Here is a 61406-nt window from a genome sequence, read left to right on the forward strand (position 1 = left end):
AAATGATTCTTGTAGGCTCTCCCTGACCCGAGTGTTGAGAGGTTCATTAATCGCCGTCCGATTAGAATCGTGGTACAAGGGGCCACCGAAAGGAAAATGTATGAGGTCCCGGTCGAGACTTGGTCCAGTGTTCCTGTATTTGGGTTACCAGTGGGGCAATGTGGGCCCTAGCAAACCCTATTAGTTTCCACACGGTGGCAGTGCCAAGTGCCAAGAGTCTAGTACTAGGAGAAAGGATTGATTCTTTCTACATGGGGATTGACTGCATGCCACGTGTAGATCATGCCCCTTAATTTACATGGACCAATTTTTTTTTTTTGAAGCCTTTGGCTAGAATATGCTCACTTTATTCTATACATGTCTACTTTAACGTTGATTTTTGACCTTGATTCCCATTTGGCCAGGAACCGGACATCTAATGGTTCGTTTGGGTATTGAATTTTTAAAATTAGAATTGAATTCTAATTCTATTTACAAATATCGAGGTAAAAAATTGTGTTTGAGTGTTGAATTTTGAGATTAAAAAATATTATATTTTAATGGTAAGAAATAATTAGAAGTTTAAAAAGTTGTGTATAATGATTGGTATTTTAAAAAGTTGTGTGAAATAATAATATAAATAATAATAATTTATTATATATTGATTATTTAATTAAAAAAAATAAATAATTTTTTTTTTTAAAAAAATAATTAAAATCAAAATTAAAAAAAAAAAAAAAAAAAAAAAAAACGAAGCAAAGGGTAGCTGCCAACAGGGGGTGGCCGCGCGCCACCCCCAGAGGAGGTTGGGGGAGGCCGCGCGGCCACCCCTAGTACTCGGGGGAGGCCGCGTGGCCACCCCAAAGGGTCGGGGGTGGCTGCCAGCCAGCAGCCACCCCTTTGTTTTTTTTTTTTTTAATTTCATTTTTTTTTTGATTTAAATTATTAATAGTTTATTATTTAAATGTGAGATCTATGCATTTTTTTGAGTCAACTTTTCCTGTACGTGGGTCCCACCATTAATCTGAAAGATAGTCTTGAGTGGACTCAAAATTCGGGTCAAAATTTAAATTTTTAGGCGGGTAGGTGAGTTTTAGAAAAAATCTGCCAACCATAAATATCTGTGCTTTGAAGGTTTCAAATTTTGAATTAAAATTATAGGAAACCAACAAATTAAAAGTCAAATGTTTTTGTTTGTGAACTCCTAAAGAGTATGGGCGTTGAACTGAAGGTTCAAATTATTAAACTTAAATGAAGGAAACCGACCAAAACAAGAAGACTAGTAGACTTCAGACTCTCGAGCGAGAGTTTTTCTTTCACGATGTTTCCGGTGTAGCCAAATCTTTTTCCATTCCGCAGTACCAATTTGAGGCTGATTCTTATTATATTATTTGGTGGCAATATATGAATGACTTTAAACTTTTTAATTTGAATTAGCAGAGTATAGTTTGACATGCATTTTATAGCGTGCTCTTGCAGTTAGACCTCAAAGCGATCGATTTTTGTGAAAAGCGGAAAGTTGTTAATAACCGGCCTTCAATAACTGTCAGGTGCGGTTAATCACTAATCGGCTTAGTATTTATAGTTGCGGGTAAAAAGAAATAACCGTAACTGCTTGTACACCCTTAAGTCACACCACCTTGATGCTTCTAGTTTGAAGGTGGGGGTGGGAGGCCGCCCATTTGTAAATGAGAATATATAGTCATTAAATATTCCTATTAAAAGTCTATTCCCATGAATAGACAAACCAAATTATGGATCGGAATAATTATTTTTATTATTGGACCTATTCATGTTTATCTGATGTAGGAAGTGTAATATGAACTTACAAATTGTCGTAAGAATAATCACAAATAAATTGAATTGTTTAATGAGTGACATAGTAAGTGTTATATAGACTACCATGTCAATTTATAAATAACTTATAATAATAATAATAATAATAATAAAAATAATATACCCCCCTTACAGTAGTTCTAAAGAAATGAAAAGAATAAAAGCAAAAAACCAATGGGTTGATTCCGCAAATTATTGGGTTTGGCGTGCGTGAATGAGAATTCTTGATACTGTACGTTTTATGCTTAAATATGCTTCCATCTTAAAGAAATATCCGACGAGTTAATTGTATGTTCCATTCCAATATAAAAAAAAAATATATACCTCGATCGTCCAATGTACAAAAGATACCGAATGAGAGGTTGTGTTCTAAGAATATCTTGTAAAACTTTAACATGATTATTGAGCTAATTAATTAACCTAATTATATTCGATACCTAAGAGATCTTGGAAATCAGAAGATTGGGTAGAGAGTCCTTCAAAGGTGAGTTGAGTTTATATCCTTATTCATGTACAGAATCATTCTCAGGACATTTGGACATAACTTAATCATAAAATATTCTTATTCGTCCTCAAGCAAAAATGAAAAATTAATATAAGCATTCTTATTTATCAATCATTACTAATCATTACTTTTGGTGCACCGTACGTATAATAATCTCTCAAGAAGCGGGCCTTCTTCATCTATTTAACCGGCTAATGCAAGCCCATTCTCGGAAAGCCTTAGAGGCTGGCCGGACCCAATCAAACAAAGAAGGACGGGCGCACAAGCACATTGAAAATGGGTTGTGTCTACTGTATCTTAGCCACTACCACCTTGGCTACGGACATCCATTTATTCTCAAGGGCTCAAGAACTTATGCCTAACGGTGTAGGGGCTACAAAGTCAAATCCATTATTCTATAGACCTCTCTCCCTCACCAACAAAGCTCGGGAAAGCGCTCTATGAAAGAGAAGAGAAATGGATCACTCAAGAGTGTGTTTAATTCTGAAATTTTGAAGACAAGTTGAAGATTTTTGGTTGAATTTCGTTGCTGAGTTTTGAGCACTCAGTTTTGTATTTATAGAAGAGTTTGTACATAGAAAACATCAATGCTGAATTACAGGAAAAATATAATTCTAAAGCTATACATTGGAACTATAACAATCTAACTAACTAGATTATAATTCCTAAAATCCTACAGCTGTATATCTCCTAAGATTAAGGTCTTTGAGCAGCTGACAAGTATCTTCCTTGAAGTCAGTGTGGTAACAGTCGTAGCTCACTACCTTTAGGTGGCTGATCTTGTTCTGCAAAGAATGAGTTGGAACATGCTGAGGCGGAAGTGACTCCTCTAACAGCCCCCCTCAAGCTCATGGGGAGTGAAGTGACCATGAGCTTGTCTCGGAGGAAGAGGAAACGAGCAGATGTCAAGCCCTTGGTGAAAATGTCTGCACACTGATCTTCGGTGGAGATGTAGTGAGCAACCAAATCCTTGTGAAGAATTTTCTCTCAAATGAAATGGTAATCTACCTCAATATGCTTGGTGCGAGCGTGAAAGATGGGATTGGAAGCTAATGCAAGAGCACCTAGATTATCACAGTAAAGACGAGGAGGTGTGGTGAGAGGTAGCTGGAGTTCCTTGAACAACATTCTAAGCCAGTACAATTCAGCAGTTGCATATGCCATCAATCGATACTCGGCTTCTGTACTCGATCAAGAGACCACATGTTGCTTCTTGGATTGCCAATAAATCAAACATTGACCAAGAAAAACACCAAAGCCACTAGCTAAGCATCTGTCAAGAGGATCTCCAGCCCAATCTGAGTCACAATAAGCATAAAGATGTAGAGGGCCACGAGTAAACAATAGACCAGAATCAAGGGTTCCTTTGAGATAGCGAATGACCCTTTTGGCAGCAGTGAGATGAGCAGTAGTTGGGCAATGAAGAAACTAACAAAGTTGATTTACAGAATAAGAGATTTTTGGCCTAGTGAGAGTACAATATTGCAAATCTCCAACAATATGCCTATAGAGAGAGGGATCGCTCAAGGGATCACCATCAAACCGGGTGAGTTTCTTGCCAGAAGTGCAGGGTGCAGAATATGGTTTTGCACCTAGCATGTTAACACGCCCAAGCAAGGTAGCGATGTACTTGGCTTGATTGAGGAGAATAGTTTGAGAGTCACAATGAACATGAATTCCAAGAAAATATGAGAGATGGCCAAGATCTTTCAATTTGAATTCTTGCTGCAGGGCCAGAATTAGAGCATTAATTTTGGATAAATGAGTTTCTGTAACAATGATATCGTCCACATAAACAAGCACAAAAATATGAACAGGATGTTGATGGTATATGAACAATGAAGTGTCAACCAAGGAGCCTGTGAACCCGAGAGCCAATAGAGTTTGAGTCAACTTGTGAAACCAGGCTCTTGGTGCTTGTTTTAGAACATAAAGTGCTTTGTGAAGCTTGCAAACATGGTTAGGAAACTGTGGATCAAAAAAGCCAGGTGGCTGTTCCATAAACACTTCCTCTGTGAGAGAGCCATGTAGAAAAGCATTGGATACATCCAGCTGCTTAAAAGGCCAATCAAATTGAAGAGCAAGAGAGAGTAGCAGTCTAATTGTGGCTGGTTTAATAACAGGGCTGGAGGTTTTTGCATAGTCAATGCCATTGTGTTGCTCAAAACCTTTGGCTACCAATCTTGCTTTGTACCTATCAATGGTACCATTTGGTTTCTGCTTGAGTTTGTAGACCCATTTATTGCGGATTACATGCCTATCAATCGGCCTTGGACAAAGAGACCATGTTTGATTCTCTAGAAGAGCAGAAAATTCACTTGACATGGCAGCATACCAGTTGGGATCAGATATGGCCTTGGAAAAGGTAGCTGGTTTAGAAGGTGAAGTGGTAATCATTGCCTTCTAGGGATGTTTAGTAGAGTGTGTTGAATGATAGAGATGAAAGTCTGAAAAATCCTTGGGTTTTGAGTGTCCTGCTTGAGACCGAGTGATGATGTGATGAGTTGGTACAGAAGGTTCTTCAAAGGAGAAAGGTAGAGGATCTTGTTCGGGTCTTAATGACTCTTCTGTTGAGGATAGGTGAGCAGGTTCAGAAGTTGGTGATTCTTCTACTGCAGGACTTGCTGCATCATCAAGGAAAGTGGTAGGGGAGATGGTTTTCGTTGCTGGAATTGAAAAATGAGGTAGGTTTTGTTGTGTATAAGTGGCAGCTGGTAGGTTAGGGGGTGTTGATGGGTTTGACGGTATATCAACAAGAGTGGATTGAGGATTGCTGTCATGAGCAGCATTAATGGAATATAAATCAATGGGAAGTAGAATTGTACCTGGTGGATGAAGAGGGTTTTCTGCAGGGGCAGTGAAATAGGCTTTATCTTGTGCTGGAAAAGTCTGCTCATCAAAAATAACATGCATGGAGATATATATTTGGTTGGAAACATGATCTAAGCATCTGTAACCCTTTCGATTTGAACTATATCCAAGGAAAATGCATTTTGTGCTACGGAATTCAAGTTTGTGCTTAGTATAAGGTCTTAATAAGGGATAACACGCACAACCAAACACTCTTAAGTGTGATAGAGTTGGTTCCTTATTGAAAAGCTTGAGAAAGGGACTAGAGTGCTGTAGAGTGTTGGTGGGCATCCTATTGATGAGATAGACAACAGTGTGACAAGCATCAACCCAAAATTTAGGTGGTAAGTGAGATTGAGCTAGAAGGCTTAAACCAGTTTCAATGATATGCCTATGTTTCCTTTCAACAATTCCATTTTGCTGTGAGGTATGAGGACAAGTAGTTCTATGGAAAATGCCATGGTCTGCCAGGAATTTGGAGAAGGCACTTGAGGTGTATTCACCTCCTCCATCCGTTTGGAATTTTTTGATCTTTTGAGAAAAAAGATTTTCAGTTAAGCATTTGAATTTGACAAACTGTTCTAGAGCATCACATTTGTGCTTTAAAGGAACCAACCAAGTATAACGTGAGAAATCATCCACACATATGATATAAAAATTGTATCCATTAGTAGACAAAACAGTAGAGGTTCAAACATCACTATGAATCAACTCCAAAGGAGCTGAAGTTACACGGTTAGAATCACAAAAAGGAAGCTTCCTACTTTTAGCTAGTTGACATGGAGTACACAAAAGCTGATTGGACTTGGATTTTAGCACAGGAATCTGTTGATGTTTAAGCATAAATTGAAGAACTTGATGGTTGGGATGTCCTAGACGACTATGCCAAACATCTGCAATAGTTTTGATGCCAACCAGAATAACATATCTCCTAGCTTTATTTCTGGAAAACTTCTTTAGCTGCATAGGATAAAGCCCATCTTTACTCTCTGCAGGAGGATCTCCTGGTTTGGTTGTCCTTCACAAGGAAATAAGTATCCATGAGTTTAAAGTGACAGTTGTTATCTTTGCAAAATTTGTTGATGGATTAATAGATTTGCAGAGACTCCAGGGCAATGCAGAATGTTGTTTAGATGAACGATGGAATTAGAGTTAAGAGTTTGGAAGGAAGAAGAACCTGTGTTTTGAATTTGGAGACCATTACCATTTCGAATAGCCACGGTTTCAGTCCCTTGGTATGGTTGCTGCAATGTCAGGTTACTTAAGTCAGTTGTTATGTGATTGTTTGCCCCACTGTCAGCTAGCCACTCATCTTCTTCATGGAGTACAGTGGACTGTCAAACCATAGTAGCCAACTCACTTGGACGGTATTTTCCTTGGAATGAAAAATTCATGCGGTGGAAGCAGTCAAGTGCTTGATGATTATTCCTACCACAGAGTTGACAAGTAACCCGATTAGTGTTAGAGCTATTTGAGGAAGTTGCATTGTTACCTTGAGTTTGAGTCCTTGGAGGACGAAACAGCTTCTTGGCATAAGAAGGCTTTGAGAAATTTTGTGGTCTGCGTTGTGGTTGATAGCCATACTTGGGTCGTTGATAGCCGGACTTTGGCTTGACAGGAGGCTGACTTGGCCTTTGTGAAAGTAAGGCATAATTGGATGCCTCTGCAGTAGCATCTTGGTTCTGATGCTCGAGGAGTTGCTCATAGCTTAACAACTGAGAAAGGAAGGACTCCAAGTCCATTGAGTCATCTTTGTTAGCAAAAGATAAGGAAGTTACAAATGAGTTGTATTGTGGTTTTAATCCTCCCACAATATAAGAGATGAGATCATCATCTCCAATTGGTTTTCCAATAATGGCCAGTTGATCTACCGGCATTTTGGCAGAGCGCACAAACTCAGAACATCCTTTGTTGCCTTGGCGCAACATTTGCAATTGACGCCACATTTGATTGATGCGGGATCGAGATGGATTTGCATAATGATTCGCCAATGCACTCCACACTTGTTTTTAAGTGGTTATACCATAGATGGTAGGAACTACCTTTTCAGTTAAGGTAGCAATGAATCAGCTAAGTATAAACGGGTCTTTTCTCTCCCAAGTGGTATATTCAGGGTTAAGAGAGAGAGATTCCTTATATGCAGAACTGCCTGCAGCAGTGGGAAGAAACTTTGGTGGGCATGGCTTCGAACCATCAACAATGCCCATCAAGCCATAGGTTTTCAAGATAGGCTGGAACTGGAATTCCCATGCTAGGTAGTTATGATCATCAAGTTTTGTAGGAGCAAGGTGAGTAATGTTGGGCAAGGTGAAGGTGGAGGAATTGGAGTTGTTGGATTCTGTCATTTAGTTGTGTTCGTGTGAACCGAGAGGCTTTGATACCATGAAATTGTGAAAACAAGTTGAAGATTTTTGGTTGAATTTCGTGCTGATTTTTTAGCACTCAGTTCTGTATTTATAGAAGAGTTTGTACATAGAAAACATCAATGTTGAATTACAGGAAAAATATAAGTCTAAAGCTATACATTGGAACTATAACAATCTAACTAACTAGATTACAATTCCTGAAATCCTCCAGCTGTATATCTCCTGAGATTAAGGTCTTTGAGCAGCTGACAAGTATCTTCCTTGAAGTCAGGGTGGTAGCAGCCGTAGCTCACTAGCTTTAGGTGGCTGATCTTGTTCTGCAGAGGATGAGTTGGAACATGTTGAGGTGGAAGTGACTCCTCTAACAAATTCTAGCCACACACTTTCATTCTTCTACTTTCTTTAAGATGAAATCTAGATAACTTTGGACCCCCGACAAGATACTTTGTCATTAACCTTCTTTTTCTTTGCTTGTAGTCTCGATTAAAGGTTTGAAATAAGATCAACTGATAATTCAACTTTCATCTCTATAGCTTTCAGAAAAATGGCTTGCATATTAAAGTAAATACATTAAATTATGATAACTTGAATTTTAGAATTTCCAATTGTGAATAAAGATTTGATCCAGTTGATATATGAAGCAGATCTGGATTCAGATAGACCTCAATCCAGTTAAGATCCAACCTGTTTCCGGTCCTACAAGGTCCAATTACGGTCTAAACTCCAGGTCCATACTTGGCCTAAAAGCACCTTCTGTGGGTGAACGCGTAAACATGCTGACATACGACTAGAACTAGTGGGCTAGGCTTACTTTTGGGCTCGGAGCTCGGCCCATTTGGAGCTAATTACATCTAAAACACAATGTTATCAGCCTATCACAAGGGAGAGAAAATTCTTCCTCCCTCTGTTTACTTTTTTAAAAAACAATCAACTTTAAAACATTATAACTTTATATCACATCAATAATTTTTTATTACTATTTAAATAAAAAAATTCTCTACAATACAAAATCTTTTCACTTTCCCATACAATTTCTTTTTACTTTATATCATATCTATCACTTCTTACTACTACCCTCAACTCACACTCCCTTACCAAACAAGGCCAATAATATTGTATGCCTGTCATGAAAACTGCATCGTTTAGGGAGAGAAAATGAAAAAAGAACAATTATTTCCTTTGCATCAACCCTACCACTGTCCTTCTATTTGCATTGATGAATAGATTTTGCCAAACTAGTATACCATTAGATGAATCCTCTTGAAATGGTGAGAATTTGAAAATTAAATGCACTGGGTTGAAATGATGGGAGTTTTCGTCCAAAATCCTTCATCTTCTTTCCCTTGCATTCTCACCTCTTTCTTTTCTCTTATTGAAAAACTTAGATTTTCTTCCTTTAATCACGCAACCATAAAAAAATCTTATTAGTTTCGACAAGCTAAACTGAGCAGAGCCGAGTACTCGATTGGTGCTCAGCTGAGGACCATTGCCTTGACCCGATAAGCCGAGTTCGAACATAACTCCAAACGTCTATGTGATTCAGCAAAGCTGAATCCAAACATAGAGCTCGACACCCTAATCCATTAATGCTACATGATAAGCCAACACTCAGTTAACCTAATTATATGATAAGCAAAACTCAATCAACCTAACCGTCACTTGGCTTAGTTTACATGTAGTATTAGTAAGAACCAAAAGAAGAAAGAAAGAAAGAAAAAAAAAGCATAACCCCAAGGGGTGGCTCAGTTAGTCAGAGCTTGGGACGGTAGGACATTTCTCCCTTTTGATCTCAGGTTTGAATCCTACTAGATGCCACCTCTCGCTTGCGGGTTAGCCACTCGATCATAACCCGCATTTCAAAGCTCCATTCTTACAATGGCACTGGGGATGGGACACGGGTTAATATGAAAATCTTGGTTGGGCCTTTATGCTCGGCTACACTACTACTATATGTGGGTCATCATATTTCAAGGTACTGTTCAGCTATAAGTAAACTGGTATAACCGTATTTTTTAAATAAAAAAAAAAAAGAAAAAGATAAAGATAAAAAGATAAAAGAAAAAAAAGAAAAAAAAAAAAGAAGAAGAAGCGTAAGCATGAATTACGAGAGATTCTGAGAAACCTTTTTTGCCGAAGATCCCAATAGAAGAACTTTTGACTAGTCCACAGTCCACAGTCCACTCACTTCCGTTTATACTCCACCAAACCGTATGGTTAGTTGCATCCAATGGCAAGATTCCAACCTTTTATTCCCCTTTCCCAATCAACTAGGCTTTGACGCGTGTACCTAGCCAGGTCACTACGGGTAAGCAATCTTTTTCTCAACTGGATTGGGTACCTAATTGCATCTGATTTTCAATTTTTGTCAAGGCAATTATTATTATTATTATTATGAATAATAAAAGACTTGTGGATATAGAGGCGGTGAAGAGGCCCATAAGAAATATGACCACCACTCGTTTCAGTCGATGAAGAAGCAGCCAAATCCAGTCTCTGACCTCCCATTCCACCCACAAAAGAGAAAAAGGAACAACAAGTCCAATTTCAAAATGCACACTCCTCCATTCCTCCTCCACCATCTACTCCCTCTTCTCCTCCTACTCCACCAAACTCCATGGCCAAGAATCTACCTGAATAATACCTTCCATATTCCACTCTCTACTCTTCCACTTCCCTCTTTTTGTTCTGTTTCTCTTAGACATGACTTCCTCTTATTGCTTATCTTCAACCAGAAATACTAATACTCCTTCACCTCAAGCATTCTTTCTGCATAACACCGACCTCTACCTCCCCAAGCATCGCTGTTCTTTCTTTTCCCGGGAAGCCCAACTCCCCAAGAGAGAGACTTTGCTTCTCAAGCAGCAAATACTAGCACCAAAGTTTTCTTTTTTCCCTACCTTGAGGCTAAAAGACTCTGAATTTACACACCCTTTTGCGACCATATCGTCTTTTGCTGAAGCTGAAGGCGAAGAAGAACAGAAAGAAGAAATTAAATTTAACGAGCATCGTCATGAAGCTGCGAAAGCTAAGGGCGACGAAGGCGACTTGCCTGGAATTGCTCAGGCCTTCCACATATCTTCGAGCACTGCTTCTGCTATTGCTCTATGCATAGCGCTTGTGGCTCTCATTTTTCCATTCTTCATGAAGTCTTTGGGACAGGGCTTATCCTTGAAGACCAAGCTGTTGTCTTATGCAACTCTGCTATCTGGGTTTTACATGGCTTGGAATATAGGAGCCAATGACGTGGCTAATGCCATGGGGACCTCGGTGGGTTCGGGCGCATTGTCGCTCCGGCAGGCCGTGTTGACTGCTGCGGTGTTGGAATTCTCCGGGGCGTTGTTGATTGGCACCCATGTGACGAGTACAATGCAGAAGGGAATTCTTGTTGCTAATGTGTTTCAGGGAAAGGATATGCTGCTCTTCACTGGATTGCTCTCTTCTTTGGCTGCTGCTGGTACTTGGTTGCAGGTACATATTATGGTTTCTCTCTTTGAAATTTATTTCATTCTGTTTTAGTTTTAGAATCCTTATGTTTGTTCAATTTGTGCAATGTGACAATTCAGAGGAGAAGGTTGTGTGTTGGATGTGAATTACTTTGTGTTTGTGTGATAATACAGGCCATTATTAACCAAACGCATGCAATGCGAACAGGGCTATCCATACAACATTTGATTCCTAAGCTTTTCTAGCTAACTGATTAAAGAATTTGGCCCAGTCAGTATACTTTAATTCCTTGCTATAAAGATTTTGAAGTTCAAAAGAGAAAAGACGTATGAGCTTACTAACAATTGTTAGTCTACATGTGTTTGTAACACCCCGGTCTCATATTGGGAAGAGATAAATAACTCACATAGAGTGAGTAGTTTATAAGACATAGATAAATGCTAAGTCCCACATTACCTAGTTACTAGTTGAAACTGAACTTTATAAAGTGATTCTAGGGAAAGCTTCAAATTGACTAGTCCTTTTGGAGTGATAGTGCAAATCTGGCTAGCGTTTTTATCTGGGTCGTTACATGTGTAGTTTGTTTGATCTCAAAAACTTGGAAAGATATTCCTTTCTATGATTGTGGAATCAATGCTCGGGTATTATGAGTGACTTAATTTTCTTCCTTGCTCCCCACCTAGATCACTTCAGTACTGTTTCTTCTTATTGTGTGAAACTTTGGGCCAAATAAGAAATTTGGTTAACAAACAATTTATTTCAACAAAATTTTCTGTCAAAATCATTTAAATCTTTGCACTTCTGCGGTCATGCTATATCATTTCAGTATGTTGTTCATTTTACTTCCCTGATTGTTATTGTTCACAATATCATATTAGATGCTGTTACGGATTTTGGTTGGTTAGTTGTGTCTTAGGCCATTTGTTTTGTTCTTTAACTTATGGAACTAATCACCCATACGAGACAAAGGTGGAGCTAATATCAAAATCAAGAGAGGAAATTCCTCGATATTTACATCTAAAGAAGATGGAAGAAACAATGAAGAACAGGTTCTCTATGTATGAACTAAACAAATACTAGATCATAAAGCTTGTCTTTCTTAGCAGGATGTCTCCCCATTCATAGTTCCATAGGCAACTAGGATTTTATATTTCACTAGCTCATAACCCGTGCTATGCGCGGGATTCTTTTATACTTAAAAGACTGGTTCAATGTTTAAAATTTATGGGTTCATGCTACGTGTCATAATTCTGTGCCAATTATAAGTTGGAATTCAGCAATAAATATATTAAAATCATGACAAAATCGGTTCAACCTCTAAAATTCACCTGTTTTTTTAATTAGAAGACCGGTCCAATATTTAAAAATTATGGTTTCACGCCATGTGTTAAAATTCTATGCCAATTCCAAGTTGAAACTCGGCTTATATATATATATATATATATATATATATATATATATATATATATATATATGATACGATATGATGTTTTTAATTATAATTTTCATTAAAGTATAATAAATTTATTAAAATCATGACAAAACCGATTCAACCTTTAAAATTTACTCATTTTTTTACTTAAAAGAACTATTCAGTGTTTAAAAATTATAGGTTCATACCATGTGTCATAATTCTATGCCAATTCTAAGTTGACACTTGGCGTGTATATACATATATGATATGATGTTTTTAATTATAATTTTTTTTTAAAAAAAATCTCACCACTTAATGCAGTTATAATGACACTTAATGCTATAATACGAAAAAAAAAAAGTCTTTATTTTGGTTTCACACCCATGATCTTTTCATTAAAGCATAATAAATTTATTAAAATCATGACAAAACCGGTTCAACCTTTTAAATTCTCCGATTTTTTTACTTAAAAAAAGGGTTCAGTGTCTAAAAATTATGGGTTCACGCTACGTGCCATAATTCTATGTCAATTCTAAGTTGGAACTCGGCGTTTATATACATATATGATATGATGTTTTTAATTATAATTTTTTTAAAAAAATCTCAACCCTTAATACGGCTATAATGACACTTAATGTTATAATGTGAAAACGTCCTTATTTTGGCCTCATGAAGTTTCACACCTATGATCTTTTCATTAAAGCATAATAAATTTATTAAAATCATGACAAAACCGGTTCAACCTTTAAAATTCACCGATTTTTTTACTTAAAAGAATGGTTTAATGTTTAAAAATTATGGGTTCATGCCACGTGCCATAATTCTATACCAATTCTAAGTTGAAACTTGGATTTTATATATATATATGATTGAGTCCTTGCAAGCCACCATATTAATATGCCTTGTATATAGGATTGACTTCCCCAAAGCAGCATGTATGTCATCTTTAAAAAATGGGGGAAAAAAATATTTCCCTGAGATTCTCTTTAACTAACATTTGGAAAATTTATTTGAACTTTATGAGCGTGGGAGGCTTGTATTTGCACATCCAATACTGGCAGTTGTATGATATCTCACTTGGACATTGGATTTACATTCTAGAAATTCTTGATTAAAATATGTATTTTCTTTCTACATAGCCCCTTCCGATAGTTGATTTGGAATATTTTTTTTTTTTTGATAAGTATTTGGAATTTATTGGTAGCAAAGGAGGTAGAATATTCAATTCAAAAATAAAAATGTTTAATAGTTCTTGAAACTGCAACAGCTTCTAGGATCCAATTATCTAGTCAGTATGGTCCTTACTTCCTAACATACATAAAATTCTTCAAGAATATGTTTGCTTGGGGAGTGGTATGATTCGAAAATAATTTCTAAAACGTGTATGTGTCAGCATTATTCACCTATCAACTCAGACTTAAGAATGAGAAAATTTTTTCCTAGATGCATTTGCTTTCACAGGCATCTTGGAATATCCTAAATCTGACTTTTTATACTTGACTTTGAATGTACTCGTTTTCCTAATATGATTATATGCTACATTCTCAAGTTCTTCTTTTATAATGATCTATCTTGTGTTATATATGCAGGTTTCGTCATATTATGGTTGGCCTGTCTCTACCACACATTGTATAGTGGGATCAATGGTTGGATTTGGACTTATCTATGGAGGATCAGGTGCCGTCTTCTGGAGTTCACTGGCCAGGGTAGCTTCTTCATGGGTGATCTCACCATTAATGGGCGCACTGGTGTCATTTCTTGTCTACAAATGCATCCGTAGGGTATTTTCTCACACTCTTAGACTTAGAAGCAAGCTCACTGCCTTACATCTTCTATGGGTTTATCTTGACTTATGAATTTACCTGCTTGTTGGAAAAACTGACTTTGGAACCTTTTGTCATTTTAGACATTGTGTGGAGCTAATTTTTCCAGAAATCTATAATAAATATAAGAAAGGCTTGAATATTATGATTAATGGGAAGCTGTCAAGATGCACAATGAAACTTTGTATTCATCGACTCCCCAAACAAATCATAAGCCATAAGCTTGGTCGGGTGACTGCTTGTGCCTTCTGCTAGCTCCTTATATGTAAAGCTTTTCATTACAGTATAATAACTGACGAAAGTTACTTCTTGATCATAAACAGAACCTAGGCAATTACTAGCTTTCTCCATAGCCCGAGTTATTTGACGGAATGATGAGATGCACAGTTCTTACGACTCTACTTTCTTTCCCAGTTTGTGTACAGTGCTCCAAATCCGGGACAAGCTGCAGCTACAGCTGCACCAATTGCTGTGTTTGTTGGTGTAACCGGAATCTCTTTTGCAGCCTTTCCTCTTAGCAAGAGCTTTCCTTTGGCTCTGGCTCAGGCTCTAGCCTTCGGAACTGCTGGGGCGTTCCTTGTAAACAGAATTATCCGAAAACAGCTGGGTCATCTCCTTCTTAAACCAACTACATCACAAGCACAGCCAAAAGAGGGAACCATCCCCACCAAAAATATTGGATTTCTCACTGATATAGCGGGTCCAAAGGGTACCCAGCTGGAAATAGTTTATGGGGTATTTGGGTACATGCAGATCCTCTCAGCCTGCTTCATGTCATTTGCCCATGGAGGAAATGATGTCTCTAATGCAATAGGTCCTTTGGCTGCTGCATTATCTATACTTCAAAGAGGTGCCTGTGGAACTGATATTGTTATTCCAATTGATGTTCTCGCCTGGGGAGGATTTGGAATTGTTGCAGGGCTTATGATGTGGGGGTATAGAGTAATAGCAACAATTGGGAAGAAGATAACAGAACTCACACCAACAAGAGGATTTGCAGCTGAGTTTGCTGCAGCCTCTGTCGTTCTATTTGCATCGAAGCTGGGACTTCCCATCTCAGCAACCCATACTCTGGTGGGTGCAGTCATGGGGGTGGGGTTCGCAAGAGGACTTAACAGTGTTAGAGCAGAAACAGTGAGGGAGATTGTGGTTTCTTGGGCTGTGACAATTCCAGTTGGTGCTATCCTTTCTGTTTTCTATACATGGATCTTAACCAAGCTTTTGTCTCCTATTTTGTGAGTACATTCAAAGGATCAAAGTCATGAACAGCTTATGTATGCAATTATTTACAATTACCAACACTTTTTTCACGAATCTGATTGGTGGAATATTATCCTTGTCTGAGCTAATGTGATTTCCTCCGAGTGGAAGTCACCATATGGAATTGAGTAAACAACTTTGGCTTTCTTAGTTAATCTGTTCAAAAGCCCTTCTTTCTTCTAAACTGTGATCTATCTGTTCATGACTTTTACATATGAATTCCCATTGGGATGTGCAAATCATGTTTTCCTGTACCAAGATCCGTCGATTAATTAGATATCAAAGTGAAAGCAACCAATCACAGCTAAAAAGAATATGTTTAGCAAGGAATATGATGTGTAATCAATCTAGCGAGGAATGCCCTATAGCATCAGATAGGAAAGATTATAGGTGTTTTTTCTTTTACTTTTTTCTTTTTTTTGGGCTTCTGTGTTCTGTATTGATTGATATTGAGAGAAAACGATGGCATCATCTTACCTTACAAGGCTCCTAGTTCATTCCTATTAACATGAATGTTTTGGAAGGTTTATTCTTTAACTCGTGCAGTTACTTACGACAAAGTCCTATATGGTACTACGAGTCTACAAGGTTTTGGAAGTAGCATGGCACTTTGTGGAACAATTATGTTGTCATCAGGGATAGTAGCAATGTTTCGACAGCAAGTTAATTCATGTTCTATTACACTTAGAAAAAAAGCCGATGGGCTTGAATGGCCCCCACTATTAGAGCTGAAGTTTGTGATTCTTTATTCTTCTTGTTGAAGACCGTGGGAGCAAGTTGAAGTGAATACATCTCATAACTCAAACTGAAAAATAGGCACCCCTTGTGATCCGAATACAGGGAAAGGTCATTATTTTTGGTATCCTCAGCTCCATCCCTGCCTCCTCATCCTGAGAGGTTAGAAAAGTTCAAAGAAGTGAAACTTTTGCACCCACAATGTGACAAAATGTGCTGCCTCCCTATCCTTTTCAGAAAGCATTCCCATATCCTCCCTCTTGTGCTTGTCCATTTGGCTAGATCAGTGGAGAGAACCCCTCCACTCTGGCTTTTCTTTGCTTTCTTATATTAAAAAAAAAATCTCTGAAAAAGAGAGAAAAGACCAGAGTGAATGTTGGTAATCTTCTTTAAACTGCACCAGTAGAATCCAGAAAAAGTTGAGTACTACGAATAAGGTACTGGTATTGGGACTAACGCAGACTTTTCCTTCAATTGGCCACTCAATACATTCAATTCCGAAACCATAAAACTGAAACAATTTGACAAAGAGCAATGGTAGTTTGCATGATATTTAAAAGATCGGGAGAAAAAAGAAGAAGAAACAGAAACCAAAAATAGGTGTCAAGTATCCAGTCAAGATTTTGGGATACTGAAACAATTTGACAAATGACAGTCACAAGTTATTGGAAGTAGTTCAAGTATTTTGCAGATAAGTCCTCTAAATGAAGAACAGAGCTCCAGTAGATTTTGGGATACTGACAAAATAGTGAACATTCAATTCATAATTGGGAGAAACTTTTCCTATCAGAGTACTTATGCACCCAACATATCTTTATGAGGAACCAAGTAGAACCAAGTCACGGAGAGAGCTCCTGTACAGAAGTTAGGCTGGGTTCCCACCCTAATCCTCTGCATGATTTTGCCTTTGGGAGGGGAGGTCTAAAAGGCTTTTTTCCTTTAACACATTTTCTTGGTGAACATCTTGAGTCTCTTGACCACCTTGCCTTAGAGGCAAAAAAGTCGCTTGCATGACAAATAGAGTCCTCCATACTTTCTCGACCAGCATCGATGGTGAAGTTCCAATCCCACTTTTCTTCTTCGCCTTTGGACTTCTCTGGGTGTCTACGCTTCAATTTCTGTGCAGTAGTGGATGGGATTATATAGTATTTCTGACCAGGCAAGAGATCTTCTTCTGGACATAATAGGGACTCGTGTGGATTTTTGAAAACTTCTGACCGCGCAACATACATCCCAGGATACTTTTCCATCACCTGAGATGCAGGAACTGCATTTTGGTACAGTTCCTCCCGCCCACCTGCATGAACTATCCTCACAGATATATCTCTTGATAATTGTAAGCTCGTGTCCAATGATATGGAAGCTCCTCCCAGTTCTTTCTTTCTTCTAGGTTCACTGTCATTGGAAGCTCCTCCCAAGTCTTTCTTCCTTCTAGATTCTCTGTTGATGCACCGGCCGAGCCCCAGCGACTGAAAAACACCCATCTTCAGCATAGCCAGCAATCAAATATTGTCTAATATTCCAATAGCTTCCTCATTATAATCAGCCGGCAGGAAATGGTGGCATTACATTGGAAATTCTTTTTGTCTTTCATGGCCGGCTCCTCTAATTTAATATTTTCAAATAGAAGACAGTGATGAAACCAAGGCTTAGCCAAGCATAAACATGGGAGAAGGAACGGCTTCATCTTGTGTCTTCTTGGAAAATCTTCTCTCTTCTTGGAAGTGAAAAACAAAGCGAGCCTTGAATAAAGGATGATATAAGCAACAACTGGGCCTTAAAAATAGCTTGTCAGTTTGAACTTGTGCCAGCTTTGTAACTTTGTAGGCACATCCTTGTACTAGAATCGTAGTCCCATAAGCCTGACAATACCTGACGTTCCAGTTTCTTCAGTCTCCCACTAATCCAATTGTTGTGGAGAACGAGACAACCCTTCTTCAAGCAGGCAGCTTTAACATTTTTCTTCTGCCACAGGTCTAGGTAAGCGCCGTTTGGGAAGAGGTTTCTGTCCAAGAAATGAATGGTCAGATTCGTCTCAGGTTCCACGCATCTATTATCGCCCACACGATTGGATCCATCTTCCCCACATAACGTGTCATAGAAGCTTGGCTGCTCAGATAGGCCTGAAGTTGCTGCATGCTTTACCACCTTCTCCATAGCAGCAATTGTTGAATCATCAGAATGAGCAAAGTAAAAACCAGAGTTTAAGCGCCTAGGCATGTTTATTGGTCCTGAGTACATGCAGTACGTTAGTGGGTAAGTACTCAAATTTTATTTTAAGGTTTCAAATAATCCAATCAATTGTCATTTTCCTCCTTAGAAAATCTGTATTCTGTATTTTTTACCAGTCAGAAAAGGGGTAATTATTTGAAGTTTGAGATGCTTGGAGAATGCACCTGTCTTCTTGTATTCATCAGACTGTGCCACGAGGACAGCAGGGCCAAAGGAGTAAAGCAATGGCAATGGATTTTCAAACCAATAAACATCCACATCACTTAGCAATACATTGTAACCAAGCTTCAGTATCTTCAAAACCATTCTGGACTTTACTTTGGTGACCCTCTGAAAGCATTTTGTTCCGAAGTGGCAGTCATTGAAGCTGATGTTACTTCGAGCTAATGGATCATTGAAAACTGGCAGGCCCTACCAGCAAATACAAACTTTTTGAATTTAGATTTTGCACAGTTGGGTGCAATACACAAATCCAATTTGACCTTAGGGGCAATCTGCTGAGGGGATGAGAGGACACAAGGCACAACAACTCAGCTACTGATGGGCCTTAATGCCAATCCACCCACCCAACAAAAGAGAGAAATTGGTTTTAAGAGGTCAGGACACAGCACTACAAGTTAGAACAACTTTCACAATAATAACAAGCATCAGATTCAAACAATATGCTGAAATATGGAGATCAGTCCACAATACACAAGCTTCAAGATGTTAAATATCAAGAAGAGGGTTGGTAAGAGTCCACAAATTTTCCTGGACTTATACTCTGCTCTGCTTGAAGCATATGCCAAAATCCTTATTTTATTGTATGTGCGCATGCACGTACATGGCCACGTGTTTTATGTAACTGAGAATGACCAAGAAAGTTGATTAAAATGAAAAAGAGAAATAAAATAAAAGAACAGCGGTGAAGCATAAATACCTGCAAGACAGAGAACCAATAGGTTTCCTGGTCAAGAGCACAAATCATAAAATTTTTAATCTGGAGGCGGCGTAATCTACATACCCAACTCATTAGCATGTCCTTGTAACTATATCCAGCAACTGCAAGCACAACTGTCTTATTCTTGTCTGCAATTAAAGGAAGGAGTGACTCCAAGGAGAATGAAAAATCTAATGGTTCTGAGAACTTCATATGATCCTTCAGAGAACAATCTAGTATTCTGTCCAGTGATTTAATGTCATCAACACAAGCCATGATCCTCCTTTGCCTCCAGGGATGTAAGATCTTTTTCTTCCTTAAGCTGAGTGCACTCTGGTATCCATACGGATAGACAATGTTTTCAGTTGTGTTGATGAAAATATATTGTCCGTCACACTTCAAAAGTTTTACTAGGCTAGAATAATTAGCTTCACGATAAAACAATGATCCATACAGTTTCCCAATATGGGAATTGCCAACATACTCCCAGCTTCTCTTTTCTATATCTGAAACTCTGGAATCTCCAACTATTCCATTAGACCAATGCTCCTGATCATTTAGATTGAAACTTGAGATGGTCCAACTAGCATCAAACACAAACCTGAATTCAGATGACATGGCCTCGTTAATGACCCAATTGTTGTGGATCCCCTTCCCATACAAGAAAGGAGGAAGAACTCCAGTATGTAAGGGCAAATCCCCGCTGTTCCATGCCATAAGCATTCTCCCCTCACAACGACTCCACCGCCAACTTTGAGAAAGTATCTCCTGCAACTGAAGGAACAGAAGAGTTAAATGGAGTATTCTCACATGGCCCATCAACTTTCAATCTGGAACAGATTCTTTTGTACCTCCTGGGTCCTCACCCATTTGCCATCCCCGTGTCGCCAATGTTTCCCATCCTCTTCCAAGTAGAACGGGAAGTGGGAAATATTTCGTGAAGAAGAAACAAGGAGCCAATCATGGTCAAGTTCGTAAGCGTAGTTTAGGGTGGAAATGAAGTCAAGCAGAAGAATGGTCTCAGGATCGATAAGAACAAAGACGTCCGAGGCCAATGAACGTGATCTTGCTATCATGGAATGGAAGAATGGAGTACCAAGAAACCTATATACGTACAGACAGATCAGAACGCAATGGATTAATGTTTCCCTTCTAACTTGGACAAGAAACAGTTCACCAACTTGCAAGAGTACAAAAATAATAGCCAATAACTTTATCATCAGATGTTCTCATAGCTTCTTTCATACTTAAGCAAAGTGGATCTCATAGATGCTGCTCTTGATCTTCTATGAGATTTATAATATATACACCTTGACTTTCGGTTCACATGCCTAGTAGACTTGCTCACAGAATATATTGCTTGTTAAAGGATGTATCGTATATTTGAAAAAGAGTAATGCTACATACCACAAATCCCACAAATGTTAGTCAATCACAGATCTTTCCTATAAAAACGGAAGGAAAAAGATCTTGGATGTGGATGGAATAACGAGTAATGATAGAGACTACATTTTTATCCCACAATGCCGATATGGTAGCCTTAACCAACCCTTGGAATTTTATTTTATTTAATCCAAGAGTTGGTTGAGACTATCATGTCAGCATTGTGGAATAAAACATGGTTTTCACATTTCTCATGGCATGACAACGAAAGACTTTTGGTTTAGAATAATACAAGAAACTCATTCTGCAGTAGAATTTGAACACCAACCGGATTTTAGGCTTTTAAGTCTCTAGTAATACCAAAATAATTAACAAAATGCATTTAGTCCCCTCTAAAAATGCTACCTGCATCTTCTTACTAACTTCCACTGGAGGTTTCTTATGTAACCCGTATGTTTTTATCCTTACAAAACCCTGCACATTATATACCTTCCTGAACACTTCCAAACAGGACCTTTGCAAGCCATAGATATGAAGATACACCAGTAAATCCTTATATATATATATACTATAGCCTTTGCAGCCTATACCACCATTATCTCTTCGTCTAAAAAGCATTCATGTATGTAATACCATTCAAGATTCAATGAAAAAAAGTAAAAACCCTTCAGCGTTTTGAGCAGAACTAGATTCTCAAAGAAAGAATCAATCTCCCACAGGACCCACAACCGCACATGGACTTAGGCTACTTAGCTTACAGTGCCACTCTACATGTTTGTATGTAGAATCTAATGCTGAATTGGCCATCAAACTTCTTAAACCGCAAAAGAGAAATATTTTTAAATGCTATCACACATATTTCGCACCTCCGATTAATGCAGTGCCTGGTTTGTCTTTGATGAAACCTTAGAAACAACCTAAAGCAACCACAGCAGACTCTGTGGCTCGACATGCCCAATGCCTTTTACCTGCAATTGGAGAAAACTTGGATTCTCTTCATCTAGAATTTTCTGATATACATAATATCAACTTCTAGATTCACCAACGAAACCTTATTCTATTACGTCAATTGAAAACCAGGAATTCACTTCAAGAAACTTATATGACAAGAACGATCACATAAAACTGTTCCCAATCAGCAACTAGAGATAACTACACCAATATATAAACTCATCTAATTGTTCCCCAGCACCCCTCAATATACCAAATAAGAAATGAGAAATTAACGACTAAGTTATTTACTTACGTGAAATCAATGTTAGGCTCAACCAAAACCCGCGAACCGAAAGCATCTGCAAAAGAAACAACAGAAGGGTCTTGGCTAAAGAGAACAACGGTGATTTGCGGGGACAGGGCAAGCCATGACCGAACGGCTAGACTCTGCCTATCCCCAGCAGAGCCATTAAATGGGCTAGGCGCTGAGAATATGGTAATTCTCGGATTGCCCGGATCGCCAAGAGCTCTGTAATTAAGTTTGGGCACGTTGATCTGATCCCTGAGGGAAGGCAACCTCTGAGTAGCATAGAGAGAGAAACAAATTAACACAAACCCATACAGCCAAATTGACCATAGCCCACCTTGAAATGCCTGTGAACCAAAACAAGTTGCTTAGCAACAATCCACATGAATCAAAAACGGACAAAGAAAAATACAAACAAAGAGTAAGATAACAGGAAGGCAGAAAGAAGTGAAAACAGAGAGGACCTTCATTGTTGTGTTGTTGAGAAAGAATGGAATGAAGTTGGTGATGGGTTTGTTTTTTTTGTTTATTTATGAACAGCGTGCTGCGTGCTGGGTCAGTGAAACTTTAACTGAAAGAAACAAGTTGCACAAGTAACAAACTTTACCACTACTATCAGCACCCCCAGGACGGGAAGACCATGAGCCATGTGAGGCCTGTCATCGTGGACACGTCAGTTTCCATTGAAAAACCTTATTTTTCGTATTTGAATAATCCAGCCGCGTCAACGGACTGGGAATTGAAGATTGAAGATAGGTAAAAGACCGTTTACTGCAAGTCGTTTCATCCAGAAAACATGTGTACCCCAGAGTTGGTGGGAGTTACTTCTCTTTTCCAGGTCGTTTCGTCCATGAAGTTGTGTTACATCTCCAATAAGATCTCTCCAATTTCAAGTAGAGCGGAGATAAACTATTTTACAGCTAAAATTTTGTTTTATTTCATTTAACAGTGTAAAGGATGTTACATTATTTAAAATTTTTAAATAACAAGGTAACATATTTATCATGCATTAACATATATATATCATTAAATTTGTAAAATTTAATCTTTCACCGCAAAATATCCATTGAACTTATAGGTTGCAAATATATATATATATATTTTCCTAAGCACCTCGTAGCTAAGGGCATAACGAAAGTTACCTCTCTCTCTTCTTCTTCTTCTTCTTCTTCTTCTTTTTTTTATTTTTTTTTGGGTACAATAGAGGCTCGGTTTGGCAAGCATTTGGAGGACAGCTTTCTTCTCTGACGATACAAACTGTACTGTACACTTGTCATTGTTGTCAAGTCAACAGTCAGATGGCAAGTGCATAGGGCAGGATGCTCATTGAACAGTCATTAAACTTGGGCTTTTATGCGTTTCTTCAAAATCTAGATGAAATGCCTTCAAGCGATCCAACGGTGTGAAAAAAAAAAAAGAAGCCTTGATCACTAAAAAGGTATTCCTGAGACGTGGCATCTGCAGGCATTGAAAAGAAAACTTACGCAATAAACCACTCTCTTTCTCTCCTCCCTCTGAGCGGCCATGCCCGTGCCTACATAAAAAGCTTAGACATCAATTAAAGCATTTTACCATCTCCTTTCATTTTACCATCTCCTTTTGTGTTTCTTTTTCTACCTATTAGTTGTAATGGTAAACGGTCGTGAATAATGAGAGTCGTGTGATATCAACCCATTTGATTCCACAAAAACAAGGGGCAGATAGTTGCATGAGATTTTGGGTTTAAATGACGTCTCATGCTACTACAGGTCATGAGAGAACAAATCTCTAATACAAGGCGTTAGCCCAAAAAATCTGGGCCAGAGGTGAACATAACATCTTGCTACAACTTCCCACGAGTTTATCTTTGCCACAGTCGAGCGAACTACAGCTCTTATAAAAAGTCGTTTTCGCCATATCTCTGCTCACAAGTCACAAGTTGTTTCTCCAAAAAGATTCAGGTCGTTTTTTAGAAGAATAAAAAACTATGCTGCAAGTCGTTTCAACCAAATGACCACAAACTAAACCCTTGATGTTCTCCTATTCCATTCCCTAATACGCAACTCTTGCTGGCGATGTTTGGTTCTTGCATTTGATTTTTTTTAAGAATAAAACTGGTCAATCACTACAGGCAAACGCTTATCTTTCCTTCTATTGGGTAGTCTCAGAATTTAAAACACTCAACCTAATTAATCAAAATAAGAATGGAAAATATCAGAAACCAGAACACACCTCGAAATGCCTTTCAAGCTGTAGATAGAGTTATAGAGGATACCCCTTGAAAATGTGCAATCCTGAGGCCAAAAAAACTGTAATACAAATCTCTCCAGAAGTGGGGGAGCTAAGAGATTAAAATACAACATCTGCCTACCTTGATACATCATTAACAACAAGTCAAAATGTATTTTGCAGGCAACTATCCTTCCAACTAAATATTACAAGACCCAATTAACTCCCCTCGACATACACCAACATCGATGTCCAGAGCAATCAAGCCCCATGACTATGCACCAGATTTATAAGTGAAACTAGAGCTTCAGGCAAATCAGATGTAAAACATTTAACCAAATACTTCCATTTGAACGCCCATAATCTGACAGGATCCTTCCCTCCAATTATCTGTGCCGCCGCACAGGTGATCTGGATCTTGACCTTCTTCCCCTGCATTTTAAATTGGTAGAATAAATAGACTAGACAATGTCCAGAGTGAAAATTCAAAAGCCTGACACTTTAACCTGAGTTGCTTATTGTAATGATGATGGGGGTGTATGTCACAAAAACATTTGCACAATCTTAATTTCAGAGAACATACCTAATGGTATCAAGAGAAGAGTAGGGAGAATGCTTGCGCTGAGAATGCTTGCTATGTGGGGACCGCGAAATTTGTCTAGAAATGAAAACATCCATCATACTATTTCGTGAGTTAAATAAAAACGTAATTCAGGAGAAACGCTCAACCTTTTACATAGTCAAACTTGATAAGAAGCTGCCTGCTAGCATAAAATTTTCTGCTTCTACCCATATAAGATTTGAATAATATAATTAAAACACCAGCAGGTATCAACCAAAAAATCAGTGTATATTGCTAAATCCTCAATAAGAACTGCATATCCACTCATCGACGATTTGTTGGCCTATCAATCAAAACGAAAACAAGAAAAGAATTTCACCAGAGAATCCATCTTTTACATTTACTAATAATTGTATTCGCATGAAAGTGTCCATTATTCTAATGGTAACCTAGTAGACAGAATAAACACTAAGCATTAGCCGGATGCACCAGAGTAAAATTACTCAACTGCAGATACATTGTTTGTCCACACCAGGCTGTATCACTAATCTGTCATAAAATTTCTAAATAAAAGAGTGCAGTAAAAAGATAAAATCATAATCAGTAGTACTGAGAACAATATCAATAACAAATTAGAGAAACAATCCAAATTCAGGAAAAAATGGGTCTCCACTATAATCGTGAGGTAAAACCTGTTATGTAGCTGTAATTAGAATTTCAGGATTAATGTGTGTTCACAGATAAACAGAAGGGCATTGGTCACAGTATTGTTTGCAGCCAGATAAAACTAAAGAGGGAGGCAGTAAAGGAGAATCTGTACGGGAGAGAGAGATTTGACAATCATTTATACAGTAAGTAGCAAATATGTAAGAAAATGGTCAACTTAACTGAACTAGGTCTTAATTCCAATTTACGGAAGATGCAAGAAAATGGTCAATTAGCAAATTTAATATTCATAGTAGAACCAATTAATCATTTTAACTATTTAATAATTTTAAGTTCAAAGAATAATTCAGGCAAGCAACAAGTATAAGCATTAGAAACCTGGAAAATATAAGGGTTAATGCTGCAACTTAGTGTGTTCCCTGAAACTAGGCATAAAGCGAGTCTCATTGTGCAAACCTCACAAATCTCACAACCAAAGCATAGAAGAAAAAAAACTGAAACACTCGACAATTTTGTTTTCATTATTATGTATCTCTCAGCAAGATTGCACCGCTAGCTGTCTCCACAGAAATATGGTTGATACCATAAATTAATGATTCGTTCCCTTATTATGGAATACATAAAATAAATCTTTACTGAAAGTGAATTTGTAGAACCGCTAATAAATGATTAAATGTACAGACTTCTGACATAACAGGGTCACCCAATTCAAAATCAGAATTGCAAGCTTGACAAGTCACATTATTAAGATGCCTTCACCTACCATATATCGTAATTGACTGCATACTATAAACAGTTCAATCCACATTTGAAAACCATAAAGGAATAATTATCAGCAGTATCAAAAGACAAATTAACGCATAAATTAAGTACCATACTGGGAACTTAAAACATTACATGGAAGTTGAACTAGAACACTGCATATTTTGTTCCAGATACCAATTAATCAACCTACTCGTGCCTTATTTTTAATTTACTAGGTGACTGATAATATCTCCAAGTCATACAATCATGTTTTTTTTTCCTTAAATGCCATTTATGATAGACTGGCTCAATTTGATATTCATAGGATCATTCAAACATCCCCTTGACATTTGACAACCTGGACCCGAATAAAAGTAAGAGATTTTGATAAATGGGTACCTTCTCCTAGACCTGACAGGTGATGGTGATGAGTTATGTTTCCTTGATTGCAGTTTCCTGCAGTATCCAACCATATATAAGGACCACATAGTATAACTGGAAGAACAGAGCAGAGCCAAAAGATTTTAATGGTTAACCTTTTAGAATCATCTGAGGCTTCATCACTTGAATCATTGGCATGACTAACTGAGGTGTCTTTGCTATTTCTACCCTTACTGCTAATGGAAGAAGAGCGTCTTTTTTTGTGCCTGCTTGACTCGCTTGCGATTTTATGTCTTGATGTATCTTCCTCCTCATCCTTTCTGTGTTCTCGTTTTCTGCTGGGATCTTCTTTAGTCCTAGCTCTATGGAGTCTCTCTGTTTCTTTTCTGTCTTCCTTGACATCAAGATGGTCAGAACTTTTTCTTGACTCAGATTGCTTTTCTTTTACCCTAGGCTCAAAACTTTGCTCTTTCATTCTGTCCTTTGACCCATTCGAATCATCTCCTTTTTCCTTTCTCGGATGCCTTTCATCTCGTCTCCTACGTTTCTCATCTCCATTATCATCTGCCCATGTCTTATTACTGTCTCCCTCCCTAACAAAGTCTTTCCCAGAACTCTTTTTACTTTCATGTCGATCATTTTTATCTAACTTCATTCTGGTTTCACTACGTTGAGGATCATTGCTTGATGTTTTCTTGACAGTGACATACTCTCCAGGCAGTTCAGATTCCATTAGTCCAACATTGTTCTTTGATCTAGAGGCACTGGTTCCATCTAGTATTTTTCCACTAACAGTAATTCCATCATTACTATCTTCAGAGACCAACTTGGAAGAATATGCATGGCCCAGATCCCTATCCACCCTATTATCATTCAACTCACTAATAGTAGCACCGTTATTGTTTTTGGATTCAATTGAACTGGTTTTGCCCATGCCACTCTCCATATTTTTCTGACTTCTACTGTCCTTTTGAAGTTCTACTTTGGAGATTCCATTCTCAGCTGCATCATGTGTATCTTCTGAAAGCTTTTTAATGCTCAACTGCTGATTGGAATTTGGCAGACTGGAGCTCCGGATTTCATCATCTCCATTATCATCATCAGAAGCATAATTTGCAAGACCTAAAATATCTCCTGGGGAGCTTGAACTAGATTTTTCACTGTCACTTTTAGTGTCAGAATCCTTTGCCAGGGTGGGAATTAGAACTTTTGCAGATGCCTTAGGAGCTGGAACTGCTGGGCGAGATGATGGTAATTCCTTATGATTGGAAGCGACGGTCTTCTGGTCAACTGTGGCAACAAAAAGAGAAACCATAGTTATAAATTTTATTATGTTGAAAACATCAGAACTAGCACCCAAATATACAGAAACTAATATGAAAAGTGAGAGTTCATGATATAATTACCCTCAACGGTTAGATCATCTTCACTGAGAACTTTAGTTGCAATTTCATCAAACAGCTCATCAGTAACCTAATAAAAAAACATAAAATGTTTAACTACAGCAGAAAGAAATTAAATAAGATAACAATCACTGTTCAGCAGTTGTAACCTTTAAAAGAACTTCAGTTAGCACACGTTTTATTTCCTGGTTGACTGCTGCAGTTCTAGCTGCTTCAACATAATCCTACAGAGAACAAAAATATGGCAGATCAATAACAACAGAAATGAAGTGCAGCCGATAACTATATTTGAAGAAAACAAATCATGAAACAAATAAACAAAAGAACTTCTCATGTTATGGAAAGAAAACTTCACCAGAGGGGAAAAACCAGTAAACTGAATCAACTTTTTATATGACAGGGTAAAACAGGTAAAAAAATAGCACCTCATCATCATCCTCTTCTTCTGTTGACCTAGAAGAATCAATGCTTTTGTTATCTGCCTGATCAGCCTTCCCGAAAGATTTATCGATACCTTCATCCTCAATGGATTGTGTTTCCTCCTTGGGATAGTCTACAGAAGAACTTGTAATGACTGCTTTCTTTATTTCCTCTTTAAGCCAATTAGGCACCGAAGCCTGGAAAAAAATTAAAAAATTCCAAAGATGAAATTCAAAAAAGGTTACGTCACTGTTTAAGTATTAAGACAGACAAAAAAAAACCTTTTTAGGGCGTTCAGAAGCAAGAGAAATTCCATAATCGCCAGAGAAGGCTACAGTAGGATGAAGTGTAGTTCCTGCACCAAGAGCAAAAGGTGCACCACCAGATGGAATTGTGGCCTGGCCTGGTCCAGGAAACCTTCCAAATGGTGGTGCAGCATGTCCAGGAACAGGAGAATGTATGGCCATGGAAGGATCGTGCTGCTAAACGAAACAAATGTCAGCATATTTGTATGAAGGCTCTATAATTGAAGAACTGAGGGAGCCAGAATCAAGACCTGTGCCCCTGATGAAATATCAGAAGAAATTGAAGGATAAACCAAACCAGGTGCAACAGAGGGAGTCCAATTATTTATTGAGTGCACTGCTGCAACGGGGTCAATGCCTCTTCCAGGTCCGACTGAATCATGATGAGCATAACTGGATTGCATATGTGAATCGTGATTACGATTAAAGCCAGGTGCAAAATCTAAAGGCATATCAGCAAGATTGGTTGTGGAATCAGCTGACTGTTTGCCATATGTGAAGGCCGCAGGAAGCGATGGTTGCATATGGTGCTGTCCCTCCTGAGCTGAGGAATTTGACAGAGGCAACAGTTTGTATGACTGTTCATTGTGATCTGCAGTATCTTCTTTACCTGTTAATTAAGTGATTAGTCAAACAGCAAACAAAGAAAAAATGTGTGTGCGCGTGCACATTGGGGAGAGATGAAAAGAAGGGGGGGGGGGGGGGGGGGGGGGGGGGTTATAAAGTTCAGAAGGCTATCAAGAATCCCATACTTAAGGGTATGCAGACAAATCCTTCCTTTTTAAGAATTCAGATATTCATGTGCTCGCAAGACGAGTGATATAACCATCCTCTAAAGAAAATCTCTCATCTGGACCAATACAACCTTATACTGCTTCTGATCTTAATTACAGCAGAAGCTGTGATTAAAGTGGAAACATAAAACTAATTATTAAAGAAGGCTAGACGTCTTTACAATATCTATAAACCATTAACATTTTTCCATGCATCCAGCACAGAAATTTTCTGTTTCTGCCTTCAAAGGACAAAATTAATGCACCATATTTCTGTCCTGTTCGTAACTGTCACATAACTAGATCACACATTGTCAAATCTTTCAGAAGCTCAAAGATCAGGCTTCACAACTTTGAAGTTCTAATATAATGTCAACCAACAAATTCAATTCTTGTCGTTAACTGAAGCTTTCACATTATCAAATTCTATTTACAAAAAGGAATCACCATGAGGAACCTAGACCTGCAGAAGAGTATGTCATGCGATACATTACAGTGCAACTTGATCGCTTGATACCATTTGTACAAATTATTCTACAAGGATTACCAATGTAAAACTGCATGTATAGAAGAGAGCACGCAGAGAAAGTTCAAAAAATTAATGCAATCTGCTCGAGAACCACTTTCCAATAACAACATTAAATTGGGGGTGGGGTGGGGGAAGCAATTACAGCAGGAGAAACAACATCCGTTCCCCCCCCCACCCCCACCCCACCAAAAAAAAGAAAAAGGAGAGTAGATTCCAATTAAATTTAATATACAAGCAGATCAGGGGTTTGAAAGTCAAAAAGTTCCAAAGCAGCAGTTCTTCAACACAAGTTTCACATGCAAACTCAATATGCTAAGTGAATTATTACCTGTAACAGAAGAATAACTAGAAGGTACCTCCTGCTGATGAACAGATGAACTTGCGAGTATATTTCCTTGATGAAATACAGCACTTGAATCTCCAAAAAATGTCCCATCTCTAACATTGTAAGTTAGATGCGCATCCGGAACATAAGAAGATGGTTCAGAGCATACGGATGAAGTCTCCTGGGGATGAACTACCGGTGGCCGTTGCAGAGGTGTGCCTGAAACTGGAAACTGTTGGTAGCTTGATGCAGGAAGAGACTGATCTTGAATATCCGGGTAATGAGCATCAACGGACTGCGGATACTGATCATAATAATGACCTTGGTCTTCCAGCCTGCCAACCGGTGTAAACTGAGACTGTGTATGTTGATTTTCCATTGCAGTTTTAGCATCTGCCCAAGCTCTAGCCCTGGCAGCCCAGTCTTCTTCATTATTATGGGCTGTCATTAAAAAGTTAAGAAAAGTTAAACCAAATGTCTTTGACACACAGAAGGGGATGCTGAGTCAAGATGATAAAAATATCAAAAGATAAAAATGTGGCTCACCACCAAACAATAAGCAGCAGTACTAGATATCCTTTGCACAAAACAATTCTAACAATTTGCAGGTCAGAGAAACTATGTCTTACTGTGATTAGCAAATCTTTTTTTTTTTTTTTAAATAAATAAGAACTATGAGTACCTATGCATGATGACCATCACCAATTTAAAATACACACCTCTTAGATTACTGTTTTCTACATCCTCACTGATAAGGATTTGGGGCAAAGTGTAATCAAGAAAAAAAAAATTATATTGCCCTATGTTCATATGGCCAAGACAAAAGCAGTGAGAATCATACTAACAAAAGATTATCTGTACAACACCGGCCACCTCTTGAGTTCATAGACCCTAGTCCCCCCATTCACATCCGAACAGCCTCCCACTTTGTATAACCTACAACACCATATAGTAGACACATAAGTCTGTGTGCATCTCCTAGTATACATTAAGCTAGGGGTAGGCTAAGCTGGATCACCATCTTCGGTGACAGTTCAATTTACAACTCAATTATATCACTTCTAGTGTGTTGGGAATATGCGTACATGTGCACATAATAACACATACTATGGTGTTACAAGCATTGGACATAATCATATACCATTGGAGAAGTTATGAACATTCTCTAGAACTAAACAAATTTTTTTAATGGGTAAAAACAACTCACACCCACCTTGAGATTGAAACAGTGACCTCACCCTCCACCCCCTTGTTTATTGATGGAGATGCCAATTAGTCCAGAAACCATTAGCTCTATAGAGCTAAAGAAATAAAGTTTTAATCAACTATTCAAGGATCAAGACTGGAAAACCACCTCAGATCAGGGCATGTGATCCAAATTACAGTAATAAGGGGGCCTAGAAATCTTGATAACACCGGCGCAGTACACATGCTGACCATCAACACTTTAAATGCATAACATACACTTTAAACTATGAAAAAAACAAATGGGCAACACATTATATTTCAATCGATGGTTCCTATGTGACAATTACAAATTTAAAACCCACACAGATCAACAAAATTAAAGAGACCAATTTAGCAGTCAAACGTCATATATACATCATAATCACTCGTGACCAATCCTCATCTTAAAAGCTTCTCAGTTTCATTTCAAAGCAGAATTACTAAAATTCCCATCCAAGGCACCGCCACATCAGTCCAGATTCAGAGTTGAGACGATTCAATAGCAAAGTTAATCAAAATGCCTAATTTGACAGCAAATCGAGCATCTTCCTAAGTTGCAAATCGAATAAAAAACATGAAAGAGTAAGCAAAACGTGAGAAACAAGAACGAAGAAACAACTTATACACAACAGCTTACCGGGATAATTCCAAGCCTGGTGGGGAGCCCAATTCGAAGTGCCCCATTCCTACAAAAAGGAACACCACGCATTAAATTATAGTCAATAGCTCTCTATTACGATCCGATTAAAGGAACAAACAAATCTACCAACATGAGAGAGCCTAGAAATGGATAACAATCATTGACCCAAAACCGAAACCCTTAACACTTAGAATAAACTGGTAAGTTAAAGTAAAATCCTAGACAATCGAGAAGGGCAAGATTGAAATTAAACCAAAAGGCCGAATAAGATACACACACACACACAGAGATCAACTTACCTGATTGGCCTGGGGATAAGACTGGGGAAGCTGGGAATGGTGGGGAGGGGGAGGGGGAGGGGGAGGAGGCACGTGGGGGCGAGGGGGGGGAGGGAACTGGGAGTGGTGGTGGAGGGGAGGGTGTGCAGCATAAGGGTTAGGGGGTGGAGGATAAGAGGAGCCAGGTGGAGGTGGAGCCCACTGCGGCGGAGGAGGGGACGGGGAAGGGGACTGGGACTGGGACTGGGGGTACTGATATTGGTTTGAGAACCACGGCGGCGGTGGCTGCTGCTGCTGATAGTGGTGGAATTGGTGGTGGGGATCCAACGTGGGCGGCGTCAGTGGTGGTCTCATGTAACGCTGAGCCTGTTGATACGCGTCCATGTGGATGTGGTTTATTTCTCTTGTCTGCTGTTTTTCTTTTTGTTATTGGGGGATGGCCGAGAAGGGTTTGCACTTTGCAGGAGCTACCGCAGGGTATGAATGAATGGGAATGATTCGTGAATGAACGAACAAAGGAATGCCAAAGGAAAATAGGATTTTAGCTAGGCCAGGCCTAGCGTTTGGAATTAGAGTATTCCTATCTTGGGCCTTGCATCTTTTTTGTTCTGGGCCGTCTTAATAAGAGACTATCTCCGGTGGAACTTAATATTTTATGTTCTAAATTATATTATATTTTATATATTTAAGGGATAATTGCACCGTTGGTTCCTGTTGTATGCCATAATTATTTGTCACTCCTTATAGTTTAAAAAGTTCATAGGAGGTCCTTGTGGTTAACAATAATTACAAATCGATCCCTACAGTCAAATTCCGTTAAAAATTTGAGGGAATCTGTTAAAATTTTTAACGGAATTTGACTGTAGGGATCGATTTGTAATTTTGCTAACCACAAGGACCTCTCATGAACTTTTTAAACTATAGGAAGTAAAAAATAATTATGACATACCACAGGGACCAACGGTGCAATTATCCCTATATTTAATAGTGCATGCATTGCTATGCCATCTAAAACTTCTAAATAATATTATATCATATTTATTGATAAATATAACAAAATAAAATCTGAACTAAAAAAGAATCTCATTCCCCCCCTAAGGTATTCACAGCATGCTAAAATGCTATTTTGGCTAGTCAAAACGTTAAAATGAAGAGAAAAGGCTCCCTCAGGCTCGTCAAAGTGGTGAAATTTTTGTGGGCTTTAAGTCTTAAACCGGGAAAATGATTTGTGAGGGACAACAAACCGTCCCCCATCACCCTTTTTATAATTTTTTAATCAAAAAAAAAATGAAAAAGAGAATAATGGGGGATAGTTGAGCGTCCCCATGTATCGGCCCTCCGTAATCTATATGGGAGAGTGTGATATGATTGTTGGAGAAAATGAATAAATTTTTGAAAAATAATATTTTAATAGAACAAGAAAAGTTGATAACTAAAATGTTGAGCTTGATGTAAGTGCTTAAAAAAATTTAGTAGCTAAAATAAATAATAAATTTGTTGAGCTTGATGCATTCACCTCAAGTTCATCAAATTTACACTCTATTTTAGCTATTAAAAAAAAACCACATTTCTCTATTTTAACTACCAATTTTTTCAAATCACATAACCCCAACTCTCTATTTTATATTGATCTAAAAAAAAAAAACTCTATTTTAACTATCTACTTTCACTATTTTATTTAAATAATATTATTTTTCAAGAATTTCTTTATTCTTTCCTTGAGATGAGAGAATATTAGAAATTTTAAAACGTTTTTTTAACATTTTGTAAGTGAATATTGTAGCAGGTCACCAAATATTTTAAGATTTTGCTGTGCCGGATGTAATTCATTATAGTTCCATCTTAACGTCTGGGCAAATATTATTTTGGCTTTGCTAGAGAAGAAAACTCTTACACTCACGGCCCAATGCCCTTGGCTGCAGTAGAAGGGAAAATGTGTGCCATATATGCCTGATAACTTGGTTGAGTCTGAAGAAGTCAACCTATAAATTAATCAAATTACATTTAATCGGTGCCAGTATGCCTGACAACTACTAGGGCTGATGTTCAGCTAGACATCCTTTGATTGTTACACTCGGTCATGCTTTCTGAAGCTGCTTCCCATGATTTAGGGAGTCTGAAAATGTACTGCCTGCAACAGCTTCAGTAGCATATTTGTATACTCCTTTTGTCGTTTTCCAAAATATTCTGCGTTCTTGTTTTTGAATATTATGATACATGGTTCAGCAGTGAAAAAGATGCTTGAACCTCCATACTGCATCAAAGAAGTCTAAGGAGAAACAAAAGGTGAATATCTAAGCAATCCAAGATCATGAAACAGCATCAGCCTGTCTTCTATTCAGTCGAGCATATAAGCCATCCTTGCCGAGAAGCTCATTGTGACTGCCCATCTGTGCATTGGAATAGAAGTTACATTTATAGCTTACACTTCAGAATTGAAGTTAAATTCATAGCTAACATTCATGGCCTTGCAGCTCCATTATGTATAGGACGCTTATAGCTCCATCTTTTACAATCTTACTTATTAGATTGAAGGAGGCCAGACCTATCATAAGTTTTATCTCCACTATACAATTAGCACCCAAAGAAAGGACTACGGCAAAATTTATTGGCCCCTGTGCCATGCTCAAGCAAGGGAGATTGTGGGATCAGTCCCAATAAGGCTTATGAGTAAAGGTGAGACAGGGTTCTAGGTCCAAAATTTTGGACATGAATAGCTTGCTTCGGCTCTCGGTTTAGGAGTAGTGTTACCAAACCAAATCAAAACAAATTTTGTATGTATATTATCTTAACTATATACATGTCTTTGTCTTATACATTGCTGAATATGAAATTATCAATCCATCAGACTTCTTCAACCCACAAAAACTTCAACACCTCTTCAAACATTTTGTATTATGTTATATGTTTTCTCTATATCTCTCACTCTTCTCTCTTATATGTAGCCTTTTGTTTTGCTTTTTTAAGTGAAAAGAGAACTATGGAACTGAACCAAACCAAGCCAAAGATACTTTTTTTGGATCGGTTCTGTTCTATAGCTATGAGTAGAATTTTATGGAACAAAATTTAGTTGGTTTGGTTCTTAACTTACGTGGAACTTCTTGTGTACATGGGGCAACTTATGCTTTTAATGACATCTTGATTTTAAGCAGGGTTTTCATGGATGCCTTTGTTTTTTTCATGAAGCAAATTTGTGTAGGTCATTGTCAACAAACATATGAAGGTAATGAACTTCCAAAAATGAAATGATGGACAAATTATCTAGGGATTCAAAATAAATGGACAGAAAACTAACCTCAACAAGTTGACCACCATCCATTACCACAATCCGGTCAGCAGCTTGAATTGTAGAAAGCCTGTAGAAAGTATGCAACTAATATAAGATAATTGAAATAGGAATTTTATCAATATGCCTTGGATGCACTACATAGAACCTTCTATCAATCAAAACTTCATATAACAATTAAGACACTGAAAGTGAGAGTATTAGAGAACCACCTGTGTGCGATAATTATGACACTTCTCTTTGTCGTCAAGTCACTTCTGACAGCACGAAGAACACCCTAGATATAGTGGCAAATGATATATTAATATGTTTCTCTTTTTGTTTTTCTTTTAGGTAAAGCAATATTACAGAAATATCATTCTAATTTTTCCCCCATGTGTGTCTGTATGTGTGTGTGTTGAGATGGAGTTAATTCTAGATGCACTTACCTTGACATTGTGTTCACTCTCTGCATCTAGTGCACTAGTGGCTTCATCAAGGATCAATACAGTTGGGTCCCTAAGAATGGCCCGAGCAATGGCTATTCGCTGCTTTTGTCCCCCACTAAGCAAATCATCATCAACAAGTGTTTGGTAACCATTAGGCAGTGATGTGATGAAGTCATGGGCATATGCCTGCTTGGCAGCCCATTCAACATCCTCCTGCTTTACATCTCGAGTACATCCATATCTGATGTTTGAACTAATATCCATACGGAAAAGTCTAGGTTCCTGTTCCAAATTTTTATGTAAGAAGAAAAGATCTAATATATTAACTGAATTTATTTTTGCTTTAAGCAAATCAAGAACCTGTCCCACAAATCCAACTCTTTCCCTCCACCACATGACGTCCAACTCTTTAAGAGGGATGCCATCTACCAAAATCTGCAATTAAAATAACAATTACAAAGGAAAAATTCAACTAATGGGCATCTGGACACCAATTATCATACTTAAGCAAGAAAGATAAATAGCATCACTGGCTATCAACCATTTTATCCTAAACCCCACGAGGGAGAGCATCAATCAAAATCCACAATTAGACTGACAAAGGTCAACTAATGCGCATCCACACCCCAGTTACTTGAATGTAAGTAGTAAAAGAGAAATAATTAAAAGGCTCACTAAAAAGGCAATAGATCCCTAAAACTGGAAGCTTGAAGTCGTTAGCTGGCTACCAGTAAGAAAAGGTTAAAAAGAATACCGACATAAACATGACTCAGAGCAAAGAGACCTATGATCAACATCATACAAAACAACCAAACACAGTCACATACAAGGGGAGAATATATATTTTTTGATAGTAATAAGCCAATTTCATTAAAAGCGTGAGGCGCCCCTTAGTACACTGGGAGTATACAAAAGGAAACGCCTAACTAGAGAAACGAGCAAGGAAATCAAGAAAGCTAAAAGATAAGGGGAACACATAAGCCGTAGTTCAAAGATACAGAGTGTGATAGGAGGATAAAAGTTCATCAGGGGTCTTCTCCACGTCCTTAAAGCTCTGATTATTTCTCTCTCTATAAGCACCAAAAGAAGCAAGTGGGCGCTATTTTCCACATCGCAGCACTCATCGACCGGCCCAAAGACCACCAACAAGCAAGCAGATCGTCGTGGCATAACCCAAAACGACTGAAAAGAGAGTACCAAACAACAAAAGCCACATCGCAATGGAGAAGAAGATGGTCCACGGACTCCTCCGTCTTCTTGCACATGCAACATCTGTTAATCACGATAACATGGCGCTTCCTGAGATTGTCCAAGGTAAGGATCTTCCCAAAAGTCGCCTACCACGAAAAGAAGGCCGCCCTTGAGGGAGCTTGGGTCCGCCACACACACTTCCAGGGAAAGCGAGTACCAATAAGACGAGTCAAGGAGTGGAAAAAAAACTTGACCTTGAAGATGTGGGATTACTAGTTTTGGACTTGTATCGAAATGTGCTTAATACGCTATTTGTATGAGTCTCGGCTCATAGCCCGAGTCATCTTATTTTTGCTGAGTTTTTACATTCATGTTCTTTTGTTCCCTCTGATTATGGGCACTTTTATATACTTCTAGTGTGCTAGGGTTGCGTCCCTCAGTGCTTTTTAATGGGATTATATTACTTATAAAAAAAAAAGGCCTTTTTTGGAAGGGACCCACCTTAGCTTGTCTTCGCCGCCTCTTTTGACTATAACTGAATGCAGCATCTAGAAGAAAGAAACAAAAACATTCACCTTCCAATCATGCGCTTCTCTAGTAAAGCTCACGTTCCATTGGTTGGAACCACCCAAGAACTCTAAGTTATTTGCAACAGAGGCGTCCTTCGCAACAATTATACCAAACAAAACTGGAAAAGCTGCCTTGAGAGTCATATTCCCAACCCACAGATCGTGCCAAAATTTAATTCTGGTCCCATCCCCCACTTCGAATCTGGTGTAGCCTGAAAAAGTCTCACAACCTTTTCTAACATTCTATGTACTATCTAAATGAGATGCATTTGACTACAACGGAGCATATGGACTCCAACAAGATCTGTCATCTAGATTGTTTTGCCATATTAACCCGTTGAAATATTGCTAATCTACATACAAAGGCAGAGGGCATTGAAGGTAATAGCATCAATTTCAATTGACATACACCATAAAATACAGAATGAAAGAGAAATAAAAAGAAATGGTTTCTTAGTCTGGTGAGTCTTCCCTTTTTCCATAACCCAACCAAGAAACCCTACAAAACACCAAAAGCCCTAAAAACCCAAAGCGCCCCACACTAAGAAACGCGAACCTTGATTTTCTGACGCCTAGAATCATAGTTTATAGGGCACTCTAGGTTCAAAAGCACCCTTCTACCCCTAGAATTAGAGCAAGCCTCCCTATAATGATCCTCTTCAATGGCTGTAAGGAGAGACACAGTTTGATCCTCTTGCCCCTCACAGATCCCCACCACAGGACATAGGTCCTTAACACATAAGGAAGCCCAATCCAAAGGCCTAACAGGGGAAAAAAATTCCCAGAGGGTTAGGAAACTCCCCATCCCCATGATCACTAACCAGCGCCGAAGAAGAGTCAGAACCATTGAGCAACTTTTGGAGATGAGGACCTGCTGGAGGAGAACAACACTGAGCTGCAGAGACAAGGGGCAAATATTTTGAAACTAGATCCTTTGTTGCTGAAGTTGGATCCTAGAATGTCATATGTAACGACTTAGCTAAGGAGCTGATGGTGATTCGCTTGTCGCAAATGGTAATTTCAGCAACTTACTTTTAAATGATTCAAGAAATAAGCATGGATAACATATCTTCAGGTAATTCTTTGTTTCTTCAAAACCTTTTCTTTTAACTCAAAGTAATTGTTTTAAACATGAAATCCTTCCAATTTAATGCATTAGTTGCAAATGTTGAATCAAGGCTAGAGATATTACCTGACCATTTGTCGGCTCATAAAGACGGAGCAAAAGATTCACCAGTGTGCTCTTTCCACTACCACTAAGACCAACCTAAGCAATATTAAAACAAAGTTTATTTCTTATGGTCATTGTGGCACGCAAGGAATAAAAATAAGCAAATAGAAATACTCTCTTACGATTGCAACCACTTCGTTAGGATGCACTGAAATGCTTACACGTTGAAGTACAGGTACCTGTTCAGATGTCTAACTATTAGTTCTTTCTGAAGTAGCCACACCAGTAATTTTAAGTAAAAGTAGAATCACAGAATCAATTTAGGATCAGGTAGCCTAATTAAACAAATCAGGAAGTATCAGAAATGCTAGTGGAATAATCTAGCGGCCTTGATTTTAACTATTAGTTAGTTTAAACTAGCGTATTACATAAGAACTATGTACTGATATTATAGGTATTTTTTTTATAACATCCTATAGTAATGAAAATGCTTTACCAGCTAGGATAAAAACTAATCAGCTCCTAAATAATTAAAACTACTCCTTGCTGTATTGGCTATAAATACATGCTCCTATGACAACCAACATGTTGAGATACTCTACCACTTGACTGGGGTGTTTCCTGCGCCACAGAACAGGGAACGTCTTCTGTATGCAGGTATTCTTTCCTACTCTAGCACCATTCGTACTCCACAGAAGTGGTAGAGCATTGGAGATATTAACGAAAACAGAAGTGTCAAAAATCATGAGCCAGATGGAGTATTTATAGTATTGAGCATGGGATACGTACTGTTGGCCTTGAAGGATAATGAAAAGAAACATTTACAAACTCAATATGTCCCAACAGCCGTCGCAACTTCAATCCTGTAGAGTAGTACCATCTAAAATCCATAATTTAACTAAAGAAAAGAGAACTTTTAACAAAAAAAAGACGCATTGAGTGTTATATCAGCTGAATGGGTGAAATTAAAAATCCATAATCCAAGGTCTCTTTCAATTCCTTTTCCTAGATATTAAGTGCCCCTAGTAATAAGTCTTCTCACTAGAATCATCTTAGCGAGAGAAAGATATTTCAACAATAATTTTGTAATTCCATAGGTTTAAAAAATCAAAATTGTAATTTTAAGCATTATGTGCAAACAGTAAGTGCAGGTTCTAGTTGCCTCAAACATCTCATTATAATATGCATCATGCCTAAACGTCTCATTATAATATGCATCATGCCTAAACGACACCAAGAGTTTGCTGTTCAGATACAGGTAGATGATTGAAAATATAAGCTCATGTTGTTCATTGCACTAGCAATTAGGGAAATGGAGCTTGTTGAACATGAAATGATGATTCTGATAATGACCAGTATGCTAACCTTTTGATATGAATTGATCACTGGGCAAGAGATCCATCAACTGGAAGACTTTTTCACTTGCTCCAACAGATTGCATCAAAGATGATAAATTGTCCCCCACCCACCATGTTGAATAAATTAGCCATTCGCTGTACAATATAAACTTTGTAAGTTGCTCTGCTGTTATATGGCCAGCTAGAATAGACGCTCCTCCCAACAGCACAGAAATAACCTACAAAATTAAATTTCCTAATAAATACTGAAGTCAACCACTAGAACTTGAGACCAAATAGTAAATAAAATTTTCACAATAGCTGATAAAGCTTCAACATTTATCAAACAAACAATCCATTCATCCATAACATCCAAATTTCATGCGCTGATGACGAATTACACATGCTTTGCTTTAAGCCCAAACAGAATGCAGCTGGAAACAAGGGGTGCCTTACGCTTTTAATGAGATTGGCTTCTTACTTATCAAAAAAAGAATGCAGCTGGAAACAATTCCTTAAATTAAAGAAACACTTTTCTTAAAACACAATTAGAGATGAGATAACAAAAATACATTAACCTGGTATCTAGTAAAACATAGGCTACTGATATACCCGTTAAAAGGTCTTACTTCAAGCCAAAACGCTCAGACAGAAAGCAAAAACTCATGTTTAAATCACACAGATTATTGAGTATCAAATGGAAATTCTTCGTACAATAATTGAATTATTTGAGAAGAAAAGAGATAAAAAATAATTATCTTAAATATTCAAAATCTTGATTCTAAAAAACACTCAAAAAGCAAGACCTGAGTTGAGTGATAAAGAGTATTGAAGCTCAGGTTCCAAAAACCATATGCAGCACTTTGTCGCAAGCTTATATCAGCTAGTTTGCCCATCCAATGCGTGTATCTATACACAAAAGTCAGAGAAATTATCTGTTAAAGCCATTTAACAATACAACGCGTGCCTGTTTTCATATGTTTATAAGTACAATGCATTGCAGAAAGTTAGTGAAGAATCACTGACTATTGAAGAAAGACAGGACCTCTAGTAGCAATGTTTACCTTCTAAGTTCATCTTCCTCTGTTCCATAAACGCGAACAGTTCTCATCAAAGAGAAGGTCTCCTGAGCAACCTGCATTAAATAATGAAGCATTGCTTTTTATAGACACTATTCACAAATCAGAATTTTCAATAACAAACTATAGATAAGGAGTCTTATTCTACTTCATTGGCAGAAGCAGTACATTCTTGGATTAACCTAGCTCCCTTCTTTTGGTACCTATAAAAAGGACATTAGCAAAATCAACAAAATTTCCCAAGAAACAAAAACAAAACAAGAAAGAGAGAAAGGAGATAGATAGTGAGAGACTGAATTAAGCAATGGATAAATAAGAGTGCGCCAGTCTATATGCCTGTATGCATTTTTATGTCTCAGCATGTACAATCAATATCTTCCATAAAGTCAACGGGCTTGTAAACAAAATGGGCCTGCCATTCAATTTGTGAAGCCTATTTTGAAGCAGATTTACACATAAAAGTCTAAAACTAGAACATTCTAATTGTCCTTTACACATATCGTCATTTCTAATTTTAAGCTTTCTCCTCTTGCCATGCACCCACCTAGCCGCCTCATTCGGATCACAATAATGTTACATGTCACTTACATCAAAGTATATTCATTAAGTCAAGGTCAATATTCAACTAAGAAAAACTGGGAAAAAAAAAAAAACAAAATAAATCTTACCTGCCATAGAGCAGCATAACTGCTGATAATGTAGAGCATATCATCAATGTACACAAACCAAGTGGCCGAGATATAGTTAGCAAGTAAACCAATGCACCCGCTCCCTGACATAGAATCATGCAAAACACAAACTTAAGCCTCAAACAAAAGCAAATCAGTAAGGTATTAATTGTTCAATCAGCAAAGGAACCTGTAGAACATTGCGTAATATCATATTAAGATCATTCCCAATAACCCGTGACACTTGTTGACAATCCGCCCCAAGCCTACTTGTCAAATCACCAACTGTTTCAGAGTCAAAAAAGGATATATCCTACAAAAGAGATACTGCAAAAATAAGTTAAACTATACACCAAATCTAAACAGAATTAGCTTGCTTGATAGTTGCACATGGCAGCATATTTCAGAACCTGCAGGAGAAGGGAAGCATATAATGTTTCCCTCATTCGCTTGACCTGCAGAATGTTATAAAAGCTCCATTCAGAATCGTGACACCAACAAAGAACTAAAGTCTGAACACAAGTACCAAGTAATTGTAAGTCAGAAAGCTAAACGTAAAAAAAAAAAAAAAAAAATCCATTCCACATCTGACATCACCATAAAACACGGCCCTGTTAGGAACCAATATATGGCATGTAATTTTGATCTTATAATTCACAAATCATAGTCTAGTTTACAAGGAAAGCTTGTGTCAGTAAACACGTTTTCTAGAACCCATGGAAACAATTTTCGGATTACCTAACAAGATAGCCAGTTAATATAATAACTCGAATTACCCATCCAATAAGGCATATATATATATATATATATATATATGATAAGAAAAACAGAGAAAGATATAACTCACGAGGATCATATTTGCAATGCCGAAGCAGCAACCTCGCAGACCACTGAAGTTCAAATAAACAGAGTATGGGGTCAGCTGCTCTGTCACATGGTTCATCAACATAACTCAAAATTTCACGCATGGAGAACAATAAGTATTATCATATGAAGCAGAAGTTCAAAACAACACCATTAAAAACAATATAGACTGCTCATTATAGATCCTAAAATCATGTTCTTTAGGCCAAAAAAAAAAAGAGTGCCATGCAATAATTTGCAACTTAAGGAAGAAGGGTACTTCGACCATACAAGATTTTGACCTGAATATTCCTGAAGTGACGCACAGCAGAACCAAGAGACGCACATTCCGATGGAATACCGCGACTTCACCACTCTGTGCCGAAAATATAGACGCCGTCAAGTAATGCGGCACCGAAATCTCCGAAAGCTAAAACGGCAAACTTTACGAATTAGCAATCAAACAAGTAAACCAATCGAAATGCTAATGTAATGAGTTCATAAAATCAGTAAAGACACGCACCGCCGCGAGAATTAGGGCAGCGAATGCGGCGAAGATGACCCAACGGTCTTGAGCGACGAGGTTCCACATTCGGGTAAGAGCCTGCAACACGGTCACCGGCTCGGCCAGTAATTTTAATTCGACGTCTTCGTCGAAGCTCCACCATTTTCCCCAGGGCAAGACCGACCGGACAACGCGACTCCATCTCCGAAGCCTCTCGAAAGGCTCGATGTCTTGCTCCCTGGAAGCTTCTGCAGCGTTGTGGACAGAGAACCCGTTGATTGAAGCTGATTTTGGGGGACGGAAAAGAATGCGTCCTCTGGGGGTAGAGGAAGTGTTGGGAAGAGAGACGCGGAGTCTGGTGTTGGAATCGGATTGGAGGCGTCTGTGGTGAACTTTCAAGAGAGAGGGTTTGGGGTGTATTGCATTGCAGAGTAGCAGAGCCATAGTTCGTCACCGATACACAAATGGAGCCAAGCAGAGCGGGGAAGGAGGAGAGGTGTGGGATATTATAGAGGCTATGAGGTCGAGCTTTTTACGCCAAAGAGGAGGAGGGATTAGAGAAGGCACCGTGTGTCCGTGTTTTCCGAAATTTTTGGCGTGCACGATTTTTTATTATTATTATTTTTTTTTTTTTGGATGGATTGGCGTGCAAGATTTGGTTTTGCTAGTGGCAGTGGCTACAAAACAAGAAGGGGCACGAGGGCTTTTGGTCTACTTGGTCTGGTTCCATTTGGCGACGCACCGATAGACTGAGGGTGCGTTTGGGATTGCGATTTCGTAAACAATAAGTGCGATTTTAAACCAAATTACAGAACATAGATCGTTTGGGAAATGCGTTTTTAAAAATTTCGATTTGAAAAAGCAGAAAATCTGCTTTTTCAAATCGCAGATAAGATAGTGTTTTTTTAAAAACGCAGAATTTTAAAGGTAAATTCGCGATTTTAAAGGCCAAACTGCGATTTTGCCAAACGCTTAACTACGTTTTTAAAAATCACTTTTTTCAAATCGCACATTTTAAAATCGTTATTTTAAATCGCACTTTTTGAAATCGCAAACCCAAACGGATCCTGATAGTGATTGGCCTTGGACTGGAACATGGTGTTTTACGCTACTAGCTTTCAAGGCGACGTTTTACGGTTGTTAAATCGAGAAAGCCTTTTTAACGACAGCTTCTAGTGACGAGGTTTTCCACTCTTAAGTCTTAACCGCATGCTTTTCTAAGGCGAAATGTTTGTTTTGGCCGAATCGTCGATATATGATTTTGGTTCCCACTGGGCTTTGGCGTAATAATTAAGTAACAGTAACATCCATTTTGAGTCCTTGTCAATTTAGTAAGTAATAATAAAGTATATATTGTTGCTTTTCGAGCAGCCATAACGGCATAACTTTGCATTCTGTTGTATTTTGACGGAACTTTCTTTATTCATTTATGCACTTTTCAACATCTGAAACTAGAAAAGAGAGAAAATAAAATAAAATAAAAAATAAGCCAATACAATATATCAAAACTATTGCGTCTAATTTTTTTTATTGTAATTTACAACACAATTCTAACGCTACATTTGACTCCTTATAAAGGGGCAATACTTTAGCTAATATTGCCCATTTTTCATCTCCGGCTAAGTAATAACACATTAAATAATGTTAAGAAACATCTTTTTATCCTCTTTAAAATTGACGTGACTTTTTTATATTTTTTACCTTTAAAGACTCATATTTTATTCTCCGGATGGTGAAAAGGGGGAAAAAAAAAAAAAAAAAAAAAAACACTTGTTTGAAATAAAGTTTTGCCATAAAATAAATCAGTATTTTTTTAATCCATCAATCTATCTAAATTTTTTCTTGTCTCTTCTACATTCATGACTCAGAGATTAAAAAAAAATAATAATAATTACAAGTAAAGATTGTTCAATTTTAGTCAAATATAAATAGTTTAAGATCCAAATTTAAATGTGTTTCATATGCAGTAAAAGTAAGAGTATTTTATTTCCTTCCACAAACTTGTGTGTGTAAAATTTGCACACTATGCTTGTCCTCACGTACCCACATATTTAAATTAAAATACAAATGATAAAAGTAACATTTTTTTTTTTTTTTATGTGATATAAAAGTGGAAGTTATTTGTAAGTGAAACTTTACGTATCCATTGAATTATCATTTATTTTATAATGTTTCATAAAGTTTAAAACCTCTCAATTTAATGTATCGAGTTTTTACTTTTTTTGCTATGTCTTCCGAGAAATCTAAATGTTTTTATTTTTTTAGGAAGAAAAAGAAGAAGGGTATAGGTGCATCTAACCCACCCACTTTGTGACCTGTGGGTCTGGATTGGTTATCTTGTGACCCGCCATTGGGTCACTAGACTATAACCCACAGGCCCATGGCGGGTCACGAAAGATTCACGTTTTCTCCCTTCGCTGCTTCAGATGCAATTTTCAAAAGGAGCTAAACATGAGCTTTTTATGCAGGACTTGGAGCTGGTTTCTATTTGTCCTGAAACAGATCAAACAGATCACCTGGAGAAAGAGTACAACACCGATCATAAAGAATAAAAACAACAGAGACCACAACTTAATAATACATTTCGACTCATGTCTTGATGGAGAAATAATCCACACCGATGCCACTTGGGCCCGAAGTCAAAGGACCAATCATGCCAGGTCATCTCGGTCATGAGTCACCTTGGGATCGAGAAACCTCGGTCATGAATCATCTCAAAGGTTAGGGTCACCTCGGCCACGGGCCACTTCAGGGGTCGGGCACCTTGGGCATAAACCACCTCGGACTCCAGAATATTCATTCAAACACAAAACATCTCGGTGTTTCAGAGCTCAAGATGGATCACTCTAGACTTTTCGAAATTACACACGATCTCAAAAATCTTAGAACCCAAGAGAATTCCGAGAGATCCATAATACTTCACCCCTAAATGCGCATTAGGGACAACACCACGAAACCCCGACATTCCGCATGTCGCAACCCACATTTCCATTAACTGTAAATCCCTGGGAATTCAGGACGTGCAAAATCCCGAACCCACGTTGCCTCTAACTGTAGATTCCGGATAATTCAAGACATACAGGGTATTTCAAACGCCACTAAAACCTTTATAAATACAAGGTCTTTACAAGTAAAAACTGTAATATATTATTCCTTTTTGGTTGTGGCCTTTATATCACATTTACGGTATTTACTATGTTTATTATTTTTTTAATAAATATATACGGCATTATGGATATTTCCATTAATTTAGATTACCGTAAATATGGAATCGGTATTATGGTTATTTTTATTAATTTAGATTACCGTAAATATGGAATCGGTTAATTGATTTTAAAATCAATTAACGATATTGTTTCCTTGATGGAAGGAAACAAATACGGTGTTTACCATTTTGAGGGTCCCTAACCTAGCCTATAAATAGAGTGTCTGTGTACACCATCAGTACAGCCATCAAGCAATAGGCATAGGTTAGAAGATCCCTCAAATAATCTTTCTTGTTCTTCAGATGGATCGTGGAGACGCTTGAGCAAACATGGCTAGAGGTAAGCCTGAATCCTGTTTATTCGTTTTCCGCTGCGCATGTTAGTTTAAGAAATATGTTAAATATTTCCAACATGTGGTATCAGAGCCAGCCTCTGTGCTATTTTGCTCAGCATATAATTTTACTATGCGTTATCAATATTGAATCAAGTATTTTTTATTGGTTATCAATATTGAATCAAGTATATTCTATTTGGTATTGTTCACTTCTGTTTGTCAATATTGTTTGAGCAATATTTCGTCTTTTGTGACATGATAGAAACGCATTAGCGATTATTTTGTGAATATTTGTTGTTCACGTACTGTTTGTGAAAACCCATAAATTTGATATAACTATTTTTTGTTTTATCACTATTTTGTGTATTGTGATATACTGCCTAATTTTGAGTTGTTGTAATCTTGATATGGGTATTTTCATAAAGGGGTAGCGGCTATGGTTCCATTTTTAGGGTTTTCAACCCATCTGGAACATTACAGGTCGGGTTGGTTGGTGACTGGGTAGGGTTTCGACCCATTAAAGTTTTTGGGTTTGATATATTTTCGGGTAGGGTTTTTTAAAACCCATGCAGTTTTGGGCCATTTAAGTGGGCTGACCTAGTTTGGGCCAGCACTATACATAGACCCAAAGGCCTGACCCGATTAAGTGGGTTGACTTAATTGCCAAATACAGTAGCCCATTTGGAGTCTTGTGACCCAAAAGCCCAACCCAATATAGTAGCCCAATACAGATACCCAACCCAAATTAAGTGGGTTAACCCAATTGGGTCAGCCCAATACAGCAACCATTTTCAGTAACCCATCAAGTTCTTTTTAAAAGGGGAATTTAGGCCTTATGGTGTTTAGAACCTGGGTTCACCAGGTGTAAAGAGCCTTGGCCACTTACTAAACCATTAGGCCATGTGTTTTATTATATCCTCATATTAAAGTTTTATTCCCTTTATTATTTACAGTACTGTGTATTAAAATTATTGTTTATTTAATACATGAATTGAGGAATATATATTTTAAATTTATATTGTTTAAATATAAATTGTTTGATGCCTAGACCTAAGAATAATTAACAATACCATATATACTGGTGTGTTTACAGTAATATCTAAGAATGCAATGTCGGGGAAAGTTCTGGCAAGGAAAGTCTTGGGATTTAAGTGTGTCCGGTGTGACCCCCCTCACTTTCCTGGGAGCTCATCTGCTTGCACCTTGAAAAATGCTGTTTACCCCATTTAAGTATTGGTTTGTTATATTCCTAAGGCCATTAAGGGGGCATCTATAAAGTTGTTAGATGTTAATGAAATAGCAATTATCATGATAATTTTGGGAGAGCCACAGCATCCCAATTTTGAATGACAATTGCATCAAGATTACACACACGTAATTATCATAATAATTATGGGAGAGCCAAAGCATCCCATTTTTGTATGATAATTACATCAGGATCACACGCATGAACCTCATAAAGATTTATTAGATGTTCATGAATTACAGCGTGATTATTATGATTTTGGGAGAGCCAAAGCATCCTAATTTTGTAATAATTGCATAAGGATCGTACACATGAACTTCATATAGAAAAATTAACATCGTATTGTAATTAACTCATAAATTTAATTACCTATCCCCAAAGGGAAGTTTTTATTTTTATGACTTAATTAGAATGAGATAACAAATTTAGTATTAAAAGTAAAATTTCTTTCGGTTGCCCAAAGGTACGAAGAATTTTATTTATTAATATTTAAATTTATTAGTCTTATCAATAAAGAGTAAATTTCATGCGTGATGCAACCTTTGCCCAAAGGTAGGTTGAAATTTACTATTTAAATTGGCATTGGCTAATTTAAAATAAAGTTACTTCATAGCATTAAAGTATTTATTTTAATTTTGGGTTATTGCAGCTATTCCTGTTACTCTACCTTTTGGTGGTTTTATATTCCAATACATTATGATAATATTTTTCTGACTGGAAAAATGATTGATATGCTTTTTCATTTGGGGTGTTAAAAATTTTGGTACTCCGTGTGGACAAACCACCTACTCCCGCGGAATTAAGTACGCCACGTGAGATTATTAAGCATGAACGGTGGGAGTGATTTAATCACTTAAGTTAGATGTTCATGAAATCTCATGTCACTAAAGTCATCAGGGATTTATTCCTGAATGTTTTAGAGCCAAAGTTTTATAAAGGTTGTTTATGAACATTTAGTAAGTTCAAACAAAATTTGGCCAGCACCCTAATAGAAAAAGCTTTAAAGACAAACCTTTTACAGTTTCTGAAGTGTTTATAATCCCATTATGGGAATGAAGGATATTATAGATTAGCTTAAGTCCCTAAAGATTGAAATTTTTGAGTCATTGTTGGTCTATTTCAATTTTTGAATTCTCTCTTCTAAGTGTAGAATTTTATCTTGTAACACACGTAAGGATAAATGGTTAGTAAATAAACTTCTAACCATGTGTGTTCAAGGATATGAGAGAATTTATAAAGTGTTCACATAATTATTCATGTCAAAGGAAGGACCAATAAATGCAATCATGTCCAACACTTAAAGCATGAGAATAAGGTGCCAATAAAATATTATGGCAATCAAGATACATATTTCTCATTAAATAAGAAAAATTAAGGGCATATAAAGAAAGATTGCATGAAGTATAAGAAATGACTTAAAATAAAGATAATCTCCATATCTAGTATGTCGTGAATCTCTTTTAGTGACTCAATCAAATATATTGTGGATTGATTATGGTTTAACAATCCACATTGTCAACACAAATGCAGAGTCCTTTTTAAAATGGATAACACGTGTTTATAATTTGAGCTTGTTGGGATCTATAGGTTAATTTTAAAATTCAGTTATAATTTTGACCTCAAAAAATGATTTATATTCCATAATCTTTTTGAAATCTATTTTCTAGTTTGGCTTATTAAAAATTTCAATTTTATTTTAAACTTGAAATTTTTCTTATTTTTTGGTGGAATATTGGTTGGGGTTTATTTAAAGTCTATTTAAAATTGACCTACGTCCCAATTTTTGAAACAAAATTATTTGTTTATTTCTGCATAGTGATGTTGACGTAAAGTAGAATCTTTAAGAATTTAAAAATGCTCTTGTTATGGCTTTGGAGATTGAAATATATCTCCATACAGAAAATAAAAGTCGGTGATTTACTAACTTTGGTACTTGTGTGGATTGCATAAGGGAAAGCATACCAACAAGACCATTAGAGGTGCCAAAGAGAACCTTTTAAAATTCTTGAGATCATGTACATTGAAATATGTTAACCTTTCCATACTCATTGCCTAAATGGTCAGAGATATTTTTATCTCTTTCAGTGATGACCATATAAAGTTTATGTATGTCTATCTTCTAAATATTAAAGCTGGGGTATTGAATGCTTTCAATATCTATAAGGAAGAAGAAGAGAAATAATATGAAGATCATAAGATCTAATATAGGCATAGAGTATTAAGGTAGGTACACACAAAGGGAAATGATTAGTAATACTAATCTGCTATTACCCTTATAGAGTAAAGCTTCGAAGACCATTGTGTATATATTAAACAGTATTCCATCTTAGGTTGTCCATAAGACACCTTTTAAAGTATGAAATAGATGGAAGCTTAGTTTAAATTATTTACACATATGGGGTTGCCTTGCTAAAGAGAGGATTTGTAATCCTCGCCTAAGGAAATTAGATTCAAGGACAATCAGCGGATCTTTTATAAGCTATCTAGTAAACTTTAAAGGGTTTTAATGTTTTATTATCCTTCATATAAGCCTAAAGTTGTTGATTGTAAAATTTCTAGAGGATACGGAACCTAGTGGGAGTGCTCATTCACATAAATTAGAATTTGAGGAAGCACTAGAGTTGGCCAAATCTCCTCCTCATAGAGGATGATTGATTGTATTCAGGAAAATCAGATTGATTATCCTGAGCCACAATCACTTCTAGAACAACCAACTCATACAGAACAGGTTCAAAATCTATTCTCCCATTGCAAAATGCAGATGAAGTAGAATTAAGAAAATCCTATAGAATAAGTAGATTAACAATTCTTAGTGATTATGTTGTATATCTCCCAGAGTCTGATGTTGACGTTGGACATAAAGATGATCCAAATTTGTTTTCACATGCTATGAATGGAGAAAACTCCTCATTGAGATTCAGTGCCATGAAGTGAGAGTTAAGTCCATGGCTGAAGGGTCGAGCTAGACTCGTAGCCAATGGTTTTACTCATAAGGAAGGCATTGATTATCGTGAAACATTCTCTCCAGTGTCTAAGGATGGTTCATCAAGATGATCATAGCATTAGTAGCTTATTTTTGATCCAGAGCTACATCAAGTGGATGCGAAAACAACTTTTCTGAATAGGGATCTTAAGGACGAGGTTTACATGAAACAATCAAAAGGTTTTATAAATAACAGTCAGAAAGCTTGCAAATTAAAGAATTCTATTTATGGGCTGTGATAGATCTCTCAATGGTAAAATACTTTTTACATGGTTATTGTTTATAGAAAACCTTGTTGATTAGTATATATACCTTAAGGTCAGTGGGAGTACAGTAATCTTTCTAGTCCTATATTTGCAAGTGGTGATTTAGGTTTGCTACATAAAATTCACAAAACTTTGAAATGAAGGATTTGGGTGAAACCTCTTATGTCTTTTGACATAGAGATTCACAGAGACATAAAGAATATTAACATTGTCTCGGAAGGCCTACATTGAAAAAAGTTTTGGAAAAAATTTAGAATGAAGGATTTGCACCTTCAGTAGCAATTAAGAGGGACTAATTAAATATAGATTAATGTCCCAAAAGGTATTGGAATAAGGGCAGATGAAAAGTTTTAAGGGTCTGCATTATACATAACCATATGACTGACAATAAGTATATTGAGTCAATAAAGTGCTGCAAATAAAGCCTTGCGGTATATGCAAGGAACCAAGAAGAACAACTTAACTTAAGGATACACTTTCCATTTGAAGGTGGTTAGTTGTTTAGATTTGAGTTTGCTGATTGTGTAGATAGTAGAAAGTCTACTCTAAGGTATATATCTTTTTATTGAAGGATAGATCCTAGAGATGCAGTTTGCAGACTATAGTTGCTACGTCTACCAAGAAAGCTAAAAGTCTAGCGTGCTATGAATTTGGTACACAGGCATGATGGTTGAGACATTTGTTGAAAGTCTCAATCTTGTCGATTTTACAGTTAGACCATAAAGATACTCTGCGGTAATTCTACTATAATCTTCTTTTATAAGAATAAAGAGTAGAAGCAGAAGTAAATCGACATTAAGTATCTCAGTATGAGAGATAACATTAAGAGACATAAAGGGTCTATTGAGCATATAAGTACTGAATTAATGATTGCGGATCCCATGACTTAAAGTTTACCGGTAAAGAAAGAATAAAGTCATGTGGAATATATGAGACTCATTAATTCATTTTCGCTTGGTTTGTCTCTTTTTGGTCTATAGACATAAAGTTATTGTAATAAAGATTTTTTGTGCACATTTGTTATTTTATCCATGAGGATAAATAAAGTTGGACCCGAATGACTTATAGGAAGTTCATTCATAAAGCTTGATTATCCATAAGGTACTCATGTAAGGAGTGTTTTACATCGTGATACATGGAAGGGACGACCTAATTTTATAATGGTTTTACCGCCATGATTCGTGTGAAACATTTCTTAACTGAGTTGGAGGATTCCATAAAAGATTGGCCAAAACTAAAGAACCTAATACCATATGGTCACGTGTTATAAAGTCAAAGTGGGAGAATGTAATATATTATTCCTTTTTGGTTGTGGCCTTTATATCACATTTACGGTATTTACTATGTTTATTATTTTTTTAATAAACATATACGGCATTATGGATATTTCCATTAATTTAGATTACCGTAAATATGGAATCGGTTAATTGATTTTAAAATCAATTAACGATATTGTTTCCTTGATGGAAGGAAACAAATACGGTGTTTACCATTTTGAGGGTCCCTAACCTAGCCTATAAATAGAGTGTCTGTGTACACCATCAGTACAGCCATCAAGCAATAGGCATAGGTTAGAAGATCCCTCAAATAATCTTTTTTGTTCTTCAGATGGATCGTGGAGACGCTTGAGTAAACATGGCTAGAGGTAAGCCTGAATCCTGTTTATTCGTTTTCCGTTGCGCATGTTAGTTTAAGAAATATGTTAAATATTTCCAACAAAAACAACTAGCAATCTACTAAAAAATTACTCTAAGTATTATCTTTCAAATCTAGTCCTAACTTAAGCATCGAAGCGGGATTGTCGACATCTCTCGACACAGTTTTTCTTTTTCGGATTTCAAGAGAAGGAAAGGCTTAAACGAATTGCAGAGTGACACGTCAACAATCAGAAAATTGTACCAACACGTCTAATCAGTGAAGTTCAACGCCCTATGTACCTTGACTTACCACTTCAACTCTAACATCAACAGTGGTTGATTATATAAGCCATCTTCATGCCAATCATTCATGAGACATGTTACATGCACATCTTTTATATAATTTTTGTATATAATTTTTCCAAATTAACCATTAGCTTTGTAGGAGTCACATGTTAATTTTTGTGGGTCATACAAATATAATAATTAATTTCTAAAAATAATGTAAAAAAAATGCAAAAATCATTTCTCATTGCCCACAGTCCACTTCATCAGATCTGATCATCTGAACATACAACCGTAACACATGCACCATGTCAACACTAGAACAACATAAGCGTTTTGAAGTGGAACGGCGGCCCGTGTCCCTTTTGTCGATCAATAATGAAGACGAAAAGCTTGAAAAGAAATAAATCTTTCAAAGGAAAAACAAACCCCACTGTTGGGTCTGGTGTCACATACATTTATTTATTTATTTGTAAGTAAGAGTAAATTTTGAATTTTATAAAAAATTTAAAGGTATAAAGGTTATTTTCTTCGTTATGATGCTGGATTTAACTTCAAACTCTAACAGATAAGAAATATTATTAAAAATTAAAAGTTTGATACACGAAATTAAAATATTTTGAACTCTAATAAAATATTGCAAATTGAATAGAAATTTCCTACAAACTAACTAGTAAAAAATTTATTACAAACTAATTTTTAATAGTGACATTTGTTCCTTAAATGTGAGAATTATAATTTTTTTTTAATTGCATGTGCTTCTTGCATATTTTTTTAATAACTTAAATAACATTTAAATAACATATGATGCTTTTAAAAATTAATTTATATGAGTTTTTTACCGATTAGTATGTAGCAAATTTGTATCAAAATTGTTTATTAATATGCTTATTAAAAAAAAAAAAAAAAAACCCCTGAGGACCAATCAACTTACGGGACGGCGTCGGCGCGTCAAAGTTTCAATACCCGCCGTCAATTTCGGGACGGCGTTCGACGAGGCTTGATGTGTCGCGGCCTAAAACGCCGTCGTTTTCTATTGACATACTGATATTCCCAGTGACGTGTTCAAGTTTATCAAGCCTCCGTTTCCGTGATGAGAAAACCCGAGGCTACTACAGTCGCCACACGGCTCTCGTCTATATAACGCCACGTTCACATTATTTCGGACAATAACATCTCTATCAAATCAGCAATTTCTCTGCACTATTCGAAGTAATCGAGAGCAAAGAGACGGGTATTTTAGTCATTGCAACTTCATCAACCACCGAAATATCTCTCCCCCAACTGTCTTTTCAGCGGGAATCCAATCCCTCCCTACTACTCTCTTTCTCTCTTCTCTATCCACTGGCACCATGGCCGTGGTTCTCGGAAATATAGCTCTGTTACTAGACTTAGCCTTGCCTCGGACCGTAACACCGGACCGCAAGACCCGTACGGTGGCGCTCGACGTCGTATTGAACCTACCGAAGAGATCGGACCCTCACGCTCACTACCACGCTTCTGTTGCCTCCAAGAGCTTCGACTCGGACGGGGAGGCTCGGAGCCAGCGCGTCGTGGCGTCGAATTCGAAGGTTAACGGCGTGGATTTCGACGCGAGCTCGAGCGACGAGGAGGGGGATCAGGAGGAGCCGTTCGATTGGGAGAAGGAAATGCGGAGAAGAGTGAAGGAGATCGAGGAGAGGAGGGAGCTGGAGAAGAAAGCCGAGGAGTTGCAGAGCCGAGTGGAGGATGGTGAAGGCGAGGGAGAGGAAGAGACCGAGGAGGAGAAGAGGATGAGAGTGAGGAAAGAGCTCGAAAAGGTTAGCTTGTAGATCCTAATTTTTTTTTATTGCGCTTGTGATTTGTTTGGCTCCTTAGAAAATATTGGTAAAATAATCTCTCTTGCTCGGTATTAGTGGGTTTGCCTTTACATCTGGTATTGTTGTTACTGGGTATGAGAGAGGCAGGTGGCTAAGGAGCAGGCGGAGCGGAGAGCCACGGCACAGTTGATGTTCGAGTTGGGCCAAAAGGCTTATGGAAAGGGCATGTACGGACGGTCCATTGAGTTTCTCGAAGGTGCTCTTACTATCATCCCTAGGTCCACACTATTTGGTGGTGAGGTTGGTTTTAGTACCCACTGCGAAAATCTCTTTTTGGGTACGTAGGAGATGTTTGATCACTGACAATAGCCGTAAGTTTTTTTTTGTTTGATTGTGGTGTTTCCAGATTCAAATATGGCTTGCTATGGCTTATGAGGCCAATAACCGCCACGCAGATTGCATTGCTCTTTACCGGCAATTGGAGACAAAGCACCCCAGTGTCAGTATCCGGCGCCAAGCTGCTGAGCTTCGCTACATTTTGCAGGCACCCAAGCTGAAGATTTCCCAGGAGGAGATGGTTACCATTCCGCTGATTGGTTCTAGTTATGACAGGTATATTTGGTTCTTTTCATTGGGCTAATTGGTAGAATTTGATCAAGAGTCTCTGTTTCACATGCCCTGTATTATCTACCATCATTTATGGTATACAATTTATGTTATTCGAATTCTTATTGGGTTTGGCAGTGCCTAAACTGCGTACTGAAGGTACCCGAAATCCCCTTGTGCTTGCCTGTAAGGCAGTGCTCCCTCTTAGAGTCTGTCAATAGCATTCTTAGAGTGAGTCCTTGATCCATTTATAAGTCATTGTGTATGAAAGCAAAATTCTTGGTGAGTTAGCATAAAGTTAGAAATAACAAAAATTATTATGAGAGATGCAGTTTCCTGTGGGTATTAGTTTTTCCGAGATCCACATTTGTCTATGAGATTAATGTGGTTACTTGGTTTAGCCAACACCTGTACTTGTGGGCAGCCACCAGAGGCAAAACAATAGGAAGCATCAGGGACTTCAAGTGGCTCCTAAACTGATATAAACTCATTTACCAGTTACTTGGATACTACTATCACGTCTTATGGTGCACAACAAATTATTTTTTGTGGACCACAAGAAATTTGAAATCTAATCATAAGTCATATGATTATTGTCAGTACAATGACCGCACGCCGTTCACCAGAGAGAGAGTCTACAAGGAAAGGAAAATGTTAGAGAGGTTCATTGGAGTTGGATACAATGAGACCACTCTGACGCTCAAGTTAGTTGATGAGCATAGAGAGGAAATTTCAGCAGAGCCTTAGTAAGGCAAAATTAGGTGTACCCGAGTGAGTGCCCTCTCTTGCTTTATATAGGCCATTGTCCCTTGTCGTTCCACTTTAGGGTTTAGGGACTCTTGCCAAGAGTTTGTTATTGACGTGGAGATTCTCTCCCTAAATCTGTTGAGAAGAAATACTTATCAAATAAAATCTGTTGAGAAGAAATGCATGGCGTGGGAGTCAAATAGCTGAGCTGGCGGGAGTGAGGAATCAGCTGTTGGCGTTACATCATGCAGGAGTGCACTCGGATCCTTGCTGGTTGTTTGGGTTGTGGACTATCGAGCTTTCTGGGCCTTCCAATGGGTGACTAGTGAAAGCCCGTTAGTATTTAAGCCCTCCAATAGTCCCCCAATTTCCTTGAACGATTGGGTTGTTAGTCGTTCATGGTAATTTTGTCTACAAGCCTGTCGGTAGTTAGACCCTCTAATTATGATTGAATATGACGCTCTCATTGTCCACAATGGATCATTTACTTCCATGGAGTCAAAAGCTTTCTTCATATCCAACTTTAAGGCCATAAGTCCTCCATTGCCCTTTTTTCTGTTTCATGGAATGGAAAATTTCATGGGCTAGAAGCCTAGAATGGTATTGTCATGGATGGATCTATATTGAAGAAAGGCCGATTAGGTTAGGGAAATGATTGTGTGGAGAAGGGGTTTAAGAATGTTGACAAGGATTTTGGAGATGATCTTATAATTGAAATTGGTAAGGCTAATGGGTCTAAAGTAGTTAACCGAAGAAGGATTATCCACTTTAGGTATGAGAGCAATGTGGGTGTGATTGAATTCCCTAAGCATAAAATCACCCCTTAAAAAAGATTGCACCAAGGCAATGGCATTGGATTTAACAATAGGCCAGTAGCTCTTGTAAAAAAGACCTGTCATTCCATTGGGCACAGGGGCTTTGTTAGGGCCTAGTTGGGAAATGGCTTGAAAAAATTTCAATTCATTAGGGGTAACACAGCAATTCATTCTCATCGACAGTAATAACACCATTCACCAAGTTATCCAATTTGACATCCAGATACGAGTCAATAGTAGAGAATATATTACTAAAATGTTATGTGTATATTTCATATTTGATCTTTAGGGATTTATTTATTTTTATATAAGGGACTTTTTGTCCACAAAGGGACTTCACGAGGCATGATTCACAGCCAATTGACCTACCCCTTAGGGGACAATCTTTAGGGAATATTCTTCATGACTGTTTTTTCTTGTTCATCAATTGAAAATTGGCCTTAATTTAATGTCACAGTGTTGTAAGGGGTACAACAGTTTTAACTAAAAGTTTTTTACAAATTGACGCAGTAGTCCACATGACAGTTACCACATTTACAAATTAGTGTGCCAGTCCATATGACATTTAGCACGTTTGCTACTAAAATGCGAACTACTATATGACACTTATTTCATAAGATGTGGACTTTCCACGTGAATTTGTAAGAATATTATAGTAAAAGCTATAGTATACCAAGCATTTTTCTTTAATGCCATCTAGGAGCTTGGCCTTGGCCTTGCTTTTATCCCTGGGAGGTGTTTAAAATTTAAATGCATTTACTACCCGGTAATATTTCAGATTCTGATTTCTTCTGTGACTTTGAGTGTATTAAAAAGTAATTGGATGTGTTCTTTGTGTGTGAGTATTGCAGCTATGCAGGAACATGGAGTGACAAAAACAGGGACCGGGATCAGAAGAGAAGTTGGTCAACAACCAATCAGCTTCCATCATCCAAGGACTATCTGGGTGATTTTCTGGTTTGGCGACCTCCTACCGGAGTGGAGAAAAGTCAAGCTTTCTGGGCAGCTTTGACATTATGGTTGGGATTGGTTGGAGCTGCCCTCTTTCTACAAAGATGAATCATACATTGATATGTCATTGGTATTTGTCAATTCATGATGTGTTCAGTCAAAAATATAGTTTGTTATTACGTTCTTTATGTAATTTTATGCCCATTTTAATCGAGAAAATGTTGTGTGTATGAAGTAGAAATATGTATATTTCTTAGTGTTCTTATACTGCGTGTATTTCTTTCTGCTACTCTTATGAGTTCCTTCGTTACTAGCACTTCCATCCTGAGAAGTGAGAACCTCCATTGATGCACCGCTGAACTTCTTCAAAGAGGCTACCCAATTCGAGGAGGGAATTTTACATGTCATCTTTACCTATCTTGTTCTTGCACTATTTCACTTTCTTATGACCATTGAAGTCATCTTTTTCGTTGAGAAAATAGAAGATTATGAGGAGTATTGTACCTAATTCTAACCTAATACATGATGCCATTTAGAACAGTTAAAATAGAAACCGTCCCGGTAAATATAAGACTGCAAATCGTGCCTACGTGGGATTTGCTTTTATAATCTTTGACACATCCGTCCTATTTATATTTGCTTAGTTTCTACTAACCCAACGTAGATTACATTTATCACAAATTAAGTACCAAATGCACTCAAGAAATGAATAAGAAAAGAAGAGTTAGATTATTAAGTTCCATGTCTTTTATGTTAAGATCGTTTAAGTAATTAACCCCTCCATCTATAGCTTTTATCTATTTACATCCTGTTTTCCCCATATTTCTGTAGGGGCCAAAGGCTGGAACTCTATCGATGTAAATATCCTTCCTTTTTAATGTAGTATAAATCCTGAGTCCAAAAGAACCCCTCCATCACCTACTGAGATATGCATTACTACTCAGCACATTTGAGTGGTGCATCTAGTTGTTTAAGTGTCTATTTGTTGTATGTAACGGTTTCAAAACATATAATTTAAAAATATAGATAAAGAAAATGATTTTAAAAATACAGTCAAGCATTTAGTAAAATTTCGATTTTGACCTTTAGAATCATACGTTTTTTTAAATGCACCACATTGTTTATTGTCTATTGCCTATTGTGCATACCGTCAATTTTTTGAGAAATGCTACATGTATTTAAACCTTTACAAATGAACCTTATTAACTGATGTATAACTTATTCATTAGAGATTATCAAAATAATTAATAAAAATAAATGTTATGAGTACAAATGAATAACCTTCACATCATCTTAGTATATGTAGCATTTCTCCAAAAAAAAAAAAAAATTAAAACACAATTCCAAACAAAAACTTGGATATTTCCTATTTTGTTTAAAAACACGCATTAGGCTTACAAAATTGCCGGCCCAACACAGTCTTGAACCTTTTATCCAACGTCTCTTATAGCCTAGTCCACTTGGTGAAATCCTGAGTCCTCTATTATACTGGACATAGGACCACAAAATTTACTGGACCGTAAGAAGATCTCCAATGCATTATTCTGAGGCCCAAAGTTCCAAATTTCACCACTACCCCCAATCAACCCCAAACCCTAAGGGCAAACCCGTCAATCCAAGATCTCCCATCTCTCATTTCCCACATCGTCCACCCCATAAATCCCCAAACCCTACCCTTCCTGTCGTCCTCGTCTCTTGGCCGCCGAAAACCCTAAATCACACACACACGCAGAGCGAGAGAGAGGTCAAGAATGACGACTAGGTTCAAGAAGAACAGGAAGAAGAGAGGGCACGTGAGCGCCGGGCACGGGCGTATCGGGAAGCACAGGAAGCATCCGGGAGGTCGCGGTAACGCCGGAGGCATGCACCACCACCGGATCCTCTTCGACAAGTACCATCCGGGGTACTTCGGCAAGGTAGGTATGCGGTACTTCCACAGGCTCCGGAACAAGTTTTTCTGCCCCATCGTCAACGTAGACAAGCTATGGTCCCTGGTCCCCAAGGACGTGAAGGAAAAGGCCTCCAAGGACAACGCCCCCCTCATTGATGTGACCCAGTTCGGCTACTTCAAGGTCCTCGGAAAGGGCGTGTTGCCGGAGAACCTGCCCATCGTCGTCAAGGCGAAGCTCATCTCCAAAACTGCCGAGAAAAAGATCAAGGAGGCCGGTGGTGCTGTTGTTCTCACCGCTTAGGTTCCGCTGTTGCTTTTGGTTGTTAGGTTTTTTTCTTGAAATTTTGTTCTGTTTGAGAACTTCAGTTAAGACGTGTTTCGTATTATTATATTATTATCTGTTTTTAACTGAGAGATTTAAATGATGGAATTATTTTATGGTTGCTTTATGTTTTTTGCAATGGTAGAATTGAGGGTTTTCTGCTAGCTGTTATGTGATTTTGTTGTTTCACTTTATAATAAGGGTAGGCAATTTTTTTATGCTAGAAACTGAAATAATTAGGGTGGATTAATGTTTAGATGTGTTACTATTTACTTGTTTGTGCTTTTTAACTGGCCAGATTGATGGGTTCCTTCTTTGCTCTTGGTTGAAAAGGAGTGCGACTAGTGATATTGCTTTACTTTAGGATTCAGATTTTGTGTTTTGTAAGAATGCGTTTGTGAAAGCAGGGGGGCACGGCGTTTCAGATTTCACAATGTAAAATTATATTTTAGGGATTGCTTAAAGGGAATTGTGCAATCAATCTAATGCGAATAGATCGTTGTAATTTGATGAGTAGTGTTTTGTGTTGTGAGTGTTGTGACATATATGTGTGGATGCCACAATTACTTCGCAAAATAGCCCTGTGACTGTTTGCAGTGAGCAGGGCCGGGACAGTTCTCCTCAAAGTTGTGAGAGCATGAATGGGGGCTTATGCCTCCCCTGTGCGGGCTTTTTGTGAAATGGACTGAGAATGTTTGTCTCCTGCAGTTTTAACAGGCTCTTATATCCATTAAGTTGTTGCTTCCGTATGTTGCAGTGTATGCTATGTATATTTTGTCTTTGAAAGCGTCGGT

General features: G+C 37.6%; 6 protein-coding genes across 6 annotated transcripts; 3 read left to right on the forward strand and 3 right to left on the reverse strand.

Moving 5' to 3' along the window:
* Positions 1 to 10046: 10046 nt before the first annotated feature.
* Positions 10047 to 15627, forward strand: LOC133866057 (inorganic phosphate transporter 2-1, chloroplastic). The gene is made up of 3 exons (XM_062302625.1): positions 10047 to 11004; positions 13984 to 14175; positions 14632 to 15627. Exons 1-3 carry the CDS (start codon positions 10237 to 10239, stop codon positions 15454 to 15456), a joined length of 1785 nt encoding a protein of 594 aa, XP_062158609.1. The 5' UTR covers positions 10047 to 10236; the 3' UTR covers positions 15457 to 15627.
* Positions 15628 to 17051: 1424 nt separating this feature from the next.
* On the reverse strand, positions 17052 to 17705 carry LOC133866066 (uncharacterized). Its single transcript, XM_062302633.1, has one exon. The coding sequence runs from the start codon at positions 17703 to 17705 to the stop codon at positions 17052 to 17054; it is 654 nt and encodes a 217-aa protein (XP_062158617.1).
* A 285-nt stretch (positions 17706 to 17990) lies between these two features.
* Positions 17991 to 32959, reverse strand: LOC133858456 (uncharacterized). The gene is made up of 19 exons (XM_062293928.1): positions 32469 to 32959; positions 32167 to 32215; positions 30306 to 30743; positions 28927 to 29285; positions 28652 to 28852; positions 28376 to 28567; positions 28100 to 28174; positions 27954 to 28020; positions 26703 to 27837; positions 26566 to 26622; positions 24778 to 24852; positions 24599 to 24626; positions 24198 to 24259; positions 22594 to 22642; positions 21993 to 22333; positions 20215 to 20467; positions 19364 to 20137; positions 18609 to 18855; positions 17991 to 18443 (listed from the first exon to the last, which is right to left on the reverse strand). The coding sequence occupies exons 1-19, from the start codon at positions 32829 to 32831 to the stop codon at positions 18004 to 18006; spliced, it is 5205 nt and encodes a 1734-aa protein (XP_062149912.1). The 5' UTR covers positions 32832 to 32959; the 3' UTR covers positions 17991 to 18003.
* Positions 32960 to 34364: 1405 nt separating this feature from the next.
* On the reverse strand, positions 34365 to 44124 carry LOC133866076 (ABC transporter B family member 26, chloroplastic). The gene is made up of 18 exons (XM_062302640.1): positions 43543 to 44124; positions 43322 to 43449; positions 43024 to 43066; positions 42587 to 42631; positions 42367 to 42489; positions 42177 to 42280; positions 41657 to 41711; positions 41494 to 41564; positions 41236 to 41338; positions 40458 to 40668; positions 39882 to 39955; positions 39275 to 39331; positions 39114 to 39188; positions 36522 to 36596; positions 36162 to 36443; positions 35946 to 36010; positions 35743 to 35803; positions 34365 to 34837 (listed from the first exon to the last, which is right to left on the reverse strand). The coding sequence occupies exons 1-18, from the start codon at positions 43966 to 43968 to the stop codon at positions 34757 to 34759; spliced, it is 2079 nt and encodes a 692-aa protein (XP_062158624.1). The 5' UTR covers positions 43969 to 44124; the 3' UTR covers positions 34365 to 34756.
* A 10612-nt stretch (positions 44125 to 54736) lies between these two features.
* LOC133866084 (uncharacterized) lies at positions 54737 to 58664 on the forward strand. Its single transcript, XM_062302644.1, has 4 exons — positions 54737 to 55280; positions 55428 to 55580; positions 55687 to 55892; positions 58300 to 58664. Exons 1-4 carry the CDS (start codon positions 54834 to 54836, stop codon positions 58505 to 58507), a joined length of 1014 nt encoding a protein of 337 aa, XP_062158628.1. The 5' UTR covers positions 54737 to 54833; the 3' UTR covers positions 58508 to 58664.
* A 1367-nt stretch (positions 58665 to 60031) lies between these two features.
* On the forward strand, positions 60032 to 60739 carry LOC133866093 (large ribosomal subunit protein uL15x). The gene has a single exon (XM_062302655.1). The coding sequence runs from the start codon at positions 60151 to 60153 to the stop codon at positions 60589 to 60591; it is 441 nt and encodes a 146-aa protein (XP_062158639.1). The 5' UTR covers positions 60032 to 60150; the 3' UTR covers positions 60592 to 60739.
* Positions 60740 to 61406: the final 667 nt, after the last annotated feature.

This window comes from Alnus glutinosa, chromosome 1 (genome assembly GCF_958979055.1).
Source record: "Alnus glutinosa chromosome 1, dhAlnGlut1.1, whole genome shotgun sequence".
Classification (NCBI taxonomy): Eukaryota; Viridiplantae; Streptophyta; class Magnoliopsida; order Fagales; family Betulaceae; genus Alnus; species Alnus glutinosa.

Excerpts from the sequence above, each read along its gene's own strand:
- LOC133866093 (XM_062302655.1), top strand. The coding sequence starts at position 60,151 with ATGACGACTAGGTTCAAGAAGAACAGGAAGAAGAGAGGGCACGTGAGC.
- LOC133866057 (XM_062302625.1), top strand. The coding sequence starts at position 10,237 with ATGACTTCCTCTTATTGCTTATCTTCAACCAGAAATACTAATACTCCT. Across the intron at positions 11,005-13,983 it reads CTGCTGGTACTTGGTTGCAG|GTTTCGTCATATTATGGTTG; the intron begins GTACATATTATG and ends TTATATATGCAG. Across the intron at positions 14,176-14,631 it reads TCTACAAATGCATCCGTAGG|TTTGTGTACAGTGCTCCAAA; the intron begins GTATTTTCTCAC and ends TTTCTTTCCCAG.
- LOC133866084 (XM_062302644.1), top strand. The coding sequence starts at position 54,834 with ATGGCCGTGGTTCTCGGAAATATAGCTCTGTTACTAGACTTAGCCTTG. Across the intron at positions 55,281-55,427 it reads TGAGGAAAGAGCTCGAAAAG|GTGGCTAAGGAGCAGGCGGA; the intron begins GTTAGCTTGTAG and ends TGAGAGAGGCAG. Across the intron at positions 55,581-55,686 it reads CCACACTATTTGGTGGTGAG|ATTCAAATATGGCTTGCTAT; the intron begins GTTGGTTTTAGT and ends TGGTGTTTCCAG.
- LOC133866076 (XM_062302640.1), bottom strand. The coding sequence starts at position 43,968 with ATGGCTCTGCTACTCTGCAATGCAATACACCCCAAACCCTCTCTCTTG. Across the intron at positions 42,632-43,023 it reads GCATTGCAAATATGATCCTC|GTCAAGCGAATGAGGGAAAC; the intron begins GTGAGTTATATC and ends AACATTCTGCAG. Across the intron at positions 35,804-35,945 it reads GTCATAATTATCGCACACAG|GCTTTCTACAATTCAAGCTG; the intron begins GTGGTTCTCTAA and ends TACTTTCTACAG.
- LOC133866066 (XM_062302633.1), bottom strand. The coding sequence starts at position 17,705 with ATGCTGAAGATGGGTGTTTTTCAGTCGCTGGGGCTCGGCCGGTGCATC.
- LOC133858456 (XM_062293928.1), bottom strand. The coding sequence starts at position 32,831 with ATGGACGCGTATCAACAGGCTCAGCGTTACATGAGACCACCACTGACG. Across the intron at positions 22,643-24,197 it reads AGCTTGAAAGGCATTTCGAG|GCCTCACATGGCTCATGGTC; the intron begins GTGTGTTCTGGT and ends CCACGATGACAG. Across the intron at positions 22,334-22,593 it reads TGGGGGTGCTGATAGTAGTG|GCATTTCAAGGTGGGCTATG; the intron begins GTAAAGTTTGTT and ends TTTGGTTCACAG.